At 54.6% G+C, this 68,870-nt stretch overlaps 2 protein-coding genes across 2 annotated transcripts in view; one reads left to right on the forward strand and one right to left on the reverse strand.

The window, feature by feature from the left end:
- The first annotated feature begins 6,724 nt into the window (after positions 1–6,724).
- On the forward strand, positions 6,725–44,959 carry APMAP (adipocyte plasma membrane associated protein). Its single transcript, XM_054170940.1, has 9 exons — positions 6,725–6,824; positions 29,544–29,660; positions 30,359–30,474; positions 32,986–33,078; positions 35,234–35,350; positions 37,114–37,288; positions 39,312–39,446; positions 40,986–41,178; positions 44,002–44,959. Exons 1-9 carry the CDS (start codon positions 6,733–6,735, stop codon positions 44,209–44,211), a joined length of 1,248 nt encoding a protein of 415 aa, XP_054026915.1. The 5' UTR covers positions 6,725–6,732; the 3' UTR covers positions 44,212–44,959.
- A 3,970-nt stretch (positions 44,960–48,929) lies between these two features.
- Positions 48,930–68,870, reverse strand: part of CST7 (cystatin F) — a 23,032-nt gene continuing 3,091 nt past the window's right edge. Inside the window, exons 2-5 of the mRNA XM_054169025.1 lie at positions 52,504–52,555; positions 51,813–52,018; positions 50,120–50,236; positions 48,930–49,398 (exon numbers count right to left, since the gene is read on the reverse strand). Of these exons, the coding sequence (XP_054025000.1) occupies positions 49,321–49,398; positions 50,120–50,236; positions 51,813–52,018; positions 52,504–52,555 (453 nt within the window). The 3' untranslated portion in view covers positions 48,930–49,320. The remainder of the gene's footprint in view (positions 49,399–50,119; positions 50,237–51,812; positions 52,019–52,503; positions 52,556–68,870) is intronic.

A 68,870-nucleotide genomic window follows, 5' to 3' on the forward strand; every position in this document is an offset into this window, starting at 1 on the left:
TGCAGTTTGTTGCAAAGGGAAAATGTGTTTGGTAGTGGTTGGTTTTTTTACCCTTCCCCCTCCCCCCCCAACTTGATTTTGCCACTTTTACTCCTGGTGTCTTTTCCCTCCACTGCAGACAAAGCCTATGATTGTCTTAATGTTAAAAAGGGAAAGCTAATCTCTCTAGAGATGAGGTATGTTGTACAGTCTAGAAAAGGAAATGAAAGGCTTGCTTTCTTGTGATCATGCTTTAAACACAATTATTGCCCTTTACCAAAAGGTTCTTCAAGGACCTCTGTATTCATGTTTTCATTAAAGTTGACCAGAAGGTTCTTCAATGAGCTCTTTATTCATGTTTTCACTGAAGGTGACCAAAAAGGTTCTTCAGTGATCTCTGTATTCACATCTCCATTGCAGCTGACCAGAAGGTTCTTCAGTGATCTCTGTATTCACATCCCCATTGGAGCTGACCAGAAGGTTCTTCAGTGATCTCTGTATTCACATCTCCATTGCAGCTGACCAGAAGGTTCTTCAGTGATCTCTGTATTCACATCTCCATTGCAGCTGACCAGAAGGTTCTTCAGTGATCTCTGTATTCACATCCCCATTGGAGCTGACCAGGAGGTTCTTCAATGATCTCTGTATTCACATCTCCATTGCAGCTGACCAGAAGGTTCTTCAGTGATCTCTGTATTCACATCACCATTGCAGCTGACCAGAAGGTTCTTCAGTGATCTCTGTATTCACATCTCCATTGCAGCTGACCAGAAGGTTCTTCAGTGATCTCTGTATTCACATCCCCATTGGAGCTGACCAGGAGGTTCTTCAATGATCTCTGTATTCATATTTTCACTGAAGGTGACCAAAAAAGGTTCTTCAATGATCTCAGTATTCATATTTTTGTTAAAGCTGACCAGAATTGAATGCAGAATCTCTGCATTCAATGAAAATAGGAAGTTGACCAAACAGTTCTTCAATGATCTCTGCATTCCTATTTTCATGTAAGGAATGATCTTCCTTCCTATCTGTGTGATGGATTAGCTTTGAGTCATAGTTGTCCAGATCTCCATTCCCTAAGGGGTCTGGGACTTTTTCTGCTCTTTAGACTTGGTTCTGCCTGTCCTGATTACTGGAGGTTGCTAACATAGTCCAAAGGAGTTTGAGCTCTGGGTAAGTCAGGTCCAAATTGCTGTTTTGCTGTGCTGCTTTTCTCTGAAGAGCAGCTCACAGGAAATGGGTGGCTGCCAAAAAACTGCCACTGCGAAACAACTCGGTGAAGAGCCAGCATCTGCACGGCGCTACGCTGCATGTCTCCTGTAAATCCCAAGGTCCCACTGCTCTGCACTCACTTTCCTGCCTGATGCAAGCAGAGAACAATTAGTGGGAAGGATTAATTGCCATCAGTTGATATGGACAGTTCAGCTACAGTGTGCACAGGCAGAGAATGAGTGAAAATGGGAGGTGTCTGGGGAACAGCAGAGGCAGCATTTTGCAGGAGGGGAGTGTGTAGCTGACCCAGAGCCAGGCAGCTGAGCAGAAATTTGTTTCCAGGTGCCATGGATCATTTGTCAGTGTCAGGAACTGATCCCATCTTCTTGACACCCACCTTTTAGCTCTTGCTGAGCATTGATCAGATCCCCTCTCAGGCTGCTCTTCTCTGGGCTAAACAACCCCAGGGCTCTCAGCCTTTCACAGAATCACCAAGGTTGGAAGAGACCTCAAAGATCATCAAGTCCAACCTGTCACCACAGACCTCATGACTAAACCATGGCACCAGGTGCCACATCCAATCCCCTCTTGAACACCTCCTCCTCACAGAGATGCTCCAGGCCCCTCAGGATCTTTGTAGCCTCTTGCTGGACTCTCTGCAGCATTTTCCTGTCTCTCTGGAAATAGGGAGCCCAGAACCAGGCACAATATTCCAGATGGGGCCTCTCTAGGGCACAGTAGAGGCAGAGTGCTAGCAGAAGACAGCACTGTGGTCAAACCATTCACAGGGTCCTGCTCAGGTGCTCCTGCAAAAAATCCTGTGGGAGTGTGGTCCTCACCACTCAGCCTCCTCTGTAGCTGGGGTAGCAATTCTGCATGGATGGCCAGCCCCATGAGCTATGGACTCACACTGAGGGTCTGAAACCACAGAGGTGATCAGCTCTTTCTGCCCAGTTCCGAGTCCTTGTAAGACAAGGAGTACATCAGCACATCTTCAGGGCACTCTGCAGAGCAAAGCCAATTTTTAATGCTGACCTAGTGTTATGCAGGTGAAAAGATGCAGTTTAACCCCCTGAGCACACTTCCACTTGGTGACAGAAGACACTCAGATGAAGAGTTTGGAACAGGGAGCTCCTTTTTTTTTATAGTAGGCTATATACAGAAGTTTTGGCCTGCTGCTGTGGCTGCTACTCTTCTATCCTCAGTTAAACCTCAGTTACTGGGATCACATGGCTGCAAGTGAGGGCCTCTGCAGGCCACCTTGTCCATTAAGTGAGAAAGACTGTTTCACCCTCTGCATACCAGATGGCTGGCACTACAGGGACTTGCTGGAGAAGACCTAGAATAGAATAAAGCAGGTTGGAAGAGACCTTTGAGATCATCGAGTCCAACCTCTCACCCACCACCATCTAATCAACTAAACCATGGCACCAAGCACCCCATCAAGTCTCCTCCTAAACACCTCCAGTGATGGTGACTCCACCACCTCCCTGGGCAGCACATTCCAATGGCCAAAAAGGGGAAAGGAAAGGGCTGCAATGATGCTGAAGGGACTGGAACATCACTCTTAGGAGCAGAGACACACAATTCGGACTCTACTCTGGAAAAGAATAGACTGCGGGGGAAATCTCACCAATGCTTAGAAGTACTGACAGGGTGGGTGTCAGGAGGATTGGACCAGGCTTTTTGCAGTGACAGGACAAGGGGTAGTGGGCACAAACTTGAACATAAGAAGTTCTATCTATCTAAACATAAGGGGAAAGTTCTTTCCTTTAAGGTTGACTGAGCACTGGAACAGGCTGCCCAGAGAGGTAGTGGAGTCTCTGTCTCTGGAGACATTCAAAACCCACCTGGATGTGTTCCTGTGTGACCTGCCTTGGCAGGGGAGTTGGACTTGAGGATCTCCAGAGCTCTTTTCTGACTCCTCCCATTCTGTGATTCTGCAATGCAGGGTTGAGCACTGAACGTCCTCATCAGCCACTTATCACAGAATGGATTGGGTTGAAAAGGACCTTTAAATGTTATCTAGTCCAACTTCCCCGCAGGGAGCGGGGCTGCTACCTCCAGCAGCTGCTTCTGGACAGCTTCCAATGCCACTCTCAGCTCTTGCAGCCCTCAGGCAAGTGTTTCCAACAAGCCATGGTAAGGGTTAGATAGAAAGGCAGATGTCCATCTCCTCAACTTTGTGTTCCACTGCTGCAGCTGCCCTGATTAAATACTGAGCATTTATTGGTAGAATGGAGACTGTTTTCCAACCCAACACAATTCTATCCAGGGCCTGTCCTTGTGGTCAGTTAAAGCCACAGGAACTGATTTCAGCAACAAGTTTCTGGTGTGTTGTTTGGGTTTTTTTTAACTAAACAGGAACAGATGATTCTTTTTTCACCCTGAGAACAGACAGTTGTGGGCAGAGAATTGTCTTCTGGTTAAGTCTAGACATGCAGCATGTTTTTCAAGGCAGTAAGCCTCACCTTGCTTTGTCCTGGATAGAAGGATCTGAGGACGTAACCTCCCTTTGGGGTGGAAATGGTCATGGCTATGCAAAATTACCGGCCTGCAAACACTGGAGCCCTCAAACCAGCCCTACAAACACTGGAAGGACAGGGACCTGATGGAGAGGGTCCAGAGGAGGGCCACGAAAATGATCAGGGGGTTGGAGCACCTCTGCTGCAAAGACAGGCTCAGGGAGCTGGGGGTGTTCAGCCTGGAGAGGAGGCAGCTCCAGGGAGACCTAACAGCAGCCTTCTAGTACCTGAAGGGAGCCTACAGGAACAGAGAGACTGTTTACAAAGACCTGCAGTGACAGGACAAGGGACAATGGCTTCAGACTAGAGAAAAGCAGATTTACATTGGCTATTGGGAACAAGTTCTTTACTATGAGGGTGGTGGAACACTGGAACAGGTTGCCCAGGGAGGGGGTTGAGGCCCCTTCCCTGGAGATAGTCAAGGTGAGAGTTGACAGAGTCCTGGGCAACCTGATCTAGTTGGGGATGTCCCTGCTGACTGCAGAGAGGTCAGACTGGATGACTTTGGAGGTCCCTTCCAACCCAGACTACTCCATGATTCTATAATGCATGATCTGCCACAGCAGCTTTTTCACTCTTCCTTCTATTCTTCTGTAGCTGGTGTGTATCTGCCTGGACTCTGTGTTTGCAGTGACAAAACTTACTTTGGCTTTTTGGGCTGCTGAGGCCAGGAGAGTGGAAACCCACCTGGCATGTAGAAAACTCCATTAGGTATTTTTGTTCTTATCCCTCTTAGACCCTGAGGATGCCTTTTTACTCCTCCGTGCTTTAGCCTTCTGCACTCCCAGGAATGCAGTAGCCTCACAGCAGAGTAGGGAGGAGAGGCTGTGGAATACTCCTCACAAGGTCGTGGGCTGAGATGGTTGTTCAGGAACGCGAGAGCCTTTAGGGAACAGCAGTGCTAAGCTCTCGCAGCTGCTGGGCCCGGGGCCTGAAAGCAATTCAAAGAGAGAAAAAAGGCTTCCCCCTCCAGCCCCTTTTCCTGGCCACAGCCCCTCTCCGAGGAAAACTCACATGTCTTGTTACTAGGTATGATGCCAAATAGCCTTTCTCTTTCCTTGAGGACGTGCAGCTGGGGTGGTCCCCTGTTCCAGCTCTCGTCAATTTTGCTGCACTCACCAAACCCTGTTTCTTGCAGGGCTAACAAAGCTGTGGGAGCAGCGTGGTGCTGGCACCCAGGGTCCTTCCTGTAACGCTGCAGCTCCTGAGCAAGGCAAAGCAGCCAGAAAAACTCAGCATGCTGTGTGACGGAAAAAGAAAACAAGAGAGGAGCAAAGATGGTGCTCTTGGAGCCCAGGGGCTGACGGAAAGTGGGAGGTGCAGGTACCACCCCTCCCATCTCGGTTTACAGAATCACAACATGCTAGGGGTTGGAAGGGACCTCACATCATGTAGTCCAACCCCCCTGCTAGAGCAGAATCACCAAGGGCAGGTCCCACGGGAAAGCATCCAGGCAAGTCTTGAAAGTCTCCAGAGGAAGAGACTCCACAACCTCTCTGGGCAGCCAGTGCTGTGCCACCCTTAAACGGTGCTAAACTGTTCACGTGGAAACTCCTGTGTCCCAGTTTGTGTCCAGTGCCCCCTGTCCTGTCTCTGGACACCACTGAGAAGAGTCTGGCTCCATTCTCCTGACACTTACCCTTTAGCTACTGATCAGCGTGAGATGTCCCTCAGTCTTCTCTTCTCCAGGCTAAACAGCCCCAGCTCCCTCAGCCTCTCCTCACAATGCTGCTGTTCCAGTCCCCTCAGCATCCCAGCAGCTTTCTGCTGCACTCTTCCATAGTTCCTTGTCCTCATTCACCTGGGAAGCTAGCGGGTCCAAAAGTTGTCGAGGGTGAGGGGTAAGACATAAACAGGCCTGGCAGCTCCTTCAGCTCATACCCCTGTAACCAGGAGGTCACTGAGGGCTCCGGGAGCCAGCAAGGGCTTTGCCTTCTGCACCCCACAGCCTTCCTGTCACACTGGGGACCATTTCCCCCCACATCTCTGTGGTTCCATTTCTTAAGGGCAGGCTGGATGTGGCTGTGAGCAACCTGCTCTAGTGGGAGGTATCCCTGCCCATGGCAGGGGGGTTGGAACGAGATGACCCTTGAGGTCCCTTCCAACCCTGACAATTGATTGGCCTGTGGAATGGGCATCCCAGGGTGGTGGTGGAGTCACCATCACTGGAGGTGTTTAAGAGGAGACTGGATGAGGCACTTGGTGCCATGGTTTAGCTGATCAGATGGTGTTGGTTGATAGGTTGGACTCGATGATCTCGAAGGTCTTTTCCACCCTGGTCTGGTCTATTCTATTTATTTTAATTCTATTCTATTCTAAATTCTGCTTCTCTCCACCTCCTCCCTGGTTTCCTGGCGCCATCTCCCGAGCCCTGCCGCTTGGGCTCGCCCTGCCTAGGCCGCAGCCGGGGAGAGGGAAGGCTGCAAGCCCCGGCCCTGCCCACGGGAGCCCCGGCCCGCTATGGATGCATCGGTGGAGCTGGCCGAGCTGCCCGTGGCTGCAGCCTGTTTGGTGAACGCGCAGGCGATGACCCCAGCCGTTGGCGAGGCACCCAGCGGCAGCTGATGGAGCCTGGGCAGGCTGTAACCCGCGGCGTGCCGCAGCGGCTGCCGGCTGAGCGGAGCGCGGGGCCGCAGCCGCGGGGGCAGCTCCCTACGTGGGAGCGTGGGGCAGGCGGGACCGCAGCCACGGGGGTAGCTCCCTACGTGGGAGCGTGGGGCAGGCGGGGCCGCAGCCACGGGGGCGGCTCCCTACGTGGGAGCGTGGGGCAGGCGGGGCCGCAGCCACGGGGGCGGCTCCCTACGTGGGAGCGTGGGGCAGGCGGGACCGCAGCAACGGGGGCGGTTCCCTGCGGGGGTGTGGGAGGGTGGAGCAGGTGGGACCGCAGCCAAGGGGGGCGGCTCCCTACGGGGGGCGTGGAGCAGGCGGGGCCGCAGCCAGGGGGGCGGCTCCCTGCGGGGGCCGTGGGAGCGTGGAGCAGGCCGGGCCGGCGGGTCCGGTGCGCGGCGGCGGCAGCATGAATGAGGCAGAGGGCCTGCGACAGCGGCGACCGCTCCGCCCGCAGGTCATCACCGAGGACAGCCCGGCGCAGGTGGCCAAGGAAGGCAGGTGGGGCCCGCCGCGGTCCCCCTAGCGTGGGGAGGGGACGAGCGGCACGCTGGTGACAGCGGGACAGGCCTAGCTTGAGGGGAGAGGAGGGCGGACGGAGTGCCGCGCAGCGGCGGTGGTTGGCGAGGTGCTGAAGGACAGGGGCCGGGCTCATGCGGGGGGTGTGTGCGGCTGGGCTCCAGGGAAGGGCCCGGTGTGGGATGGGCAGGGGGTCCCGAGCGGATCTGGGGCTGTGGGGTGGCCACGGGGCCGGGTCTGAGGGGAGGCTGCCTGAGAGGTGTGCTGGGAGTGGAACGCCTCCATCAGCCTGGGCGAGGGAAGCTTGAGAAGGGGAGCTTTAGACTGGAGATGAGGAAGAAATTCTTGGCAGTGAGGGTGGAGAGACACTGGGACAGGCTGCCCAGGTTGGTCGTGGATGCTGCCTGCCTGGAGGTGTTCGAGGCCAGGCTGGATGAGGCCTTGAGCAACCTGGGCTGGTGGGAGGTGTCCCTGCCCATGGCAGGGAGGATTGGAACTGGATGATCTTTAGGCTCCCTTCCCACCCAACCCATAGAGTCATAACATTCTGTGAGCCTGTCCTGGTGCAGTGGTGGAGGCTCAGGTCTGGGTCGGGCTGACACAAGGAGCTTGCTGTCTGGCCTGGGGCTGTGGGCAGTGAGGCCTTGGCTCCCCTGCTTGCTCGGTCAGTGGCACCCTGGCTCTGCAGTGGATGCTTCTCTCTCTGGTGCTCCTTGGAAAGTGCTGCCCAGGGAGATGGTGGAGTCACCATCACTGGAGGTGTTTAGGAAGAGACTTGATGGAGTGCTTGGTGCCATGGTTTAGTTGATCAGATGGTGCTGGGTGATAGGTTGGACACGATGGTCTCAAAGGTCTCTTCTAACCTGGTCTGGTCTGGTCTATTCTATTCTATTCTATTCTTCTGCTGGAGGTGGCTAGAAGAGGGAGCAGGGTTTTTGGAAGGCCTGAACACCTTCTGCTGAGCTGCAGGAAGAGAGTTGTTATGGTTATTTGGGTTTTTTTCCCCCAGTGGGTCCATTTATAGAATCATAGAATTGTTTCAGTGGGAAAAGACCTCTATGATCATCAAGTCACACTGCCCAGGCTAAAGAGATGACCTGCATCTGTCAGCCTTTCTTCTTCAGGAGGCAGGAGTCTGGGGGCGAGAAGCTGGAGGCAGGGGTGAAACCAGCAGCCCAGCTGCAGTGCATGTACACTAATGCATGAAGCATGGGCAACAAACAAGAGGAGCTGGAAGCCTTCTTACAGCAGGAGAGTTATGATGTAGTTGCCATCACAGAGACGTGGTGGGACGACTCACATGACTGGAGCACTGCAATTGATGGCTACAGACTCTTCAGGAGAGACAGGCAAGGGAGAAGGGGTGGAGGGGTGGCCCTGTACATCAGGGAGGCACTAGATGCCATTGAGATGGAGATCAGGGATGATCGGGTTGAGCACTTGTGGGTGAGAATTAGAGGGAAGACCAGCAGGGCAGACATCCTGGTTGGAGTCTGTTATAGACCACCCAAGCAGGATGAAGTTGATGAATCATTCTGTAGGCAGCTTAAGGCTGTCTCCCATGAGACCTTGTTCTCATGGGTGACTTCAACCTGCCTGATACCTGCTGGGATGTCAACACAGCAGGGAGGAGGCAGTCTAGGAGGCTCTTAGAGTACATGGAGGACAGCTTCTCATCCCAGGTGCTGCATGAGCCTACCAGGGGTAAGGCTCTGCTTGACCTCCTCTTCACCACTAGGGAAGGGCTGGTGGGTGATGTGGTGGTCAGAGGGTGTTTAGGGGCCAGCGACCACAAGATAATTGAATGCTCAGTATTCAGTCAAGCTAAGAGGGGCAGCAAGAAGACCTCCACTCCGAACTGCCGGAGGGCAGACTTCAGGTTACTCAAGGAACTAACTCAGAAGGTTCCTTGGGAAACAGCCCTTAAAAACAAAGGGGTCCAGGAGAGCTGGGCCTACTTCAAGGAAGAACTCTTGAAGGCACAGGAATAGGCTGTGCCAATGTGCCAGAAGATGAGCCCCGGGGCAGATGGCCTGGATGGGTAATGAACTTCTAAACGAACTAAGGGAAAAAAGAGGGTGTACCATCTTTGGAAGAAAGAGGAGGCGACCCATGGAATGTTTAAGGATGTTGCTAGGTCATCTAGGAAGAAAATTAGGGAGGCAAAGGCCCATTTAGAGCTTAGCCTGGCCTCTGCCATGAAGGACAACAAAAAGTCCTTCTATAAATACATTACTAGTAAGAGGAAGGGCAAGGACAACCTCCACTCCTTGGTGGACATGGAGGGAAACGTAACAAAGGATGAGGAAAAGGCAGAGGTACTTAACATCTTCTTTGCCTCAAATTTTAATAGCAGGACAGAATGTTTTCCAGACAGCTGGCCTCCAGAGCTGGCAGATGGAGGCAGGGAGCAGCATAGTTCCCCTGTGTTCCAGAAGGAAGCAGAGATCTCCTCAGCCGCTTGGATCCCCACAAGTCCATGGGACCGGATGGGATCCATCCTAGGGTGCTGAGAGAGCTGGCAGATGAGCTGGCCAAGCCGCTCTCCGTCAGCATTCTGTGACCACGGTGTGTTATCTCTGTCACTGCAAGCTGGTTTATTTTTTAATCCAAAGCCCCTTTCTGTATCCTGTGCCTTTGGTCTCATCAACAGTATCACAGTATCACAGTATAACTAAGGTTGGAAGAGACCCCAAGGATCATCAAGTCCAACACTCATTTCTTCTCCCTGCTTGCTGTGCACATAAAGGCCAAGATGATTTCCTTCCTCATTCCAGCAGGTTTTGGTGTCATTGAAACTGTTTCCTATTCCCCTTTTTTCCCTGTGTTTTTGTTTAACCTCCTTTCTTCTATTCTAAACCCTGATTCAAATGATCATGACAGCTCTGGAGGAAGATGTCTTATGTTTCAATGTAAGCATAATATTAATAGATACATCAAGTGGTTTTGAGAGGCCAACTTCATTAGATTTTGAAATGAAATTGGGATTCACTGTTCCTTCCAGCCAGGGATGACCGATTGCTCTCCACATAAGACCAGCGTGTTGCAATGGCCTTCTATGGGAGTTCTGCTGCTGTGGTGATAAACGATGAGCAGCTGAAGAGACAATGGCATGCTTCAAAGAGAAAGCAAGAAGCTTCTTGAGATGCTTTCTTTTCCAGGTTCCAGTCTTTCAGAACCCTTTCAGGGAAGAAGTTTCGCCTCAGGTCCAACTTAAACCTCCCCTGCTGCAATTTGAGGCCATTTCCTCTTGCCCTATCACTTGTTCCTAGGGAGAAGAGATCACCCCCCACCTCACCCCAATCTCCTTTCAGGGAGATGTGGAGAACAAGAGAAGGTCTCCCCTCAATCTCCTTTTTCCCCATGTTAAACCACCTCAGCTCCCTCAGCTGCTCCTCACCAGACCTGTTCTCCAGACCCTTCCCCATGTGTGACAGAAAACCTGAACTAAACCCCTGATGGTCTCCTCAGAAGCAGAGACCACAAGCCCACAGGAAGGGAGGTAAGACCTGTGGTGGCTTGGGGCTGCTGCTGAGCAGTCTGTGTGTCTCCCAAACAGGAGTGTCCTGCAGTGAACACTGCTGCTGAGGAAGTGCTCTGGGTTCTGGACTTCCAATAATGGTTGAAAAGTTCTGCAGCCGTGGTCCTGACGCTCAGTTCTCGTTCTCTGCGTCTGCCCCCAAATGGAGTTGGAATCACAGAGGGGGTTGGGTTGGAAGGGACCTCAGACATCATCTACTCCAAACCCCTCTCAGGGGCAGGATGCCTCTCAAGTAGACTTGGCTGCTGGAAGGCTCATCCAACCTGGCCTTGAACACCCCCAGGCAGGAGGCATGCACAGCCTCCCTGGGCAGCCTGTTCCACGTCTCCCCACCCTCACTGGAAAGAGCTTCTTCCAGTCTCAGTCTACCCTCCCCAAGCTTCAACCCATTGCCTCTCATCCTATCACTACTAAGCCCTTGTCAAAAGCCTCTTCCCAGCTTTCTTGTAGGCCCCTTCAAGTACTGGAAGGCGTTGGAGGAAGAACTCTTGTAGTAAAAGCTTGCATCACTCTATCCTGGTTTGGGAGCTCCCAGTGGATGAAATTGCCAGTGTGTGCCACATGGCACCCAGGAGGCAAGCAGCTACAAACTCACTGTCTCCAGAAAGGATGGCTGCTGCTTCCCGCTCTGCCCGGAGCATGCGGCAGGCCTCCCTGCAGTGCTCCTGGCAGGCTCCGAATCTCTGACCTTTTCTCTCTGTGTAAAATGTGCTCACCTTGAGCCATCCTCACTAGATGGGTTGGGCATCCACTTGGGAAGATGTTTCCCAGGTGGGCTGCATTTGCTGGAGTATGCTTGGCACCATCTGCTAGCTGAGAGATTTTGAGGGGCTAGGAAGGGCCCGGACTCAGCTCTGAGGAGCTAAATCAATTCAATGAGCCACGGAGCCACCACCAGATGCCGAAAGCAGGAGCAGGGATTTCAGGTAAGTGTCCTGCTTGGCTGGGACCAGCCCAGGCCGGCCCTGGGCTTCAGACCCCAGCACAGCTGACTGCAGTTGGTTACAGGTGGTGCTTGTTGCACCACAAGCAGTATAAAGGGGGAAGTTTGCTGGGGAGGGGCAGCTTCCTGCTCAGGCTCTCTCCTCATCCTGCTGCTGAGGACTGCTAGCCTGAGTGCTGTGGGTATCACTTTCTAGACTTTGGTCTTCATTTGGGGAATTCATTAAATCCCCTCTCACCCTGTGGGGCTTCCCTCCTGCCCCCTTCTCTTCTGGGGCAGGGTTGTCAGGGGATGAAGGAACTGCTGGAGGCTAGCCCTAGGCACAGGCTCAATGCAGACACTACGAGCCCGGGGCTATGTTTACACCTCAGCTGCCCTGGTGCAGAGTGTGGAGGGAGGGCTGGGGTGGACTTTTGAAAGCAAGGAGGCGGCAGGGCTGGACTCGAACCTGTGAGGGTTGGGGACAGGCTTGAGCCTCGGTGAGCTGAACGCGGGCCTCTGTGGACATGGCAAGGTAAGCTGGGCTGGGCTACACTTGCGCCTGTGCTGGCTGGGCTGAGCTGGACTTGCGCCGCTCTTTGCCGGGGAGGGGGGTGGGGGTTGGGCTGGACTTGTGCCGCTCTTTGCCTGGGGGGGGGGGGCCGGGCTGGACTTGCGCCGCTCTTTCCCTGGGGTGGGGGGGCCGGGCTGGACTTGTGCCGCTCTTTGCCGGGGGGGGGGGGGGGCCGGGCTGGACTTGTGCCGCTCTTTGCCGGGGGGGGGGGGGGGGGCCGGGCTGGACTTGCGCCGCTCTTTGCCGGGGGGGGGGGGGGGCCGGGCTGGACTTGCGCCGCTCTTTGCCTGGGGGGGGGGGCCGGGCTGGACTTGCGCCGCTCTTTGCCTGGGGGGGGGGGGCCGGGCTGGACTTGCGCCGCTCTTTGCCTGGTGGGGGGGCCGGGCTGGACTTGCGCCGCTCTTTGCCGGGGGGGGGCCGGGCTGAACTTGCGCCGCTCTTTGCCTGGGGTGGGGGGGCCGGGCTGGACTTGCGCCGCTCTTTGCCTGGGGTGGGGGGGCCGGGCTGGACTTGCGCCGCTCTTTGCCTGGGGTGGGGGGGCCGGGCTGGACTTGCGCCGCTCTTTGCCTGGGGTGGGGGGGCCGGGCTGGACTTGCGCCGCTCTTTGCCTGGGGTGGGGGCCGGGCTGGACTTGCGCCGCTCTTTGCCTGGGGTGGGGGCCTGGGCTGGACTTGCGCCGCTCTTTGCCTGGGGGGGGGGGGGTGTCGGGCTGGACTTGCACTGCTCTTTGCCTGGGGTGGGGGGGCTGGGCTGGACTTGCACCGCTCTTTGCCGGGGGGGGGCCGGGCTGGAATTGCGCCGCTCTTTGCCGGGGGGGGGCCGGGCTGGACTTGCACCGCTCTTTGCCGGGGGGGGGCCGGGCTGGAATTGCGCCGCTCTTTGCCGGGGGGGGGCCGGGCTGGACTTGCGCCGCTCTTTGCCGGGGGGGGGGGCCGGGCTGGACTTGCGCCGCTCTTTGCCGGGGGGGGGCCGGGCTGAACTTGCGCCGCTCTTTGCCTGGTGGGGGGGCCGGGCTGGACTTGCGCCGCTCTTTGCCGGGGGGGGGGCGGGCTGGAATTGCGCTGCTCTTTGCCTGGGGTGGGGGGGCCGGGCTGGACTTGCGCCGCTCTTTGCCTGGGGGGGGGGGTAGGGGTCGGGCTGGACTTGCGACGCTATTTGCCTGGGGGGGGGGCCGGGCTGGACTGGCGCCGCTCTTTGCCTGGGGTGGGGGCCGGGCTGGACTTGCGCCGCTCTTTGCCTGGGGGGGGGCCGGGCTGGACTTGCGCCGCTCTTTGCCGGGGGGGGGGTTGGGCTGGACTTGTGCCGCTCTTTGCCGGGGGGGGGTCGGGCTGGACTTGTGCCGCTCTTTGCCGGGGGGGGGCCGGGCTGGACTTGCGCCGCTCTTTGCCTGGGTGGGGGGGGCCGGGCTGGACTTGCGCCGCTCTTTGCCTGGGTGGGGGGGGCCGGGCTGGACTTGCGCCGCTCTTTGCCTGGGGGGGGGGGGGCCGGGCTGGACTTGCGCCGCTCTTTGCCTGGGGGGGGGGGGCCGGGCTGGACTTGCGTCGCTCTTTGCCTGGGTGGGGGGGGCCGGGCTGGACTTGCGCTGCTCTTTGCGGGGGGGGAATGGGGGGGGGCCGGGCTGAACTTGCGCCGTTCTTTGCCTGGGGGGGGCCGGGCTGGACTTGCGCCGCTGCTTGCCGGGCCGGACTGGGCTGGGCTGTGCTGAACTTGTGTCTCTCTTTGTAATGCTGGGCTTGCGCCGCTGCTTGCCGGGCCGGACTGGGCTGGGCTGTGCTGAACTTATGTCTCTCTTTGTAATGCTGGGCTTGCGCCGCTCTTTGCCTGGGGGGGGCTGGGCTGGACTTAGAATAGAATAGAATTAACCTGGTTGGAAGAGACCTTCGAGATCATCATGTCCAACCTATCATCCGACACCACCTAATCAACTAAACCATACAACCAAGCATCCTGTCAAGCCTCGTCCTGAACACCCCCAGCGATGGCGACCCCACCACCTCCTCGGGCAGCCCATTCCAGTGGGCAATCACTCTCTCTGTGCAGAACTTCCTCCTAACCTCCAGCCTAAACCTCCCCTGACGCAGCCTGAGACTGTGTCCTCTTGTTCTGGTGCTGGTTGCCTGGGAGAAAAGACCAACCTCTGCCTCACTACAACCCCCCTTCATGTAGTTGTAGAGAGCAATAAGGTCACCCCTGAGTCTCCTCTTCTCCAGACTAAGCAACCCCAGCTCCCTCAGCCTCTCCTCGTAGGGCTTGTGCTCCAAGCCCCTCACCAACCTTGTTGCCCTTTTCTGGACACGCTCCAGCAAGTCAACCTCCTTCCTAAACTGAGGGGCCCAGAACTGGACACAGTACTCGAGGTGCGGCCTAACCAGTGCAGTGTACAGGGGCAGATTGACCTCCCTGCTCCTGCTGGCCACACTGTTCCTGATGCAGGCCAGGATGTCACTGGCCCTCCTGGCTGCCTGGGTGCACTGCAGGCTCATGTTCAGTCTACCATCAACCAGCACCCCCAGGTCTCTCTCTGCCTGACTGCTCTCCAGCCACTCTGACCCCAGCCTGTAGCACTGCATGGGGTTGTTGTGGCCAATGTGCAGAACCTGGCACTTGGATGTGTTAAATCTCATGCCGTTGGACTCTGCCCATCTGTCCAGCCTGTCGAGGTCCCTCTGCAGAGCCTCTCTACCCTCCAGCAGATCAACTCCTGCGCCCAGCTTGGTGTCGTCAGCAAATTTACTGATGATGGACTCGATGCCCTCGTCCAGATCATCAATAAAGATGTTAAAGAGCATGGGGCCCAGCACTGATCCTTGGGGCACACCACTGGTGACTGGCTGCCAGCTGGATGTGGCACCATTCACCACCACTCTCTGGGCTCGGCCCTCCAGCCAGTTCCTAACCCATCGCAGTGTGCTCCCATCCAAGCCATGGGCTGACAGCTTGGCCAGGAGTTTGCTGTGGGGGACGGTGTCAAAGGCCTTGCTGAGGTCCAGGTAGACTACATCCACAGCCTGCCCTGCATCCACCAAGCGGGTCACCTGATCATAGAAGGAGATCAGGTTGGTCAGGCAGGACCTGCCCTTCCTAAACCCATGCTGGCTGGGCCTGATCCCTTGGCCATCCTCCAAGTTCTGTGCGACTGCACTCAAGATGACCTGTTCCATAATCTTTCCTGGCACTGAGGTCAGGCTGACAGGTCTATAATTCCCTGGCTCATCCAACCGGCCCTTCTTGTGGATGGGCACCACGTTGGCCAGCTTCCAGTCGTCTGGGATGGCTCCAGTGAGCCAGGACTGCTGAAAAATGATGGAGAGCAGCTTGGCCAGCACATCTGCCAGCTCTCTCAGCACCCTGGGATGGATCCCATCTGGTCCCATGGACTTGTGGGGATCCAAGTGCTAAGCAGATCACCAACTACCCCATTCTGGAACAGAGGAAGACTATGCTGCTCCCTGACTCCTTCTGCCAGCTCTGCAGGCCAGCTGTCTGGAAGACATTCTGTCCTGCTAGAAAAAGTTGAGGCAAAGAAGTTATTAAGTAACTCTGCCTTCTCCTCATCCTTTGTTACAACATTCCCCTCCGTGTCCACCAAGGAGTGGAGGTTGTCCCTGCCCTTCTTCTTGCTATTAATGTATTTATAGAAGGACTTTTTGTTGTCCTTCACAGCAGAGGCCAGTCTAAGCTCCAAATGTGCTTTTGCCTCCCTAATTTTCTTCCTGCAAGACCTAGCAACATCCTTAAACTTTTCATGGGTTGCCTCACCTTTCTTCCAAAGATGATACACCCTCTTTTTTTCCCTTAGTTCTTTTAGAAGCTCATCACCCATCCAGGCTGGCCGTCTGCCCCGGCGGCTCATCTTCCGGCACATTGGCACAGCCTGTTCCTGCACCTTCAAGAGTTCCTCCTTGAAGTACTCCCAGCTCTCCTGGACCCCTTTGTTTCTAAGGGCTGTCTCCCAAGGAACCTTCTGAGTTAGTTCCTTGAGCAACCTGAAGTCCGCTCTCCGGCAGTCCAGAGTGGAGGTCTTCTTGCTGCCCCTCTTAACTTGACCAAATACTGAAAATTCAATTCTCTCATGGTCGCTGGCCCCTAAACAGCCTCCGACCACCACATTACCCACCAGCCCTTCCCTGCTGGTGAAGAGGAGGTCTAGCATAGCCTTACCCCTGGTAGGCTCACTCAGCACCTGGGATAAGAAGCTGTCCTCCATGCATTCCAAGAACCTCCTGGACTGTCTCCTCTCTGCTGTGTTGAGTTTCCAGCAGATGTCAGGCAGGTTGAAGTCGCCCATGAGAACAAGGTCAGGCGATCTTGAGACAGCCTTAAGTTGCCTAAAAAATGCTGCTTCAACTTTTTCTTCCTGGTTGGGTGGTCTATAACAGACTCCAACCAGGATGTCAGCCCTATTAGCCTTCTCTCTAATTCTCACCCATAGGCACTCAACCTGATGATCCCTGATCTCCATCTCAATGGCATCTAGTGCCTCCCTGATGTACAGGGCCACCCCTCCACCCCTTCTTCCCTGCCTGTCTTTTCTGAAAAGCCTGTAGCCATCAATTGCAGTGCTCCACTCATGTGAGTTGTCCCACCACGTCTCTGTGATGGCAACTACATCATAACTTTCCTGCTGCAGCAAGGCTTCCAGCTCCTCTTGTTTGTTGCCCATGCTTCATGCATTAGTGTACATGCACTTCAGCCGGGCTGCTGGTTTCACCTCTGGCTCAAGCTTATCACCCCCTGACTCCTGCCTGGGGGGACTGGTTTCAGCCCCTTCCCCCTTCGAATCTAGTTTAAAGCCCTATCTATGAGACCTGCCAATTGCTTTCCTAGAATCTTTTTCCCTTTGAGGGATAGGCCATTTTCATCCACTCTGATCTTTCCCCTCCTCTGGGACAGATGTGCTCCATCTGTTGCCAGCTGACCTGGTGCATTAGACAGTTTTTCAATATCGAAAAACCCAAAATTCTTTTGACTACACCAGCCTCTCAGCCACTTGTTGACTATGGCTGCTGTCCTGTTCCTTATGGTATTCCCTCCTGTAACTAAGGGTATAGATGAGAAAATTGTTTGAGCACCTGACCCCTCAATGAGATCCCCCAGGGCCCTGAAGTCGTTCTTGATAGCCCTGGAAGTTCTGGTTGCAACATCATCATTCCCTAACTGCATAACTAGTAATGGGTAGTAGTCAGAGGGCTGCACCAAGCTGGGCATCCTTCTGGTAACATCCTTGACCATAGCTCCCGGGAGGCAACAGACTTCCCTGTGTGCAGGGCCTGGCCGACATATGGGGCCTTCTGTTCCCCTCAGGAGAGAATCACCAATGACAATTACCCTGCTTGCCGCTGGTTGCCGGGCTGGCCTGGGCCGGGCTGAACTTGCGCCGCTCTTTGCCTGGGGGGGACCGGGCTGGACTTGCACCGCTCTTTGCCTGGGGAGGGGGGGGGCCGGGCTGGACTTGTGCCACTCTTTGCCGGGGGGGGGTGGGGGGTGGGGGCCGGGCTGGAATGGACTTGCGCCGCTCTTTGCCGGGGGGGGGGCCGGGCTGGACTTGCGCCGCTCTTTGCATGGGGTGGGGGGGCCGGGCTGGACTTGCGCCGCTCTTTGCCTGGGGGGGGGGGGGGGGCGGGCTGGACTTGCGCCGCTCTTTGCCTGGGGGGGGGAGGGGTTGGGCTGAACTTGTGCCGCTCTTTGCCTGGGGGGGGGGCCGGGCTGGACTTGCGCCGCTCTTTCCCTGGGGTGGGGGGGCCGGGCTGGACTTGCGCCGCTCTTTGCCTGGGGGGAGGGGTTGGGCTGAACTTGTGCTGCTCTTTGCCTGGGGGGGGGGCCGGGCTGGACTTGCGCTGCTATTTGCCTGGGGAGGGGGCCGGGCTGGACTTGCGCTGCTCTTTGCCTGGGGAGGGGGGGGCCGGGCTGGACTTGCGCCGCTCTTTGCCTGGGGGGGGGGCCGGGCTGGACTTGCGCCGCTATTTGCCGGGGGGGGGGGCCGGGCTGGACTTGCGCCGCTCTTTGCCTGGGGTGGGGGGGCCGGGCTGGACTTGCGCCGCTCTTTGCCTGGGGAGGGGGGGCCGGGCTGGACTTGCGCCGCTCTTTGCCTGGGGTGGGGGGGCTGGGCTGGACTTGCACCGCTCTTTGCCTGGGGGGGGGGGGGGGTCGGGCTGGACTTGCACTGCTCTTTGCCTGGGGTGGGGGGGCTGGGCTGGACTTGCACCGCTCTTTGCCGGGGGGGGGCCGGGCTGGACTTGCACCGCTCTTTGCCGGGGGGGGGCCGGGCTGGAATTGCGCCGCTCTTTGCCGGGGGGGGGCCGGGCTGGACTTGCGCCGCTCTTTGCCTGGTGGGGGCCGGGCTGAACTTGCGCCGCTCTTTGCCTGGGGTGGGGGGGCCGGGCTGGACTTGCGCCGCTCTTTGCCTGGGGTGGGGGGGCCGGGCTGGACTTGCGCCGCTCTTTGCCTGGGGGGGGGGGGCCGGGCTGGACTTGCGCCGCTCTTTGCCTGGGGTGGGGGCCGGGCTGGACTTGCGCCGCTCTTTGCCTGGGGTGGGGGCCGGGCTGGACTTGCGCCGCTCTTTGCCTGGGGGGGGGGGGGGTCGGGCTGGACTTGCACTGCTCTTTGCCTGGGGTGGGGGGGCTGGGCTGGACTTGCACCGCTCTTTGCCGGGGGGGGGCCGGGCTGGAATTGCGCCGCTCTTTGCCGGGGGGGGGCCGGGCTGGACTTGCACCGCTCTTTGCCGGGGGGGGGCCGGGCTGGAATTGCGCCGCTCTTTGCCGGGGGGGGGGCCGGGCTGGACTTGCGCCGCTCTTTGCCTGGTGGGGGGGCCGGGCTGGACTTGCGCCGCTCTTTGCCGGGGGGGGGCCGGGCTGAACTTGCGCCGCTCTTTGCCTGGTGGGGGGGCCGGGCTGGACTTGCGCCGCTCTTTGCCGGGGGGGGGGCGGGCTGGAATTGCGCTGCTCTTTGCCTGGGGTGGGGGGGCCGGGCTGGACTTGCACCGCTCTTTGCCTGGGGGGGGGGGGGGGGGTCGGGCTGGACTTGCGACGCTATTTGCCTGGGGGGGGGGCCGGGCTGGACTGGCGCCGCTCTTTGCCTGGGGAGGGGGGGGCCGGGCTGGACTTGCGCCGCTCTTTGCCTGGGGGGGGGGGGGGTTGGGCTGGAGTTGCGCCGCTCTTTGCCTGGGGGGGACCGGGCTGAACTTGCGCCGCTCTTTGCCTGGGGGGGGGGGGGGTCGGGCTGGACTTGCGCCGCTCTTTGCCGGGGGGGGGGCCGGGCTGGACTTGCGCTGCTGCTGGCCGGGCTGGGCTGGCCTGGGCTGGGCTTGCGCTTCTGTTTGCCTGGAGGGGGGGGGGGCTGGACTTGCGCCGCTGCTTGCCGGGGGGGGGCCCGGGGTGGACTTGCGCCGCTCTTTGCCGGGGGGGGGCCCGGGCTGGACTTGCGCCGCTCTTTGCCGGGGGGGGGCCCGGGCTGGACTTGCGCCGCTCTTTGCCGGGGGGGGCCCGGGCTGGAATTGCGCCGCTCTTTGCCGGGGGGGGCCCGGGCTGGAATTGCGCCGCTCTTTGCCTGGTGGGGGGGGGGGTGTCGGGCTGGACTTGTGCCGCTCTTTGCCGGGGGGGGGGGCCCGGGCTGGACTTGCGCTGCTGCTTGCTGGGCCGGACTGGGCTGGGCTGAACTTGTGCCTCTCTTCGTAGGGCTGGACTTGTGCCGCTGGTTGCAAGGCTGGCCTGGCCTGGGCTGGGCTTGTGCCGCTGCTGGCTGGCCTGGCCTGGCCTGGGCTTGTGCCGCTGGTGGCCGGGCTGGGCTGGCCTGGGCTGGGCTTATGCCGCTGCTGGCTGGCCTGGCCTGGCCTAGGCTGGACTTGCGCTTCTGTTTGCCTGGGGGGGGGGGGGCTGGACTTGCGCCGCTGCTTGCCGGGCTGGCCTGGGCTGGGCTGGACTTGCGCCGCTGCTTGCCGGGCTGGGCTGGTCTTGCACCGCTGCTTGCCGAGGGGGGCCCGGGCTGGACTTGCGCCGCTCTTTGCCGGGGGGGGCCCGGGCTGGACTTGCGCCGCTCTTTGGCGAGGGGGGGGCCGTGCTGGACTTGCGCCGCTCTTTGCCGGGGGGGGGCCGGGCTGGACTTGCGCCGCTCTTTGCCTGGGGTGGGGGCCGGGCTGGACTTGCGCCGATATTTGCCTGGGGTGGGGGCCGGGCTGGACTTGCGCCGCTCTTTGCCTGGGGGGGGGGGGGGGGGGTCGGGCTGGACTTGCACCGCTCTTTGCCGGGGGGGGGCCGGGCTGGAATTGCGCCGTTCTTTGCCTGGGGGGGGGTGTCAGGCTGGAATTGCGCCGCTCTTTGCCTGGGGGGGGGGGCCGGGCTGGACTTGCGCCGCTCTTTGCCGGGGGGGGGGGCCGGGCTGGACTTGCGCCGCTCTTTGCCTGGGGGGGGGGCCGGGCTGGACTTGCGCCGCTCTTTGCCGGGGGGGGGGCCGGGCTGGACTTGCGCCGCTCTTTGCCTGGGGGGGGGGGGCCGGGCTGGACTTGCGCCGCTCTTTGCCTGGGCGGGGGGGCCCGGGCTGGACTTGCGCTGCTGCTTGCCGGGCCGGACTGGGCTAGGCTGAACTTGTGCCTCTCTTCGTAGGGCTGGACTTGTGCCGCTGGTTGCCGGGCTGGCCTGGCCTGGGCTGGGCTTGCGCTGCTGCTGGCCGGGCTGGGCTGGCCTGGGCTGGGCTTGCGCTTCAGTTTGCCTGGGGGGGGGGGGGGCTGGACTTGCGCCGCTGCTTGCCGGGCTGGCCTGGGCTGGGCTGGTCTTGCACCGCTGCTTGCCGAGGGGGGCCCGGGCTGGACTTGCGCCGCTCTTTGCTGGGGGGGGCCCGGGCTGGAATTGCGCCGCTCTTTGCCGAGGGGGGGGGCCCGGGCTGGAATTGCGCCGCTCTTTGCCGGGGGTGGGGGCCGGGCTGGACTTGCGCCGCTCTTTGCCTGGGGTGGGGGCCCGGGCTGGACTTGCGCCGCTCTTTGCCTGGGGTTGGGGCCTGGGCTGGACTTGCGCAGCTCTTTGCCGGGGGGGGGGCCGGGCTGGAATTGCGCCGCTCTTTGCCTTGGGGGGGGGGGCCCGGGCTGGACTTGCGCTGCTGCTTGCCGGGCCGGACTGGGCTGGGCTGAACTTGTGCCTCTCTTCGTAGGGCTGGACTTGTGCCGCTGGTTGCCAGGCTGGCCTGGCCTGGGCTGGGCTTGTGCCGCTGCTGGCTGGCCTGGCCTGGCCTAGGCTGGACTTGCGCTTCTGTTTGCCTGGTGGGGGGGGGCTGGACTTGCGCCGCTGCTTGCCGGGCTGGCCTGGGCTGGGCTGGTCTTGCACCGCTGCTTGCCGGGGGGGGCCCGGGCTGGACTTGCGCCGCTCTTTGCCTGGGGGGGGGGGGGGGGGGTGTGTCGGGCTGGACTTGCGCCGCTCTTTGCCTGGGGGGGGTGGGGTCGGGCTGGACTTGCGCCGCTCTTTGCCTGGGGGGGGGGGTTGGGCTGAACTTGCGCGGCTCTTTGCCTGGGGGGGGGGGGGCCGGGCTGGACTTGCGCCGCTCTTTGCCGGGGGGGGGTGGGGTGGGGCCGGGCTGAACTTGCGCCGTTCTTTGCCTGGGGGGGCCGGGCTGGACTTGCGCCGCTCTTTGCCTGGGGGGGGTGGGGTCAGGTTGGACTTGCGCCGCTCTTTGCCGGGGGGGGGGGGGGTTGGGCTGAACTTGCGCTGCTCTTTGCCTGGGGTGGGGGGGCTGGGCTGGACTTGCACCGCTCTTTGCCGGGGGGGGGCCGGGCTGGACTTGCGCTGCTCTTTGCCTGGGGTGGGGGGGCCGGGCTGGACTTGCGCCGCTCTTTGCCTGGGGGGGGGGGCCGGGCTGGACTTGCGCCGCTCTTTGCCGGGGGGGGGGCCGGGCTGGAATTGCGCTGCTCTTTGCCTGGGGGGGGGGGGTGTCGGGCTGGACTTGCGACGGTATTTGCCTGGGGTGGGGGGGCCGGGCTGGACTTGCGCCGCTCTTTGCCTGGGGGGGGTGGGGTCAGGTTGGACTTGCGCCGCTCTTTGCCGGGGGGGTGGGGGGGCCGGGCTGGACTTGCGCCGCTCTTTGCCTGGGGGGGGGGGCTGGGCTGGACTTGCACCGCTCTTTGCCGGGGGGGGGCCGGGCTGGACTTGCGCTGCTCTTTGCCTGGGGTGGGGGGGCTGGGCTGAACTTGCGCCGCTCTTTGCCTGGGGGGGGGGGGGGTTGGGCTGGACTTGCGCCGCTCTTTGCCTGGGGGGGGGGCCCGGGCTGGACTTGCGCTGCTGCTTGCCGGGCCGGACTGGGCTGGGCTGAACTTGTGCCTCTCTTCGTAGGGCTGGACTTGTGCCGCTGGTTGCCAGGCTGGCCTGGCCTGGGCTGGGCTTGTGCCGCTGCTGGCTGGCCTGGCCTGGCCTGGGCTTGTGCGGCTGGTGGCCGGGCTGGGCTGGGCGGGCCTGGGCTGGGCTTGTGCCGCTGCTGGCTGGCCTGGCCTGGCCTGGCCTGGGCTTGTGCCGCTGGTGGCTGGGCTGGGCTGGCCTGGGCTGGGCTTGCGCCCCTGCTGGCCGGGCTGGCCTGGCCTAGGCTGGACTTGCGCTTCTGTTTGCCTGGGGGGGGTGGCTGGACTTGCGCCGCTGCTTGCCGGGCTGGCCTGGGCTGGGCTGGTCTTGCACCGCTGTTTGCCGGGGGGGGCCCGGGCTGGACTTGCGCCGCTCTTTGCCTGGGGAGGGGGGGGCCGGGCTGGACTTGCGCCGCTCTTTGCCTGGGGGGGGGGGGGTCGGGCTGAACTTGCACTGCTGCTTGCTGGGCCGGAGTGGGCTGGGCTGGGCTGAACTTGTGCCTCTCTTCATAGGGCTGGGCTTGTGCCGCTGGTTGCCGGGTTGGCCTGGCCTGGGCTTGCGCCGCTGCTGGCCAGGCTGGGCTGGCCTGGGCTGGGCTTGCGCCCCTGCTGGCCGGGCTGGCCTGGGCTGGGCTGGTCTTGCACCGCTGCTTGCCGGGGGGGGCCTGGGCTGGACTTGCGCCGCTCTTTGCCTGGCGGGGGGGGGACCGGGCTGAACTTGCGCCGCTCTTTGCCTTGGGGGGGGGGGTCGGGCTGGACTTGCGCCGCTCTTTGCCTGGGCGCGGGGGCCGGGCTGGACTTGCGCCGCTGCTTGCCGGGCCGGATTGGGCTGGGCTAGAATTGCGCCTCTGTTTGCTGGGGTGGGGGCTGGACTTGCGCCTTTGTTTGCCTGGGGGGGCTGGGCTGGACTTGCGCTGCTCTTTGCCTGGGGTGGGCTGGACTCGCGCTGCACTTTCCCGGGGGGGCTGGGCTGGACTCGCTCATTGCATATGCGTACACGGGAATATGCATGGTGCCAGATTTGTGTTCGCGGGAATTGGCACGGTGCCAGATTTGCGTTCGCGGGAATTGGCACGGTGCCAGATTTGCGTTCGCGGGAATTGGCGCGGTGCCAGATTTGCGTTCGCGGGAATTGGCACGGTGCCAGATTTGCGTTCGCGGGAATTGGCACGGTGCCAATTTGCGTTCGCGGGAATTTGCGTACGCGGGAATTGGCACGGTGCCAGATTTGCGTTCGCGGGAATTGGCACGGTGCCAGATTTGCGTTCGCGGGAATTGGCACGGTGCCAGATTTGCGTTCGCGGGAATTTGCGTTCGCGGGAATTGGCACGGTGCCAGATTTGCGTTCGCGGGAATTGGCACGGTGCCAGATTTGCGTTCGCGGGAATTGGCACAGTGCCAGATTTGCGTTCGCGGGAATTGGCACGGTGCCAAATTTGCGTTCGCGGGAATTGGCACGGTGCCAGATTTGCGTTCGCGGGAATTTGCGTTCGCGGGAATTGGCGCGGTGCCAGATTTGCGTTCGCGGGAATTGGCACGGTGCCAGATTTGCGTTCGCGGGAATTGGCACAGTGCCAGATTTGCGTTCGCGGGAATTGGCACGGTGCCAGATTTGCGTTCGCGGGAATTGGCACGGTGCCAGATTTGCGTTCGCGGGAATTTGCGTTCGCGGGAATTGGCGCGGTGCCAGATTTGCGTTCGCGGGAATTGGCACGGTGCCAGATTTGCGTTCGCGGGAATTGGCACAGTGCCAGATTTGCGTTCGCGGGAATTGGCACAGTGCCAGATTTGCGTTCGCGGGAATTGGCACAGTGCCAGATTTGCGTACGCGGGAATTTGCGTTCGCGGGAATTGGCGCGGTGCCAGATTTGCGTACGCGGGAATTTGCGTTCGCGGGAATTGGCACGGTGCCAGATTTGCGTACGCGGGAATTTGCGTTCGCGGGAATTGGCGCGGTGCCAGATTTGCGTTCGCGGGAATTGGCACGGTGCCAGATTTGCGTTCGCGGGAATTGGCGCGGTGCCAGATTTGCGTACGCGGGAATTTGCATACAGGGGAATTGGCACAGTGCCAGAGGGGGCAGTTCCGCCCCCCCGGGTGGGGGAGGGGGCAGTTCCGCCCCCCGGGGTGGGGGAGGGGAGGGGGAAGTCCCGCCCCGGGGAGGGGGAGGGGGAAGTCCCGCCCCGGGGAGGGGGAGGGGGAAGTCCCGCCCCGGGGAGGGGGAGGGGGAGGGGGAAGTCCCGCCCCGGGGAGGGGGAGGGGGAAGTCCCGCCCCGGGGCGGGGGAGGGGGAGGGGGAGGTCCCGCCCCGGGGAGGGGGAGGGGGAGGGGGAAGTCCCGCCCCGGGGGGGGGGGGGGGGGAGGGGGAAGTCCCGCCCCGGGGAGGGGGAGGGGGAGGGGGAAGTCCCGCCCCGGGGAGGGGGAGGGGAGGGGGAAGTCCCGCCCCGGGGAGGGGGAGGGGAGGGGGAAGTCCCGCCCCGGGGAGGGGAGGGGGAAGTCCCGCCCCGGGGAGGGGGAGGGGGAGGGGGAAGTCCCAGGCACAGGCCTACCTTCAAACGCAGAAGGCACAAGCGCTTGGTGGTGTGCCTCAAGGCTGGTCCTTGGCAGTGCACCTCACCTGACATTGGAGGCCTAAGTCCAGCCCCTCCTCCTCCCAGACTGGGGCCAGCGTTTGTGACATTATGGAGGTGCAACTCCAGCCCAGCCCTTCCCACTGCATGCCCAGCCTACTGCAAGCCCCACCCTGCCTTTGAAGGCTCCCATAAAGCCCAGCCCAACCCTGGTGGTGGAGGCAGCAGCCCAACCCCTTCCCCCATCTAAGCACAAATTGTAAAAAAAAAATAGTCAGACACAGAAAAGCAGCAAAATAGTTTAGAGAGCAGTTTCACAGCAGCTCTAATCTCACCCTGAGCTCCTCCAGTGGAACCTCTCTTAGCCTTACACTTGTGCTGCTCTAGGTTCAGTTCACAAGAGCATAGGGAAAGTCTCTCTGCAGCTTTCCTGTAGCAGCTCTTCAGGTACTGGAAGGCAAGTGAAGGCCTCCCAAACTCTTCTCCCAGCTGAGCACCCTCAGCCAGGCTCCAGCCCTTGGATCACCTTTGTCATCTCCTCTGGACTCTCTCCCACAGTTCTGTGTCCTTTGCCTGCTGGGGACACCAGGCCTGGAGACAGTGCTGCAGGTGAGGGCTCAGCAGCACAGAGCTGCGGGGCAACATTTCCTATCTTGCCCTGCTGCCCACACTCTTCTGCCTGCAGAAGAAAAGAGCAACTGTTAGAGGAAAACTCTTCCTCTGCCCCCAGGACCAGGCAGGGACAGATTCTCAGTTTCTTAAGAGGACAAAACACAAAGTGTGACCCTCCATCCCCTTGACCATGTGCAAATCATTTGGTCCCAGGGCAACGTTCTTCCTTCCACCCTGGATATAAACTGCCTTGTGGAAGCTCTCTGCTCCCGGGATGCTAAGCCCTATGCCCGCCTGTCAGTGCCTTTGCCTCTTGAGAGTTGATTTACAGACTGTGTTCCAGCAGCTCTTTCCCCCGAGGCTTTGGAGCTTTCGTACACAGAGGGTGAGAGCCGCTGGCCCTGTGGCACCGCAGCCACCTTCGCCAGGGCCGGGAGCCCGCGCCTCACTGCCTTGTCGCCCCCACAGGCACCGCTTCCGACGGCATCTCCCCAGCTGTTTGGAGCACAACGCAGGGGCCGAGCACACAACTAACATCCATTAGCAGCACCCGGGGGTGACGAAGGCAGAGAGCTGCGGGAGCAGCTGCTGCCCTCTGCTCCTAGGGCACCGGGAGGGAATGGGGTACGTGGAGGGGGGGTGAGGTGCAGCAGTTCTTTCACCTAGCACCCGCAGGGCAGCTCCAAGTGCTCGGGGAACTGCTAAGGGTACGGCAGCTTGGCCACCCTCCCACCCTCCGCACACCAGGACAGCAGAGGTATAAACACGGCCCCGGACTCCTAGTGTCTGCGTTGAGCCTGTGCCTGGGGCTGACCTCCAGCAGTTGCCTTACCCCTGAGGACATCTTCCCAGCAGAGAGGGGGGCAGGAGAGAAGCCCCACAAGGCGAAAGGAAAGGGGAATTAACAAACTCCATAAACAAATGTCAAGGTAAAGTCTAGAAAGTGATACTCACAGCACCGAGGAGCAGCAGGCGCAGCACCCAGGCACGCAGTCCTCAGGAGCAGGATGAGGAGGAGCCCCAGCAGGAAGCTCTAGCACAAGCTGCCCCTCCCCAGCAAACTTCCCCCTTTATACTGCTTGTGGTGCAACAAGCACCACCTGTAACCAACTGCAGTCAGCTGTGCTGGGGTCTGAAGCCCAGGGCCGGCCTGGGCTGGTCCCAGCCAAGCAGGACACTTACCTGAAATCCCTGCTCCTGCTTTCGGCATCTAGTGGTGGCTCCGTGGCTCATTGAATTGATTTAGCTCCTCAGAGCTGAGTCCGGGCCCTTCCTAGCCCCTCAAAATCTCTCAGCTAGCAGATGGTGCCAAGCATACTCCAGCAAATGCAGCTCACCTGGGAAACATCTTCCCAAGTGGATGCCCAACCCATCTAGTGAGGATGACTCAAGGTGAGCACATTTTACACAGAGAGAAAAGGTCAGAGATTCGGAGCCTGCCAGGAGCACTGCAGGGAGGCCTGCCGCATGCTCCGGGCAGAGCGGGAAGCAGCAGCCATCCTTTCTGGAGACAGTGAGTTTGCAGCTGCTTGCCTCCTGGGTGCCATGTGGCACACACTGGCAATTTCATCCACTGGGAGCTCCCAAACCAGGATAGAGTGATGCAAACTTGTCATAGTTTGGGCTGGGTGCCCTCTGCTACAGGGGTGTTTCCTGTGTCCAGAAGTCCATCCCCGTGGGTGGACACAGAAAATTAGGTATTTCTACCATAATCCCTTGCACCACTATAAATTTTGTGGTGGGGTCTGGCACTTCCTCTTTCCTTCCCTCTCCGAGACTTGGTAACTGGGGGAGAGATCTCCCGGCCATGGGCCTGATTGGGCCTAAGGCCACTGGGGGATGGGCAGGCTCAGGTCTGGCCAGCTGAGACCAGCCTAATAGCAGGGGGGGAAGGAGGAGCCCTGGGGGTTTTGGATGCACCCTCAGGTGGGGTTTGGGGTCTTTCTGGGTTTACTTTGGTTTCTTCCTTGTCACTATGTTTCCTTGTTCTCTATGTTCTGCTGTTCTCTATTTAAACTCTCCCCTACTTTTGCAATCCGTTTGTCTGAGTCGTTATTTCTGCGCGTGGTGGGGAGGGGGTCTGCCCCAACCCATTACAAAGCTTTTACTACAAGAGTTCTTCCTCCAACGCCTTCCAGTACTTGAAGGGGCCTACAAGAAAGCTGGGAAGAGGCTTTTGACAAGGGCTTAGTAGTGATAGGATGAGAGGCAATGGGTTGAAGCTTGGGGAGGGCAGACTGAGACTGGAAGAAGCTCTTTCCAGTGAGGGTGGGGAGATGTGGAACAGGCTGCCCAGGGAGGCTGTGCATGCCTCCTGCCTGGGGGTGTTCAAGGCCAGGTTGGATGAGCCTTCCAGCAGCCAAGTCTACTTGAGAGGCATCCTGCCCCTGAGAGGGGGTTGGAGTAGATGATGTCTGAGGTCCCTTCCAACCCAATCCCCTCTGTGATTCCAACTCCATTTGGGGGCAGACGCAGAGAACGAGAACTGAGCGTCAGGACCACGGCTGCAGAACTTTTCAACCATTATTGGAAGTCCAGAACCCAGAGCACTTCCTCAGCAGCAGTGTTCACTGCAGGACACTCCTGTTTGGGAGACACACAGACTGCTCAGCAGCAGCCCCAAGCCACCACAGGTCTTACCTCCTGTGGTCGTTTGAGGCTGTGCCTTTAAGAACAAACACTGCTGGAACACACTGGCTAATGTTTTTGGTACTAGAACCAAAACATTCTGATATTCTAAACGAATTTCATTGGTTGATAAACAAAAATGCAGCTTTAGATTGTGAAGCAGTTGGGAATTTTTTTTTCCTCAGTTCAGTTCGGTTTGGGAGTTGGAGGTTTCAGCCTGTTCTCCCTGCCTGCTTCTTCTGCGAACTGCTGGAGTTGGCCTTTAGATAAGCAAACACTAATCCTGCATGGGCTTTTGAAGCTTACCAACAGCTCTTTTCCTTAGTAACTTGCCTTTCTCTCTCTCTAACCCCTTTTTGGGGAAAAAGGGAAGGGGGGGGGGGGGGGGAGGGGGTTCCAAGGAGGGGATCCCTCCCTCGGGGAGGGATTTTTGTTGTGTTATTTCTCTTTGCTGTGTATTTCTGTGTATATATTGTAAATACCTGTATATATTGTGTTATATATAACCTGCTTTCCATATATGCTTGTAAATATATAGCTTGCTCTTCGATTGGGCTAGTTGTGTTTTTTTTACTCTGTGGAGGAGGGAGAGCTAAGTCCTCTCTCAACCTACCACACCTCCCTTCCTGTGGGCTTGTGGCTCTCTGCTTCTGAGGAGACCATCAGGGGTTTAGTTTAGATTTTCTGTCACCGATGGAAAATGAGGCTCATGGTCAAGCAATTATTTTTATTTCCATCTCCTTAATATTTTTAATCAGTCCCCAGTGCTGCTGTAAAGGTGATTGCTCTGACCTCCACCCAGGCTTTCCTCTGGTGAGCACAGTGTAGGTTCCTGTTAGGTCGACGGCAGCCACTCTGCCAGCAGCAGCATTTGAGCCAATTACTGAGGTGTGAAAAGGGGACAGGAGACTCCCATGGCTGTGCAACTCAAAGACAAACACCAAAATGCTCTCCCCAGTCCTCCTTGGCTGAATGGGATTTGGTGCAACATGGCCTTGGTTCAAACCACTGAACAACGGACTGAAAGAGTTGGGGCTGTTCAGTCTAGAGAAGAGAAGGCGCCAAGGATATCTTCTTGCGGCCTTCCAGTGTCTGAAGGGGGCCTACAGGAAAGCTGGGGAGGGACTTTTGAGGGTGTCAGGGAGTGATAGGGCTGGGGGGGGATGGAGCAAAACTAGAAATGGGTAGATTCAGATTGGATGTGAGGAAGAAGTTCTTCCCCATGAGGGTGGTGAGACACTGGCACAGGTTGCCCAGGGAGGTGGTGGAAGCCTCATCCCTGGAGGTTTTGAAGGCTAGGCTGGCTGTGGCTGTGAGCAACCTGCTGTAGTGTGAGGTGTCCCTGCCCATGGCAGGGGGGTTGGAACTGGCTGATTCTCGAGGTCCCTTCCAACCCTAACAATTCTATGATTCTAATTTATAGGACATTTGGGATGGTAGTTGGGCAGAAGTGAAGAAAACAAGCTGTTAAAGGGTGTGTAAACACTGTTGTGTCTTCAGCCAGCTTAGCACATTAATCCTGTTTCCTCTCTGGGTTTGGCAGCACTTACAGCAGCAAGGTGTTCCGTGTCACCTTCTTAACTTTGGCTGCATCTCTGACTGTGCCCCTGCTTGGAGTAACTCTTCTGCTGGACTCTCCTATAGACCCTCAGCCTATAAGGTAAGTTTGTTTGGAAAGCAATGCTGTTGAAGCATAACTTCCTTGTGTTCTGGGGTTTTTGTTCTTTTTCAACAAAATAAGTGTTATCTGTGTAAAGTGGATTAAGAAATAATCACAGAACCATTAAGGTTGGGAAAGACCTCTAAGATCAAGTCCAACCTTCTACCCAACACTTTTTAAGGCCAGGCAGGATGTGGCTGTGAACAACCTGCTGTAGTGTGAGTGTCCCTGCCCATGGCAAGGGGGTTGGAACTGGATGATCCTTCCAGCCTTCCAACCCTCACAATTCTCTGATTCTATAACTGACCAGCTGGGATGTGGTTAAAAACAGATGACAAAGCAGGCTCCCTGCCTGGCTTTTCAGATATTTTCTCAGCAGAAGGAGAAACAAACTGAAGTTGGGGCCATTGAACCCTAGTGTAATTGCCTGTTTCCTAGCTTATTTGGCAGGATCCCATTCTTTGCTTGAGGCCTTGAGGCCTCTTCCAGCTCTAACAATTCTCTGAGTCTGAGAGTCCGTGATCCTTGCTGAGCAGGAGGCAACGTTTCAGCTTGTCAGCTGGCTTTTCTTTTGAAACATGCTGAATATAAAGCATGGGTCAGGTTTGCAGGAGTTGCCAAGCCAGCAAGAAAATGATGCAGTGTGTTACTCAAGAGTGTTTTGCAGGTCTGTGCAGGGTCTGCGTTGTGTTTTGCAGCTTGAAGGAGCCTCCCCTGCTGACGGGCGCGCTTGAGCCCAACGTCAAGCTACGGAAAGCTGAGAGGTTATGGGAAAATCAAGTGCTTGGGCCAGAGTCCATCGTCAATATTGGGGGTAAGCACTGACAAAATAAGCTATCAAAGAACGATCTTCCAATGTTGCTCCATCAGTGAGGATGCCCAGGCAGCCAGGAGGGCCAATGTCATCCTGGCCTGCATCAGGAACAGTGTGGCCAGCAGGAGCAGGGAGGTCATTCTGCCCCTGTACACTGCACTGGTTAGGCCGCACCTCGAGTACTGTGTCCAGTTCTGGACCCCTCAGTTTAGGAAGGAGGTTGACTTGCTGGAGCGTGTCCAGAGAAGGGCAACAAGGTTGGTGAGGGGCTTGGAGCACAAGCCCTATGAGGAGAGACTGAGGGAGCTGGGGTTGCTTAGTCTGGAGAAGAGGAGACTCAGGGGGGACCTTATTGCTCTCTACAACCGCCTGAAGGGGGGTTGTAGTGAGGCAGAGGTTGGTCTCTTCTCCCAGGCAACCAGCACCAGAACAAGAGGACACAGTCTCAGGCTGCGTCAGGGGAGGTTTAGGCTGGAGGTTAGGAGGAAGTTCTGCACAGAGAGAGTGATTGCCCACTGGAGTGGGCTGCCCAGGGAGGTGGTGGGGTCGACGTCGCTGGGGGTGTTCAGGGTGAGGCTTGACAGGATGCTTGGTTGCATGGTTTAGTTGATTAGGTGGTGTTGGATGATAGGTTGGACATGACGATCTTGAAGGTCTCTTCCAACCTGGTTTATTCTATTCTATTCTATTCTATTCTATTCTATTCTATTCTATTCTATTCTATTTGTTCAGCAGCGCAGCTCTTGAACAAGCTCTGAAAGTTGTTTGCAACACGCAGCCAGCTCTTAACTGGGAATTAACATTTACAGGCTGCTGGCTGCTCTTGTTGTGGCTGTTGGCCCTCAGGAGGCTGAGGTTTGTGGTGTGAATTTTTGCTTGTATGACAGAAATAAACCTGAAACTGATGAATAGCACATCTCCATTTTGGTGCTGCTGCATGCATTACAAATGCCACCCCGTATTTCTCGCTTATCTCTTGTGTGTTCTCCACAGATGGCAAACCCATGCCATCTCTGAGCAGGTTCTTAACAAGGTGGCTACATACACAAATGGCATGGCAACCACTTTCTCTGTGTGTGTATGTGTATTGTGTGCCCAGGTGGCCAAGAAGGCCACCAGCATCCTGGCCTGGATCAGGAATAGTGTGGCCAGCAGGAGCAGGGAAGCGATTGTGCCCCTGTACTCAGCACTGGTAAAGCCATAGCTTGAGTGCTGGTTTCAGTTTTGAGTGTCACAGCATCAGAAAGACATTGAGGTGCTGTAGAGTGTCCAGAGAAGAGCAACTAAGCTAGTGAGGGGTTTGGAGAGCCTGTTGAGGAGCAGCTGAGGGAACTGGGGTTGTTTAGTCTGGGAAAAAAAAAGGCTAAGAAGAGATCTTACTGCTCTCTACAACTCCATGAAAGGAGGTTGAAGTGGGGTTTGGTCTCTTCTCCGTACTATCAGGTGACAGAACAAGAGGAAATGGCCTGAAATTGTGCTGGGGTGCTTAAGGTTGGATATGAGGGAAAAAATCTTTTCTGAAAGAGAGGTCAGGTGTTGGAACAGGCTGCCCCGGAAGGTGGTGGAGTCACCATCCCTGGAGGTGTTCAAGAAGAGTGTAGATGTGGTGTTTCAGGATATAGTTTAGTGGTTGTGGTAGCTGGCTTGTGGTTGAACTCAAAAGTCTTAAAGGTCTTTTCCAGCTGCTGTGGAATTCTGTGGTTCTGTGTGTGTTTAGTAATAAAACATCTGTTTGTGCATGTCTGTAATCATAGACTCAGTTTGCTTGGAAAAGACCTTTGAGATCATCCAGTTCAACCGCTGTCTAATTCTGCCAGGGTTGGTGCTAAACCATGGCTGCCAGCACCACATCTCTGTGTCTTTTCCACACCTCCAGGGACGGGAATTCAACCCTGGGGAGCCTAGTCCAGGTTTTGAGGACCTTTTCAGTGAAGATGTTTCTTCTAATCTAAAGAAATTTCTCCCAATACTCAATCTAAACCTCACCTGCTGCAATTTGAGGCCATTTCCCCTCATCCTATTGCTTCCAGCCTGGTTCCAACCTGTCCTGTCCTGTCCTGTCCTGTCCTGTCCTTCCTATGGAGGAGAGACTGACCCCCACCTCACTCCAGCCTCCTTTCAGGGAGCTGTAGAGAGCAAGGAGGTCTCGCCTCAGCCTCTTTTCCTCCAGCCTAAACAACCCCAGCTCCCTCAGCTGCTCCTCATGTATTTAACCTTTAACCAAGGATTTGGACAACTCATGGGTGAAAAGATTCATATCCCGTATTTTACCTCCTGAAGTTTAAATCCTTCATCTTCTCTTTGAGTTAGAGGAACTCTTAACTAAATACTCATATTTGCCTTTGTCTTTTCCCTTCCCTCTTTATTCTTTTGCTGTAGCTGAAGCAAGCCATTGCTTCCCTAGATCTCAACCATGAATTCTGCTTCATGCTAGCAGAAAGGTTGTGTAGAAGAAATGATTACCACTGCAATTTTGCCATCAAGCTAATGACAGGAGTTTTCTTTTTGCAGATGTGCTGTTTACTGGGACAGCTGATGGGAAGATTCTCAGGATTGAAGATGGGGAGATAGAAACAATAGCCAGAATTGGCCATGGGCCTTGTGGTGAGTGCCAGCTCCTGAACATACCTGAAAACATCTGGGTTGTGTTGATTAAACTGGTGTTCTGTCTGGGTTGCTTCTGCAAGGGCATGTCTTCCTCTGCAGATGGTTCATAGAATCAGTAAGGTTGGAAAAGAGCTCAGAGATCATCAAGTCCAACCTGGTACCCAAGGCCTCATGACTAGTTGTAACAAATACTGATATATTTGGGTGAATGAAGTATGAGTGGGGATATGTATGTAAGCACTGGAAGGAGCTGCAGAAGGAAAGGCCAGAAGAAGGGAATAGGTGCTCTTGATAGCAAAGGACATTGTTCTCAGCAGTAAAATTTAGTAGTAAGGGATTCTTATACTGTGACTGCAAAGCCTGCACTCTAATGAAGCTGCAGCATGCTTGGCTTGTCTGTAGAAGATCACAGAATTGTAGAGCCTGGAAGGGACCTCCAGAACACCTAAAGCAGGTTGCACAAGAACATGTCCAGGTGGCTTTTGAAAGCCTCCAGAGAAGGAAACTCTGCAGCCTCTCTGGGCAGCCTGTTGGCAGTGATCTGCTACACTCAAAGGCATACACATGAATTTGAGTTGGATATGAAGCATCAGTGATTTCGGTTGTGCTTGGGAGAGGTGGAAAGATTATGCTGCTTTATTTCTCTGGAGGTCCTAAGAAGTAGTGGGGAACCTGGACTCGTGTCTTGTCCTCCTTGGCTTGGGGATGGAAGTGAAAAGGCCATAGCTGGCTACTTTCTCAGAGGTTTCTCTCACTAGTCTTCCAAACTACAAATCATAGAATCATAGAATGGTTTGGGACCTTAAAGATCACTTAGTTCCAACCCCCCTGCCATGGGCAGGGACATCTTCCCCTAGACCAGGTTGCTCAAGGACCCAGTCTTACTGGGATGGTGCCCTCATATCCCTGCCATCCTCCTCAAATGCCCATAGCACAGCCATATGAAAGAACCCTCTCAATCCAGGGAATCCAGAGATGTTCTTATTTCTTCAGAACTCAAGTAAATGAACTTTTCAGGTGTAGAGTGTTCTTCTTTCTTGTCATCAAGAAGTCTTCACTGTCTGTGTCTTGAGAAACTGTTTCATAACAGAACAAACCCCAAAGTTCCCAGATATGTCTGTATATTTCTTTTGTATTGAAAGACGAAAAGAAGAAGACCCCCCACATTAAAACTGATTCCATCTGAGAATCAGCCTTTAGATGAATCCAATTTTCTGGCATTCACCCCTATTTAGGGCAACTGTTAGCTAGCTACCAGCCTGGGAAGTGACAGGTGAAACAACCCCATGGTAAGCTACAGACCTCTGGTTGGAAAGCTGTGACTTGGAGAGGGTCCTGGGGGTATTGGTTGACAGTTGACTGAACATGAGTCAGCAGTGCCCAGGGGGCCAAGAAAGCCAATGGCATCTGTCTTGGATGAGGAACACTGGCCAGCAGGGACAGGGAGGTGATCATCCCCCTGTGCTCAGCACTGGTGAGGCCACACCTCAAGTACTGTGTCCAGTTCTGGGCCCCTCACTACAGGTAGGACATTGAGGGGCTGGAGCAGGTCTAGAGAAGGGCAGCAAGGCTGGAGAAGGGCCTGGAGGACATGGCCTAAGAGGAGGGTCTGAAGGAGCTGGGGGTGTTCAGTCTGGAGAAGAGGAGGCTGAGAGGAGACCTCATTGCTCTCTGAAGGGAGGTTGGAGCGAGGAGGAGGCAGCCTCTTCTCCTTGGTGTCAAGTGACAGGACCAGAGGAGATGGTTTCAAGCTGCACCAGGGGAGGTTCAGGCTGGATGCTAGGAAATACTTCTTCACTGCAAGGGTTCTCAAGCATTGGAATATTCTGCCCAGGCTGGTGGTGGAGTCACCATCACTGGAGATGTTTACACAGCATGTGGACCTGGTGCTTGGGGCCATGGTTTAGTGCTGATCCTTCGGTGCTGGCTGGAGGGTTGGACTGGATGAGCTTTGAGGTCTCTTCCAACCAGATGCATTCTGTGAAAACATGGGGCTGCTTCACTCACTGAAAGTAAGAATAATTTGTGTTGTGAATGTGTGTGGTGCTGGGCATGGGGTTTTGTCAGGCCACAGCTGGGCTGCCTGTGTTGGCAGCCTCAGTGATTTGTGTTTCTTGCTGTTTGGAAAACCAGTTGCAAATCGTTTCCTCAGGGAGCCGTGAGGATGAGCCGACCTGTGGAAGGCCACTGGGCATCAGAGTGGGGCCAAATAACACCCTCTTTGTGGCAGATGCCTATTATGGACTCTATGAGGTCAACCCTAGCACAGGTATGACTTTTCTGCTCAGAAGTTCTCCTCTACTGAGAAATCTGGGTGGTGTTTGCAGCTCTGCCAGGCACTGCAGGCAGAATGTTGCCTGCCTTCTTTGTGAGGTGGGTTGGAGCTGTCTGGATGAAACATGGCTCACAAGGGCTTGGTATTTATTTTCTTGTGGCAATGATTTCTTCTCTCTGTCTGTATCAGAGGTGAGTGGCCTGTTTTCTGGTTACACAAGACTTTTGGTTGTTCACAGGAGTGCCTCAGGATCTGTGCATAAAGCTCTGTGTGTCTGTTCCAGTTCTCGCAGAGCAGGGTGGGGAAAGGCTGTTACATAAACTTCTTGTCATGTTTGCTGTACTTCTCTTTTGGCCTTGATCTCAGGGTGTGATAGGAAAGTTAAGAGCTTTTCTCTGTGACCTCCATCTATAGCAAGGGAAGAAAGATGTATTTTGGTGCAGCTGAAGATCCCTGACGTGGATGAGGGAACTGAGAGTACCCTCAGCAAGTTCCTGATGATGCCAAACTGGGAGGGGGTGGCTGACACCTGCCAGGCTGTGCTGCCATCCAACACAACCTGCACAGGCTGAGAGCTGGCTGCAGGCAAACCTCATCAAGTTCAATAAGGACCAGTGCAGGGTCCTGCATCTGGGAAGGAATCACAGTAGGCACCAGTACAGACCAGGGGTCATCCTGCTGGAAAGCAGCTCCATGGAGAAAGGCCTCAGAGTCCTAGTGGACAGTAAGTTATCCATGGGACAGCAATGTGCCCCCTTGTGGCCAAGAGGGCAAATGGCATCCTGGGGTGCATCCAGAAATGTGTGCCCAGCAGGTCCAGGGAGGTTCTCATCCTCTACTCTGCCCTGTGAGACCACAGCTGCAATACTGTGTCCAGTTTTGGACTCCCCAGGTCAAGAGGGACAGAGACCTGCTGGAGAGAGTCCAACAGAGAGCTATGAGGATGATGAAGGGACTGGAACATCTCTCCTGTGAAGAAAGGCTGAGAGCCCTGAGGCTGTTTATTCTTGAGAAGGCTGAGAGGGGATCTGATCAATGTCTATAAATATCTGAGGGGTGGGTGTCAAGAAGAAGGTCACAGTCTCTTTTTGGAGGTGCCCAGCAATAGGTCAAGGAACACCAGGCATAAGCTGAAACACAGCGAGTTCCCCCTCAACATGAGCAGGAACTTCTTTGCTCTGAGGTGCCAGAGCACTGCAGCAGGCTGCCCAGAGAGGTTGTGGAGTCTCCTTCTCTGGAGACTTTCAAAAGCTGCCTGGATGTGTTCCTGTGTATGCTGCTGGCTCATCTTCTTCAGGCTGTTGATCAACACTGAGGTTTCTCCCTGTCTGGTGCCGTTCCAGCCTATCTGCCCCAAGCCTGGAGCATTGCATGGGGTTGTTGTGACTCAAGTGCAGGATCTAACACGTGGCCTTGTTGGACCTCTTGCACTTGGTGTTGGCCCATCCAGTCAGCCTGTCCAGATCTCCCTGCAGAGCCTTCCTACCCTCAAGCAGATGAGTGCTCCCTCCCACTTCAGTGTCAGCTGCAAACTTACTGAGGGTGCACTCAATCCCCTGGCCTGGCCATTGATAAAGATCTATTCAACGTGGAGTTGTTCCACTACAAGCCCAAACCTTATCACTTAACAGAGGCACAGATGGCTACAAGGTGCAGTGCCTGCTAGTTGCCTGTCAGTCTTTGCCTCACCTCCAAGGAAGGACATACCAAAGTCTTGCCTCGTGTGTGCCTCTGTTTCTCTCTCCTTTTGTGACCAGGGGAAACGAAACTGCTTGTGTCGACCAAGACACCAGTTGAAGGTCAGAAGCTGTCATTCTTGAATGACCTTACAGTGACCCAGGATGGGAGGAAGATCTACTTCACCGACTCCAGCAGCAAGTGGCAACGACGAGACTACCTGTACTTGATTATGGAGGGCACAGATGATGGGCGGCAAGTATCTCCTCCCCAGGGCATTGGAAGTGGACTGCACCACTTCCCTGATCTTCAGCTTTTTGCTCTTTAGGAAGCCACCTCTGCAAACACTGCCCTGCTCAGGGAAGGGTGAGAGAATGTATGAGTGTCCCAGCTCACTGCAGGGGGGGGTTGGACTGGGCCCCTCAGTTTAGGAAGGATGTTGACTTGGAAGGATGTTGACGAGTCCAGAGAAGGGCAACAAAGTTGGTGAGGGGCTTGGAACACAAGCCCTATGAGGAGAGACTGAGGGAGCTGGGGTTGCTTAGCCTGGAGTAGAGGAGACTCAGGGGGGACCTTATTGCTCTCTACAACTACCTGAAGGGAGGTTGTAGACAGGCAGAGGTTGGTCTCTTCTCCCAGGCAAGCAGCACCAGAGCAAGAGGACACAGTCTCAGGCTGCACCAGGGGAGGTTTAGGCTGGAGGTTAGGAAGAAGTTCTATACAGAGAGAGTGATTGCCCATTGGAATGTGCTGCCCAGGGAGGTGGTGGGGTCACCATCACTGGAGGTGTTCAGGAGGAGACTTGATAGGGTGCTTGGTGCCATGGGTTAGTTGTTTAGGTGGGTTTGATTGGTTGATGGGTTGGACGTGATGATCTTGAAGGTCTCTTCCAACCTGGTTGTTTATTGTTATTATTGTTATTAGTATTATTACCTTTAGAGGTCCCTTCCAGCCTGGGTGATTCTTTGATTCTAATGAGACCTCTGTTTCCTTCGGGAGAACTTGCATGGAGCACATGCTTCAAAAGGGAAGGCAGGCTTGTGGTGTCCCCCCAGGGGTCAGCAGTGGATCCAGCACCATTCAATGTGTTCATCAGTGACCTGGATGCAGGGACAGGGTGTACCCTCAGCAAGTTTGCTGATGATGCCAAACTGAGAGGAGTGGCTGATGCCCTCTCAGGCTGCACTGCCATCCAGCATCACAGTATCACCAAGGTTGGAAGAGACCTCACAGATCATCAAGTCCAACCTGTCACCACAGACCTCATGACTAGACCATGAGCTGGACAGGCTGCAGAGCTGGGCAGGGAGAAACCCAATGGAATTCAACAGGGACAAGTGTAGAGTCCTGCATCTGGGGAAGAGCAGCACAGACTGGGGGCTGCCCTGCTGGAGAGCAGCTCTGGGTAAAAAGACCTGGGAGTGCTGGTACCCAAGAAGTTCACCATGAGCCAGTGGTATGCACTTGTGGCAAAGAAGGCCAAGGGTATTCTGGGGTGCATTAAGAAGAGTGTGGCAAGCAGATTGAGGAAGGTTCTCCTCTCCATCTACTCTGTGCTGGTGAGGCCTCACCTGGAGTCCTGTGTCCAGCTCTGGGCACCCCAGCTCAAGAAGGACAAAGAACTGCTGGAGAGAGTCCAGTGCAGGACCACTGAGATGCTGAGGGGATTGGAACATCTCTCATATGAGGCAAGGCTGAGAGAGCTGGGGCTGGTTAACCTGGAGAACAGGAGGCTGAGGGAGATCTTACTAATGCTTACAAATATCTAAGGGGTGGGTGTCAGGAAGATGGGGCCAGACTCTTCTCAGTGGTCTCCAGTGACAGGGCAAGAGGTAATGAATGTAGGAGGTTAGATCTAAATATGAGAAGGAACTTCTTCACCTTGAGGGTGGCAGAGTACTGGAACAGGCTGCCCAGAGAGAGATGGTGGAGTTTCTCTCTCTGGATACTTTCAAGGTCTACCTGGGCTTGTTCTTGTGTGATCCTGCTCTGGTAGGGGGGTTGGACTCTCTAATCTTCAGAGGTCCCTTCCTACCCCTGCTATCATGTGTGATTCTGTGTGAAGGTGTAAGCATTACACTCAGCCTAAATCCTTCATGAATGCTGCCAGTCTCAAGTGGCTTAATACTTCTCTTGTCTGCATAAACAAACCTTTCCTGGCTGTTCTGCCTTTTTAACTTGGGCAGAGTGCATGTGAGAGAAGACAGAATGCCTGGAGGATGAAGCCAAGATGAATAAATGCCTTCACTCAAGACCATCTGTAATGCTTTCTTTTCAGCTTGCTTGAATATGACACAGTAACAAAAGAAGTGAAGGTCTTAATGGTGGGACTGAGATTTCCCAATGGTGTCCAGCTCTCACCTGCAGAAGACTTCGTCCTTGTGCAGGAGACAACCATGGCCAGAATCAGAAGGTGAGTAGGACCTTGCTGAAATTGTCTCTACTGTCAGTTAGGAAATGACCTGAGTGACAAAAGAAGCCCTGCTCTCTCTTCATGCCTAGTCAGCCATGGCTAAGAAGGCATGGCCTCCCCCAGTACTTCATTTTTTTTCCTTTCACTGTAGACACTTTGATTGCATCATCTTTCCAGCACAGAAGGCATTGGATAGGAAGGGACCCTCAAAGCTCATCTTGTCCAACCACCCAGCAGTGAGCAGAGACATCTCCAAGTAGATCAGGTGGCTGAGGGCCCCATCAAGTTTGACCTTGAATATCCCCAGGGATGGGGCCTCAACCACATCCCTGGGCAACCTGTTCCAGTATTTCACCACTCTCGTTGTAAAGAACTTCCTCATGTCCAACCTAAAGCTGTCCTGCTCTAGTTTCAAACCATTGCCCCTCATCCTATCACTACAGGCCCTTCTAAACAGTCCCTCCCCAGCCTTCCTGTAGGTTCCCTTCAGATGAAATATAGCTATTAGGTCTCCCTGGAGCCTTCTCTTCTCCAGGTTGAACAGCCCCAATTCTTTCAGCCTGACTTCAGAGGAGAGGTGCTCCAACCCTCTGATCATTTTTGTGGCCCTCCTCTGGACCTGCTCTGTCAGGCCCATGCCCTTCTTGTGTTGAGGGCCCCAGAGCTGGACACAGTACTCCAGGTAAGTTCTCACTGAAGCAGTGCAGAGTGGCAGAATCACCTCTCTGTTTGTTGTCCACACTTCTTTTGATGCAGCCCAGGATGCCTTTGGCCTTCTGGCCTGCAGGTGCACATTGCTAGCTCATGCCAGCTTCTCATCCACCAGCACCCCCAAGTCCTTTTCTGCAGGGCTGCTCTCAATCTCATCATCCTCCAGCCTATACTGATACCAAGGGTTGCCCTGACCTAGGTGCAGGACCTGACACTTTGCCTTATTGAACCTCATGAGGTGGTTCGTAGCCCACCCCTCCAGCCTGTCCAGGTCCTTCTGGATGCCATCCTGTCCCTCAGTCACATCAACCACACCACTCAGCTTGGTGTCATCAGCAAACTGGCTGAGGGTCACTCAGTCTTGCTGTCTGTGTCATTGATGAAGATACTGAACAGCACTGGTCCCAGTATGGACCCCTGAGGGACACCAGTTGTCACCCATCTCCAACTGGACGTTGAGCTGTTGACCACTGCCCTTTATCCACTGGACAGTCCATCCCTACAATCCATCTCTCTCCATCTTAGAGAGAAGGATGTTGGGGGCCACTGTGTCAAAGGCTTCACAGCAGTCCAGGTAGATGACATCTCTTGGTCTTCCTTTGTCCACTGGTGTAGTCACATCATGGGCTCCCTGAGCACAGTGGAGTAAGCTGATGCTGGCTGGGGGGGGGGCATGTGGCTGTACCAAGATAAGGCAAGAAATGAATGCTTTGGGGTTGGCTTGGGTTGCCTTTTGCTTTTTTAAAGTGAATTCTTTTGGGGTCTTTTATTTATTATGGAAACTGCTTGATGGAAGCTGTCTTGATCCCTGCTGTCTGTAACTTTCAGGTATTATGTGTCTGGGTTGATGAAAGGGGGAGCAGATATGTTTGTGGAGAATCTGCCTGGTCTTCCAGATAACATCAGGCTCAGCAGCTCGGGAGGCTATTGGGTGGCTATGGCAGCTCTCCGTCCCAACCCTGGATTCTCAATGCTGGATTTCCTCTCTGAAAAACCATGGCTCAAAAGGATGATATTTAAGGTAAAAATAAAATCAAGCAGTCCAAAAAAATATGTTAGAAATCACCTTGAGTGTAGGGATGGGAGTGATAGATACTGTTTGGTCATAGTGTCATAGTATCACTCAGGGTTGGAAGGGACCACAAGGATCATCTAGTTCCAACCCGCCCCCCCCCCCTGCTGCTTCTGTCCTGCTTCTTCCTCTGCACAGGAAGAGTTTGAAATGCTTTGAGGGTTTTTTTTTTGGTTTCATAATCACAGAAGACATCTGGTTGGAAGAGACCTCAAAGCTCATCCAGTCCAACCCTCAACCCAGCACTGAAGGGTCAGCACTGAACCATGGCCCCAAGCACCAGGTCCACACGTTGCTTAAACACCTTCAGGGATGGTGACTGCACCACCACCCTGGGCAGACCATTCCACTGCTTGAGAACCCTTGCAGTGAAGAAATGTTTCCTAATATCCAGTGCAGCTTGAAACCATTTCCTCTGGTCCTGTTGCTTTACACCAAGGAGAAGAGGCTGCCCCCCTCCTTGCTCCAACCTCCCTTCAGGGAGTTGTAGAGAGCAGTGAGGTCTCTCCTCAGCCTTCTCTTCTCCAGACTAAACACCCCCAGCTCCCTCAGACCCTCCTTGTAGGCCATGTGCTCCAGGCCCTTCATGAGTCTCATTGCCCTTCTCTGGACACTCTCCAGCTCCTCAGTGTCCTTCCTATAGCGAGGGGCCCAGAACTGAACACACTACTCAAGGTGTGGCCTCACCAGTGCTGAGTACAGAGGGATGATCACTTCCCTGCTCCTGCTGGGCACAGTGTTCCTAATACAAGCCAAGATGCCATTGGCTTTCTTGGTTAAACATGTTGTGGTTGTCTCCACGTGGAAGAGTTCCTCTATATTCTTGGGTAGTAAAACTTACATTTGCTTCTCTGAGTAGCAGGTCTACATCTCTTAAGTTGCCTCCTGTCAGGAAAGAAAAAGAGGCTCTCTCAGCCCTAGCCATGCAGCAACACAGGATCTACATTTTGGATACATGAAGACTTCACCTTTGTACCCAAAGTACCTAAACTGCTTCCTGCCAGGTGTCTGGAGAACGTTTGAGACATCTGCCTTGTTCTACACACTAGCCTGGACATGCTGGGAGACAATGTGTGTCGTGTGTGCTGCTAGCTGCCCCTCTGTTCTGCATCATTATGCTTGTTCTCATGTCACACCCTGGTTTAGGATGAGGACAAGCAGGAATTCTGTATTGTGTAAGGAATCTCTGAAGCCTAAGATGCTGAAGAAATGGAATGGTGCTTTTCAACCAGCAATGGTGCTCTTCAAACAGGAAGGACTTGAAAATACAATCACCAAGCAGTGTCTGCAGTGGAAGTGCCATTGCAGCTGAAACTCTGCCATCCCTCTGACACCTGCTGTCTCTTGGGCTGCAGCACAGGAGCCTTAAATAGTATCACAGTATCACCAAGGTTGGAAGAGACCTCAAAGATCATCGAGTCCAACCTGTCATCACAGACCTCATGACTAGACCATGGCACCAAGTGCCACATCCAATCTCTTGAACACCTCCAGGGATGGTGACTCCACCACCTCCCTGGGCAGCACATTCCAGTGACGAATGACTCGCTCAGTGAAGAACTTTCTCCTCACCTCCAGCCTAAACTTCCCCTGGCACAGCTTGAGACTGTGTCCTCTTGTTCTGGTGCTGGTTGCTTGAGAGAAGAGACCAACCCCCTCCTGGCTACAACCACCCTTCAGGTAGTTGTAGAGGGCAATGAGGTCTCCCCTGAGCCTCCTCTTTTCCAGGCTAAACAACCCCAGCTCCCTCAGCCTCTCCTCACAGGGCTGTGCTCAAGGCCTCTCCCCAGCCTCGTTGCCCTTCTCTGGACACGTTCAAGTGTCTCAATGTCCTTCTTAAACTGAGGGGCCCAGAACTGGACACAGGACTGAAGGTGTGGCCTAACCAATGCAGAGCACAGGGGCACAATGACTTCCCTGCTCCTGCTGGCCACACTGTTCCTAATGCAGGCCAGGATGCCACTGGCCCTCTTGGCCACCTGGGCACACTGCTGGCTCATGTTTAGGTGGGTGTCAATCAGCACCCCCAGGTCCCTCTCTGCCTGGCTGCTCTCAGCCACTCTGACCCCAGCCTGCAGCTCTGCATGGGGTTGCTGTGGCCAAAGTGCAGCACTTGGACTTGTTGAATGCAATGCCATTGGACTCTGCCCATTGCCCTTTGTCCAGTTGGTCGAGGTCCCTCTGCAGAGCCCTTCAACCCTCTAACTGACTAACATCTGCTTCTAACTTGGTGTCATCTGCAAACTTGCTGATGACTGACTCAACCCCCTCATCCAGATCATCACTGAAGATGTTAAAGAGGATGAGGCCCAGTACTGACCCCTGGGGGACGCCACTGGTGCATGGCTGCCAGCTGGATGTGGCACCATTCACCACCACTCTCTGGTCTCAGCCCTCCAGCCAGTTCCTAACCCAGCTCAGAGTGCTGCTCTGGGGAGCAGAGCACCATGTCTGCTGCTTGCAGGACACAAGAACAAGCTGGTGTCTGCTGTGTGGACATCCTTTAAGCCTAGTGCTGGAGCAGAGTCTGCTTCTGCTGGCCTGGTTTGTTTGTTTATTGTAGTTTTAAAGTTGTCTTTTCGGGAACTGATGTGTTAGGCCTGTGTAATATTGTTTACTCAAACTTTACTCAACTTATGCTCTTAGCTGCTTCTTCCAAGGAGAAGGATTCTTCCAAGGAGAGTGATTTTCTTTGTGCTTTCAGTGTCTGAGATCTGAGAGCAAAATCTTTCCTTGTTGATTTGATTCTCTTTTATTTTCTTCTTCCCTTAGCTGCTGAGCCAGGAAACAGTGACCAAGTTTGTGCCCAAGTACAGCCTGGTTGTTGAACTGAGCGAGACAGGATCCTACAGGAGAAGCTTCCATGATCCCAATGGGGTGACAGCAGCTTATGTTAGTGAAGCACATGAGCACAATGGATATCTTTACCTGGGCTCCTTCCGGTCTCCATTTATCTGCAGACTTAACCTTCAGCATGTTTAGCTGCCCAGCCATGACCAAGTGCCACTGTCTCTAGCACTCCTGAGGTACCAAGGAAGAGTGTGACCAAGGGCAAAAAGTCTCTCCCTGCTGTCTTGCTCCTTGGAGTTGGCACACATCATTATTAATAGCTGAGGAAGGTGGTGGGACATCTCCACATGATTATGTGCTCCTTAGAGAAGATCCACTGCCCTTCCATGCCCAGCCCTGTTCTGGAGTCCTCTTAACCAGACCTCACCTGCCACCTTGGGTGCAACTGTATGTCTCCTGGCAACTGGAAGGATTTGTGATGTATGGCATTTGATTGTGTATGATTTGGATTGAAGAGGGTGGTGTCTTGCATGTGTTTATGTGTGGTTTAGAGCCTCCCCGCTCAGGAGTGGCTGCAGTGCATGTTCTAATGTCATACCATGGTGCTGTGGGGGAGGCAGCAGCATCCAGGACATGCCTAGAAATCTAGTGATAGCATTTCTTCCATTCCAGCCTGTGTAACCCCCACCAGACACTACAATTAACTGTTAATCAACATGCAGAATCAAATCTGAGCCTCATCTGTGGACTCCTGTGCTTCTTTATAGTGAGGTGAAGAACAAAAGTTGCATTTTCCTGTGTTACTCGAGAGTAGTTCCAGGGAGTTTAAACAGGGTCACTTGTAGTATTCCCTCTGTATTTACCAGGTCCTGCAGGTCTGTTCAGTATGTAGGTGGCCATTCCAGACAGAGAGGGACAGCTGCAGGACTCACAGAGTGGTAGGGGCTGGAAGGGACCTCTGGAGATCATGTCCAGCACCCCTGCTAGAGCAGGATCACCTAAAGAAGGTCACACAGCAACATGTTCAGGTTGGTTTTGAATGTCTCTAAAGATGGAGTCTCTACCCTCTCTCTGGGCAGCCTGTTCCAGTGCTCCATCACCCTTAAACTGAAGAGTTTCCTCCTCATGTTTAGATGGAGCTTCTGTCCAGGTTTGTGCCCATTCCCACTGAGAGCAGCCTGGTACCATCCTCCTGACACTTATCCTCTCAGTATTTCCAAGCATTTCTGAAATCCCCCCTCAGTCTTCTCTTTTTCAGACCAAAAAGACCCAATTCACAGTATCACAGTATCACAGTATCACAGTAACTAAGGTTGGAAGAGACCCCAAGGATCATCAAGTCCAACCTGTCCCAACAGACCTCATGACTAGACCATGGCACCAAGTGCCACATCCAATCTCCCCTTGAACACCTCCAGGGACGGCGACTCCACCACCTCCCTGGGCAGCCCATTCCAATGACGAATGACTCGCTCAGTGAAGAACTTTTTCCTCACCTCGAGTCTAAACCTCCCCTGGCACAGCTTGAGACTGTGTCCCCTTGTTCTGGTGCTGGTTGCCTGGGAGAAGAGACCAACCCCCTCCTGTCTACAACCACCTTTCAGGTAGTTGTAGAGGGCAATGAGGTCACCCCTGAGCCTTCTCTTCTCCAGGCTAAACAATCCCAGCTCCCTTAGCCTCTCCTCACAGGGCTGTGCTCAAGGCCTCTCCCCAGCCTTGTTGCCCTTCTCTGGACACATTCAAGTGTCTCAGTGTCCTTCCTAAACTGAGGGGCCCAGAACTGGACACAGGACTGAAGGTGTGGCCTAACCAATGCAGAGCACAGGGGCACAATGACTTCCCTGCTCCTGCTGGCCACACTATTCCTAATACAGGCCAGGATGCCATTGGCCCTCTTGGCCACCTGGGCACACTGCTGGCTCATGTTTAGGCGGGTGTCAATCAGCACCCCCACGTCCCTCTCTGTTTGGCAGCTCTCCAGCCACTCTGACCCCAGCCTGTAGCTCTGCATGGGGTTGCCGTGGCCAAAGTGCAGCACCCGGCACTTGGACTTATTAAATGCCATCCCATTGGACTCTGCCCATCTGTCCAGTCGGTCAAGGTCCCTCTGCAGAGCCTTTCTACCCTCTAACTGACTAACATCTGTTCCCAACTTGGTGTCATCTGCAAACTTGCTGATGACTGACTCAACCCCCTCATCCATATCATCAATGAAGATGTTAAAGAGGATGGGGCCCAGCACTGATCCCTGGGGGACGCCACTGGTGACTGGCCACCAGCTGGACGTGGCACCATTCACCACCAATTCCCTCAGGCTGTCCCCATAAGAGAGATGATCCTCTTCAGCATGGCTTTAATGGAGAGTGGTTGGGATCTGGGGGAAGATTGGTGTCTGAAGATGGCTGTGGACTGAAAGGGCCCTTATGAAATCCAGTCAGAGTGGATGAGGAAGGCTTCTGTGGAAGGTTTGGGAATGTGGTAGCAGCTAATGGATGCTTCCTGGCATCTGCTGCTTCTGTTAACAGATACTCTGCTTGGGAAATCCAGAGAATGCTCTTCTGTCAGTCACAGAGGGAAAAGCTGTGCTGCCATGTTTTACATAGGGAGGTTTGCATCACGAAGAACTGAAGGTGTTACTTTAGCAGCTGTGTGATTTAGTGGCTTGATTTCAGGCATGGGAGCAGGCTGCCCAGGGAGGTGGTGGAGTCACCATCCCTGGAGGTATGTAAAAGCTGTGTGGCTGTGGTGCTGAGGGACGTGGTTTAGTGGCAGTGGCTTAGCAGTAGTGGTGGATTGTGAGCTCTAGGTGAGCAAGTGGACTCAATGATCTCAAAGGTCTCCCCCAACCTTAGCAGTTCTATGGGTCTATGATTCTATGTTCTAGAGATCTCTGAGGGAGATCAGAAAGAGAGGACACAGTCTCAAGTTGCACCAGGGGAGGTTTAGGCTGGATATGAGGAAGACATTCTCCCCAGAAAGAGAGCTTGGCCATTGGAATGTGCTGCCCAGGGAGGTGGTGGAGTCACCAGCACTGGAGGTGTATAAGAAGAGCCTGGATGAGGTACTTGGTGCCATGGTTTAGATGATTAGATGGTGTTGGGTGAGAGGTTGGACTTGATGATTTCAAAGTTTGCTTCCAACTTGGTACAGGCTTGGGAGCAGGCTGCTCAGGGAGATGGTGGAGTCACCATCCCTGGAGGTATGTAAAAGCTGTGTGGCTGTGGTGCTGAGGGATGTGGTTTAGTGGCAGTGGCTTAGCAGCAGTGGTGGATTGTGAGCTCTGGGTGAGCAGCTGGACTGGAGGATCTCAGAGATGTCTTCCAGTGTCAGTGGTTCTATGATTTGTGCTTTGGGATTGAAGACTGCTGCTCTCTCCTTCTTCTGCCACTGGGTGAGAGTCAAACATAAACATGCTATTGCTCACTTTCCTCACTGTGGAGAAGGAAATAAGGAAGCTTTGCTTGATGTACTATGAAAAGCACCAAACAAGTGAGTGTCTTCTGTCAGTGCTTCTGTCACCTTGTTCTGTGTTCCTGCTAGGCTGCAGTGGTCCTGTGGCACTGAGGTGATGGTTGCTGGATCAGGCTGACTTGTTTCTGTACAAGCCAGGGGCTGAGAGCTCTCTAGATAGAAATGGTTCATCATGGCAGAGCAGAAACTTAGAAGCAGCTTCCTCTAACCTGAAGGTAGCTAATGTCCTTGTTCACTGGGGCTGTTGCCTTCTCAGCTCTTCTCTTAACCCTGTGGTAGCAGGGAGGCTTGTTCTGTCAAGGGCCACAGCCAAGAAATGAGGCTGGACACCATGAAGATCCTAGAGCTGTCTGCTTCCTGTGGGGAGCAGTTTGCCTACATGATGCTAGAACTGTAGCACAGAGAAAGCTGAGCTAATGCTTTGGCTTCTTTGTTGGCTCTGGCATCTCTTGGGGGGTCAGTCACTACCCCTTTCTGGCTGGTGCTGTGGGTTCTATGCTGGGCACACCCCTCCAGCTGTGAAGAATGGGCCTGTATCTATAGCTGCTTGAGCAGTAACTGCAGGCAGGCTAAAGGCAGGCTCTGGAATCAGAGTAGGCAGGAATTCTGGGAGTGGGGGTCAGGCAGGCAGGAACTGGTGCCCATTTCTGATAGAGAATGTTCATTGTTCTTGACTGTGCTTCCTTGGGAAGTACCTGCAGGACAGGTGAGGGGATTCTCCCCCTCTGCTCAGCTCTCCTGAGACCCTACCTGGAGTACTGCATCCAGTTCTGGGGGCCCCAGCCCAAGAAGGACATGGAACTGCTGGAGAGGGTCCAGAGAAGGGCCACAAAGATGACCAGAGGCTGGAGCACTTCCCCCATGGGGACAGGCTGAGAGAGTTGGGGCTGTTCAACCTGGAGAAGAGAAGGCTCCAGTGAGACCTTAGAGCAGCTTTCCAGTACTTGAAGGGGGCCTACAAGAAAGCTGGGAAGGGACTTCTGACAAGGGCTTGTAGTGATAGGATGAGGGGGAATGGATTGAAGCTGGAAGAGGAGCGATTTAGACTGGAGATCAGGAAGAAATCCTTTCCAGTGAGGGTGGTGAGACACTGGAACAGGTTGCCCAGGGAGGCTGTGGATGCCCCCTCCCTGGAGGTGTTCAAGGCCAGGCTGGATGAGGCCTTGAGCAACCTGGGCTGGTGGCAGGTGTCCCTGCCCATGGCAGGGGGGTTGGAACTAGGTGATGCTTAAGGTGCCTTCAACCTAAGCCATTGTATGATTCTATGACAGATCTGAGCTGACAACATGATCTTGAAGAAAGAACAACTTGACCTCCCACGTTGCTGACACTGATGGCTAACCTTTTCTCTAGCACTGGAGACTCTTTAAGACTTGGGAGTGTATATCCTCAGGCAAGCTACCCCTGTGCTGTGAAGCTCTCCTCAGTGTTGCAGCTCCATGTGCTGTGCTTTAGCCTTGTTCATGTCATAGCTGCCTGAAGATTCATCACTGAGTAACACGAGTCCACCACTGCTTCCTAGGTGTGTTCACACTGCTTTGGGCACTCAGCCTCCACAGAATGAATGACAGCATTGGCCTCATCTGCACTTTAGTTTGGGGGAAAAACACAGATACACAGCTGGACAGCAAGAAATTCAGGCAAGGCAGAGCTTTGTCACTTTGGAGCATCTTTCTCAGGGAGAAGAGCAGCCATGAGCTCTGAGAGGAGAGCTCTGGGGAGATCCTGTGCAGCTCTTCCTCACTTCAGTTTTGGCCTCAACAGTCCAAGCAAGGGAAAACTCATGATGGTAGATCTCATGTGAGTCAGGTTCCCATGGGGCAAGGTGAATCAGTAACAGAGAGCAACAGGAACACGAGCTGTGTGTAACCAAGGTGTTATCCAGACCTCAAAATAGCATCTCAGCATCTGCAAATAAAAGGGGGATTAGTGATGAAGATTAGGTGGCTGCTGGTTTGGGCTCAGCATTTAGGTCCATGCTGGGGCAGGAGAGAACAACATCTTGTTGTCTGCCCCCTTGGTCCTAGGAAAAGATGCTGTTTGCTACGTAGCCACATCTGAGTGGGAAAGCTCACCTGGAGTACTGGATGGACATAAGTCAGAGGAAGGGAGCTTTAGGCTGGATGTTAGGAAGAAATTCTTTGCAGTGAGGGTGGTGAGACACTGGAACAGGTTGCCCAGGGAGGCTGTGGATGCCCTCTCCCTGGAGGTGTTCAAGGCCAGGTTGGACAGGGCCTTGAGCAACCTGAGCTAGTGGAAGGTGTCCCTGTCCATGGCAGGGGAGTTGGAACTAGATGGTCTTTAAGATCCCTTCCAACCCAACCCATTCCATGATTAAGTATTCCCCTCACCCAGGAGCTCTCTCCATTTAGCACCTGCTCTGTTTGTGCAGGTTTTACCCAGGAGTGGGGGGTAGGTGGCTGTGGATGGTTCACCTCCTTGCAGAAAGAAGCTGGCCTTGGGTGCACGAGAGGTGCAGCGCTGCTCACACCCTGCCTCACCCCGGCTGACTGTGCAGAAGAGGCTTGCACATCTGTGGGGGCATGGCAGAGCTGCTCTGAAGGGTGACCTAGAGATGGCCAAGAATCACCTGTAGTTCCTGGGTACCCCAAAGGAGTTGGACACATACCTGTTGGAGGTTCTTCTTCTTCTGGAAGTGGCAGCTGTCCAGGTTGGAGCGCTCCCTCTTCTTGCACACAGTGCGGCCAATGTCCACGTGGAGCATGTACCTCAGCCCTCTGACAACCTGGAGGAAGCAGTGGCCCCCTTTAAAGCAGGGCCAGGGGAAAGGGTTGCCAACATTTTGGCTAAAAAAAAAAACAATCCAGTGCTACAGCTGTGACTTGTGTGTGGTGCTGTGGATTGAAGTGCTGCGGCCTGCACCCGGGTCAGAAAGACCCCGTGAATGCTCCAGGCTTGGGGCAGAGTTGCTGAGAAGTGGCCTGACAGAGAAAGACCTGTTGGGGGTGTGTGTGGGGGGGTATGTGTGTTGTAAAGCCAGCTGAACATGAGCCAGCAGTGTGCCCAGGTGGCCAAGGCCAACAGCATCCTGACCTGGATCAGGAACGGTGTGGCCAGAAGGAGGAGGGAAGGGATTGCTGCCCTGCACTCGGCACTGGTGAGGCCACAGCTTGAATCCTGGGGTCAGTTTTGGGGCTCTCACTACAAGAAAGACATTGAGGTGCTGGAGTGTGTCCAGAGAAGTGCAGCAAAGCTGGTGAAGGGTGTGGAGAACAGGGCTGGGGAGGAGCAGCTGAGGGACCTGGGGTTGTTTAGTGTAGAGAAGAGGAAAGCGAAGGAAGACCTCACTGCTCTCTACAGCTCCCTGAAAGGAGGTTGGAGTGAGGTGGAGGTTGGTCTCTTCTCTCTATTAACAAGTGATGGGACAGGAGGAATAGCCTCAAGTTGCAGCAGGGGAGGTTTAGGTTGGAGATTAGAAGGAACTTCTGCACTGAAAGGATTCTCAAAGGCTGGAACAGACTCCCCAAAGAGGTGTTGGAATCCTCATCCCTGGGGGTGTTTAAAAGATGCAGAGGGACATGGTGCTGAGGGACACGGTTTCACACCAGACTTGGTAGAGTTAGGTACTGGTTGGACTTGATGATCTGAAAGGTGTCTTCCCACTGAAATGAAGGAGTAGAATAGAATAGAATAGAATAGAATAGAATATGAATAAACCAGGTTGGAAGAGACCTTCAAGATCATTGCATCCAACCTATCATCCAACACCACCTAATCAACTAACCCATGGCACCAAGCACCCCATCAAGTCTCCTCCCGAACACCTCCAGTGATGGTGACTCCACCACCTCCCTGGGCAGCACATTCCAATGGGCAATCACTCTCTCTGTGTAGAACTTCTTCCTAACCTCCAGCCTAAACCTCCCCTGGTGCAGCCTGAGAATGTGTCCTCTTGTTCTGGTGCTGGCTGCCTGGGAGAAGAGACCAAGATCCACCTGGCTACAACCTCCCTTCAGGTAGTTGTAGAGAGCAATAAGGTCTCCCCTGAGCCTCCTCTTCTGCAGGCTAAGCAACCCCAGCTGCCTCAGCCTCTCCTCATAGGGCTGTGTTCCAAACCCCTCACCAACTTTGTTGCCCTTCTCTGGACATGCCCCAGCAAGTCAACCTCCTTCCTTAACTGAGGGGCCCAGAATTGCCCCAGTGCAGAGCAGTGGGTTGGGACAGAGGGACGGGTGCTGGTTATCTTTGGGCACGCACAGCAATCCTGAGGGGGATCGAGGCTCTCATGTCGTGGGGACCCTGCAGGAAGGGCCAATTGCTAAATGGTTTGGAGGACCATCAGAAGTCTGGGCTTTTCTTACCTGTACCATGGCTGTTTTAATTTGGGATTCCTTGAAGAGAAAGAGGTCGTTGGAGCTGTTGTTGTATCTGTAAACTCCCAAGCGAGCTGCCCTGCGGACACCGGGGTTGTCGGTGCCCATCGGGACAGGGGAGCCAGGCTTCATGGTTGAATGAGGTGGGGGGACAGATGCAGCTGAAACGACACAAAAAGGTGAGTACAACACATCTCAGGTGCCTGAAGTGGTGGAAGCCTCAGCCCCCTGAACAAATGCTAAACCTCCTTGCTTCCTCGCTATGCTCTCATCCCTTTTCCTCTCTGTGTTTCAAATGGTGAAACGATCCTGGAGAATGATGTACCAAGATGCTGCAAGGAGTGATAGAAGACCTCAAATTGACTTTGAAGAAGCCAAAGCACAATGAAATATTATTTAGAATGTCTCCAAAGAGTGGGCAGGCATTGGAACAAGGCTGCCTAGGAAGGTGGTGGAGCCACTGTCTCTGGAGGTGTTGAAGAAACCTGTGGAGGTGGCATCTGGGGACATGGTTTAATGGCCAGGGTGGCCTTAGGCTGTCAGTTGGACTCAGAAGTCTTTGCCAACTGAAACAGTTCTGTGGTTCCAAACACTCACAGACTGAACTGCTGCAATGCACTGCAGGAACAACAAAGCTCCTGAGAGGCTTGATGTGTCCCCTGGATGGTGGTGTGCTTACTCTGTGATGGGAGGACAAATGAGGGCTTGGGAATATTTAGAACCTGTCCTTCCTGGGGGCCAAAAACCCAGGAATTCACAGCTTCACAGAATGGTAGGGCTTGGAATGGAGCTCTGGAGTTAGAGAGTCCAACCCCCTGCCAAGCCAGGTTCACCTAGAGAAGGTCACACAGGAACACGTCCAGGGGGGGTTTGAATGTCTCCACAGATGGAGACTCCACCACCCCTCTGGGATGTGGTTTAATGGCCATGGTGGTCTTAGGTTGATGGTTGGACTTGATGATCTTACAGGTCTTTTCCAACCAAACCAATTCTGTGGCACAATTCCCAGCTGATAGAAGGCCTGAGTTTGAGCATGGTTGTAAAGCTTGCTCATGCTGTGGAGAGCACAGAATAATTCTGATAACAAATCAAACACTGGCTGGCAGAGCCCTGCTGCTCTTGCCTGGCATGCCAAGGCTTTCTTGCAGGCTTTAAGTCTTTCTCACCCTCTCTTGATCCTCTGATGGCATCTCCAGAGTTTTATTTTAGGGAGATTTAGGTGGGGATAAAATTGAGGGAAAGATCTTTAAACAGGCTGGCAGAGAACGTGGTGTCCCTGTTCTCCAGCTGGGTGGGGAAAGGGCCTGGGGCAGAACTTGGACTGGCTCCCCACCATCCTACAGAACAGGCTGCTTTGGGTGCTGAACTGCTCTTTCTCTGACCCAGCTGCCAAGGAACATTTTGTTGTCACAGCTGTGAAGTACAGGAACAAGGTGTGTAGGAAATGGAGACTCAGGGGGAACCATAGAATGGGTTGATTTGGAAGGGACCTTGAAGATCATCTAGGTAGAATCCCCCTGCCATGGGCAGGGAGACCTTCCACTACAGCAGGTGGCTGGAGGCCCTGTCCAACCTGGCCTTGAACACTTTCAGGGAAGGGGCATCCACAGCCTCCCTGGGCAGCCTGTTCCAGTGTCTCACCACCCTCACTGGAAAGAATTCTGCACTGAAAGGTTTCTCAAAGACTGGAACAGGCTCCCCAGGGAGGTGGTTGAATCCCCATCCCTGGAGGTGTTGAAAAGAGGCAGAACTGTGGTGCTGAGGGACATGGTCTAGCATGGTCTAGGTAATGGTTGGACTTGGTGACCTTTAAGGTCTTCTCCAACTGAAGTGATTCTCTGCCTGTTAGGAAGCAAGCAAGGGCTGCTCCTGCAGAGATGCAGAGACTTTGTTGCTTTGCTCAGTGAGGAATAATCTGGGGGCCCAGTTCCTGCAGGGGGAGAGAGCAGCCCTGGGGATGCTGTCTGGCAGCCTGCAGTGAGGTATATAGGTAGATTGCATCAGGTTGCTTTCCTTTAGCATGAGGTGCTTTCAGAACCTCCTCCCCACGCTCAGAAGCAAGCCTGGACCTTATCTTCACAGTTCAGCCACCACAGAGTTCCTGCATGCCTCTGCAACCCCCAAAGGAAACCACAGCTGAAATAAAAAGCTGCTTGGCTAACCCAATGCCATCCCTGAGCACTTTGCTCCGTGTGGGAGCCACAGCAAGACTGGCACAGAGCTAAAAGCTGCCGAGAGAAAACGCTCCTGCCTGTAGCTTCCATTCTCCAGCCTTGGCAGGCAGCTGCAGCCAGGGCTTGCTTTGCTCAGCAGAGAAAGGAAGGGAAGCAGACAGTCATGTTGTGTTGAAGTCAACTCACTGGCACTCAAATGTCCAGTGCCTGAAGGGGGCCTATAAGAAAGCTGGGGAGGGACTTCTTCCAAGGGCTTGTAGTGATAGGACAAGAGGGAAGCGGGGAGATGTAGACTGGAGGTTAGGAAGAAACTCTTCCCAGTGAGGGTGGTGAGACACTGGAACAGGTTGCCCAGGGAGGTCATAGATGCCCCCTCCCTGGAACTGTTCAATTAAAGGTTGTACAGGGCTTGAGCAACCTGGTGTAGTGGAAGGTGTCCCTGCCCAAGGCAGGGGGGTTGGAACTAAGTGATCTTTAAGTTCCTTTCCAACCCAAACTGTTCTATGATTCCATGATCTGTACTTAGCAGTCAGATTGTACCCATGGTCTTTACATGTAATGATCAAGGTCATACAGAGTTCAAACACTGGCAAAATAGAGTAGACCCAGAAGCTGACTTCAATGTCCTCAGATGATGCCCCTGGACAACAGGGTCCACTCGAAGGGGAGACATAGAATTGTTTCAGTTGGAAAAGACCTCTAAGTCCAGCTGTCAACCCAACACCACCATGGCCATTGAACCATATCCCAGAGTGCCATAGCCCCACCTTTTTGAACACCTCCCAGGATGGTGACTCCACCACCTCCCTGAGCAGCCTTCCCAGTCTCTGACCAATCTTGCCATAAAGAAATTTTTCCTGATACCCAACCTAAACCTTCCCTGGCACAGTTTCAGACCATTTCCTCTCATTCTATGACCTAATGCTAGAGAGAGAAGAGACCAAGCCCCACCTCACTTCAACCTCCTTTCAGGGAGTTCTGGAGAGCAATGAGGTCTCCCCTCAGCCTCCTCTACTCCAGACTAACCATCCCTGGTTCCCTCAGCTGCCCCTCACAGGACAGTGGTTGGATTTGCAGCTGCAGTCTGAACCCTGCAGCTGGAGAAGGGCTGTTTCTTGCCAGCAGCCTCCCACACTCACAACACCTAAAGCCCAAAGGAAGCCAAAATGCTTTTCCACTCTTACCACCTGAAGTCCTGGTGACGCTCCAGAGTGCTAAGCAGCAAAGAGCAGTGAAGCTGCAGGTGAAGCTGCCTGCCATCTCCACCACCTCAGGAGTGAGCCAGTGAGAGGAGTGACCCCCCCTGCTTCCTGCTGGGCCAGATCTGCCTCTTGGGGTGCTCTTATTGGCCGGCAGGAGAGGAGAAAACGTCACCCTAAAACCCCATGAATCATCGCAGCTCTGATGCGGCCTTTGTCTCCTGCTGATGACCACGTTCCTTGAAGCCCGACCGCAAAGCTCTAGCTTGGTGATAGCAGCACCACTTCTGCATCAGACAAGGGACTTCTGCTTCCTGGCCCTCGGGGGCTGTGCCAGCGGCACAGGCAGATGTGTGATGTAGCAGCGAGCAGTGGGGTGGGGGTGAGAACAGCCCTGTGACCTGCAGCCTGTGCGGCAAGACTCCTGGGGAAACAGCCCCTGAGAAGGGGGCAGTGAGCCCTGGGGATGGAGTTCTGGGCTTAGATGGGTGGCTGTGTGCTGAGAAGCCTGGCAGAGAAGTTGGGGCCAGTGTCTTGTTTCACCTTCTATTTTCTTTCTTTCTTTCTTTCTTTCTTCCTTTCCTCCTTCCTTTCTTTCTTCCTTCCTGCCTGCCTGCCTGCCTTCCTTCCTTCCTCTTTTTTTATTTCTTTCTTCCTTTCCTCCTTCCTTCCTTTCTTTCCTCCTTCCTTCCTTCCTCTTTTTTCTTTCTTTCTCTCTTTCTCTTTCTCTTTTTCTCTCTTTCTTTCTTTCTTTCTTTCCTTCTTTCCTTCCTTCTTTCCTTCTTTCCTTCCTTCTTTCCTCCCTTCTTTCTTTCTTTCTTTCTTTCTTTCTTTCTTTCTTTCTTTCTTTCTTTCCTTCTTTCTTTCTTTCTTTCTTTCTTTCTTTCTTTCTTTCTTTCTTTCTTTTTTCTTTCTTTCTTTCTTTCTGTCTTTCTTTCTTTCTTTCTTTCTTTCTGTCTTTCATTCTTTCTCTCTGTCATTCATTCTTTCTTTCTTTCTCTTTCTTTCCCTTCCTTCCTTTTTACTTTCCCCTGAGAGTTCTGGGCCTCAGTGGTGTCAGGTGGGCAGAAAGGTTGCCTGTCACTTGCCCCAGCAATGAACACTCCTCCTTCCTGAGCAAAAGCATCTTATAACCTGAAGGAGAGTGCTGGTGCAGGACAGTGTGGGTGCTGCAGAAGAACCTGGATTTCTTGTAGGGAGGGATGAGGTAAACCTTCAGTTGAAATGTCCCTGCATGAAGGAATGGGGCAAGCATGGTGAGTCACATCTAACATCAGACCTGCTTGTGCAGACCACCTGAATCAGACCCCAAAGCCTGTGGAAAACAGTGAGAGAGAGAATGAGAGAAGCCCTACTGGGAGGTTTATAACCTTTCCTCCTCCACTTTCTTTTTAAGCTGTCACAGAGGTTTGTCCTTGAACTGTGGCTCAGGCAGGGACTGAATCAAGCATCATCAGCCCTCCCTTTCTCCTCAAGAGTTGTACTCTGCAGTTCTGACCCCACTGAGAGATTCTGGCAGGGGGGGTAGTGTTTTTGTGAGCCTAGAGTTGAATTCATCATACAAGAAAGGGGTGGTTGGAACCCTTGTCACCAGAGCTAAACACATCTCTTGTGTGTTGCAGCAGTCTGTTTGTCATCCTGCCACATGATGCTTCAGAACAGAGCTTACTACAGGACCTCCATCTCTCCTCTCTTTGCTTCTTGGTGAGCTCACAGCCTTTTGATCTGAGTCAAGAGGGTGCCAGGCTGAGGGATCTGGGGGGGATCTTTCTAAAGCACAGCTTCTTTCCTTGCCTCAGGCTGCTCCAGGGGAGATTTAGGTTGGAGATCAGAAGAAACTTCTGGGCTGAAAGGGTTCTCAAAGAGTGGAAGAGTCTCCTCACAGAGGTGGTTGAATCCCCATCCACAGAGGTGTTTAAGAGTCAGAGATGTGGTGCTGAGGGACATGGTTTAACACCAGCCCCTGGCAGAGTTAGAGAATGGTTGGCCTCTGTGATCTTAAATGATTTTATGATTGTGAAACAGGTGCCTTGGGACAGCACTAGCAGCCCTTTGGTGGGGTTTGGTGTGAGGGGAGAAGATGACTAATGAAGCCAGAGAGGTTGGTGAGGTGCACAGAGCCGGGTGGGGGGAGGGCTGAGTGCCAGAGCTGTAAGACCACCTTCCGTAGCTGTTGGCACTAGAGGGCACCAGAAGGTAATTCACGGCGCTGGAGCCCGGGCTGCTTGGTCCGGGCACCCGCCGAGCATCTTGAGCAGCTGCTGTCGCAGCGCCTCTGCCCAGATGCCAAAGGCAAGTGCAAACCTCACGCAGAGCAGAGCTGTCCCCAGTGGCTACAGACCCTGGGGGTTTTGGTCCTGTTTCACAGAACATCTGAACGTCTTCCCAGCTCCCCGTGCTAAAGCAGAGTCACCCACATCAGGCTGCACAGGAGCACGCCCAGCTTGTTTGGATTCAAACAGTAACAAGACCCAAACATTCAAACCCAGCTTTTATTAGCCTTAAAGCCAAGATGTGCTCATATTCCCCTTTCCTACTGAAGCAGCAAAACCCACAGTACCTGAAGACTGATCTTCATTACATCTGATGAATGAGGTGAAGTTCTTCAGCATCACTTTCTGCCCCTGATTTCCTGCATCAGGTAGAGCTCTTCAGCATCACTTTTTGCTCCTGTTTTGGTGCATGAGGTGGAGCTCTTCAGCATCACTTTTTGCCCCTGATTTCCTGCACCAGGTAGAGCTCTTCAGCATCACTTTTTACTCCTGATTTGGTGCATCAGGTAGAGCTCTTCAGCATCACTTTCTGCCCCTGATTTGCTGCATCAGGTAGAGCTCTTCAGCATCACTTTTTGCTCCTGTTTTGGTGCATGAGGTGGAGCTCTTCAGCATCACTTTTTGCCCCTGATTTCCTGCACCAGGTAGAGCTCTTCAGCATCACTTTTTACTCCTGATTTGGTGCATCAGGTAGAGCTCTTCAGCATCACTTTTTGCTCCTCATTTCCTGCATCAGGTAGAGCTCTTCAGCATCACTTTTTGCCCCTGATTTGCTGCATCAGGTAGAGCTCTTGAGCATCACTCTTTGCTCCTGATTTGCTACATCAGGTAGAGCTCTTGAGCATCACTCTTTGCTCCTCATTTCCTGCACCAGGTAGAGCTCTTCAGCATCACTTTCTGCCCCTGATTTCCTGCATCAGGTAGAACTTTTCAGCATCACTTTTTGCCCCTGATTTACTGCATCAGGTAGAGCTCTTCAGCATCACTTTTTGCTCCTGATTTGCTGCATGAGGTAGAGCTTTTCAGCATCACTCTTTGCTCCTGATTTCCTGCATCAGGTACAGCTCTTGAGCATCATGTTTTGTTCCTGACATTCAAGGCAGAGCTTCTGCCACACAGCACAACCCAGCAGTCTCCACCATGGCTTCCTGAAGTAATGCCAGTGGGGTGTGCAGGAGGATGTGTTGCAATGACACTCCTGTAAATCTAATCAGCATCTAGCTCTGCGACTCCAACCTTTCATTTTCATTTCTGACTCCCCTTTTGCACTTCATGGATCAGTGGGGGACTGGAAGAAAAACTGATCTCATTAACTTTTTGCAGGGACTTGGAGGATGAGTGGAGTGTGTTCAAATCATGCTTTCCAAAGTTTTAATTGAGGCACATTTACCAGTGTCAAGAGTTGGGCCTTTTTGCCTTTAGTCTTTTTATTTCCAGGGCAGCCAATGTAGTTCCCTTTGCATTAATGAAGGATGTGCCAAGAAGAGGCTTTTTTGCCTCTCAGCCACAACCACCCCATGCAGTGCTACAGGCTGGGGTCAGAGTGGCTGGAGAGCAGCCAGGCAGAAAGGGACCTGGGGGTGCTGGTTGACAGCAGCTGAACATGAGCCATCAGTATGCCCAGGTGGCCAAGAAGGCCAACGGCATCCTGGCCTGTATCAGGAATAGTGTGGCCAGCAGGAGCAGGGAAGTCATTGTGCCCTGGACTCAGCACTGGTTAGGCCACACCTTGAGTCCTGTGTCCAGTTCTGGGCTCCTCAGTTTAAGAAGGACATTGAGACACTGTCCAGAGAAGGGCAACGAGGCTGGGGAAGGGTCTGGAGCACAGCCCTGTGAGGAGAGGCTGAGGGAGCTGGGGTTGCTTAGCCTGGAGAAGAGGAGGCTCAGGGGAGACCTTATTGTAGCCAGGAGGGGATTGGTGTCTTTTCCCAGGCAACCAGCTCCAGAACAAGAGGACACAGTCTCAAGCTGTGCCAGGGGAGGTTTAGGATGGAGGTGAGGAGAAAGTTTTTCCCAGCAAGAGAGATTGGCCACTGGAATGAGCTGCCCAGGGAGGTGGTGGAGTCGCCATCCCTGGAGGTGTTCAAGAGGGGATTGGATGTGGCACTTGGTGCCATGGTTTAGTTGTCAGGAGGTGTTGGGTGACAGGTTGGACTTGATGATCTTTGAGGTCTTTTTCCAACCTTATTGATTTTATGACAGATAGAAAGAGTTAGAGCTGTTCAGCCTGGGGAAGTGAAGGCTCTGGGCAGACCTTGTAGCAGCCTTCCAGTATTTGAAGAGGGCCTACAGGAGTGCTAGGGGGACACTATTTAGAGGGGCATGTAATGAGAGGATGAGGGGCAGTGGTTTTAGACTGGAGCAGGGTAGGTTTAGGTTGGACATTTGGAAGAAGCTCTTCACAATGAGGGCAGTGAAATGCTGGAACAGGTTGCCCAGAGAGGTGGGGGAGGCCCCGTCCCTGGAGACATTCAAGGTCATGCTTGATGGGGTCCTGAGCAACCTGATCTAGTTACAGATGTCCCTGCTCACTACTGGGGGGTTTGGACAAGATGACTTTTGGGGGTCCCTTCCAGCCCAGTGCTTTCTGTGATTCTGTCTTCATCTTGGCAGAAGCTGTGTGGAGGCAAGCGCAGGGCAGGGGGAGGTGGATCGGTGTTGCAACGTGAGCCTGCGTCTGCAATGCAGTGTGTGCTGCAGGGCTGCCAGGAGGGGGGAAGACAAAGCTCTGCTCTCCAGTGCTGTGCTGGAGAATCCCATTCACAACTACTCGCAGCTTCTCCATCTGGCAGGTGCCCAGGTACTCAGCACTGCTGAGATTAGGATCTGAGAGCCCTAAGATGCCTCTGCTGTGCCGTGTCCCCTTTTGGCACCGCTGCCAGTTCTTACCTGTGAGGAGCAACCATGAACTGTTTTGAGAGGAGGCTGAGCTATGATTTCATAGTGGTGGCAACCTTAATGTGTGCAAAATGCACCCCTGGGCTAGGAGGAAGGTGTTGAAGGTGTTCTTCTGCAGAGAGCAGAGAATGGTTGTGTGCTGAATCTGATCTAAATCAAGCACATCAACACCCTAGGCAGGGCCATAGCTATGTGCTGCCCCTCTCCTGTGAGGGATACTTGTGGGTGCCCAGGCTCAAGGCAGCAAATGAAGTCCCCCTTCCCTTTCCACCCACCCTGCATCTCCCTGCAGTTCAGGCAGAGGCCAGAAAAGCCATACAAGTGTTACCTGCTGAAATCCATCCCTGCAAAGGGTGCTCCAGTCAGTTCTACAGCAACAAAAGTGAGGAATCAGTCACGGGTTAATTACCTGCCGAAAATGCCACAGGAGCTGTTTCACTGCAACTCTCATTCCTTTCTTGCTGCTCCCCCTGAAAGGTGGAAAAGCATTTTCCCTGCATTCAGCTTCTTTTTCCCTTTAACAGCAGATAATCAGCTTAATAGAGAAGAGATTGTTCTTTCAACACACCAGAGCTGTAATGGAGAGAAATCACAGAGTCATTAAGGCTGGAAAAGACCTTTGAGATCATTGAGTCTAACCCTAATCCAACTACCCTTACCACTGAGCTATATAATGAAGCAGCAAATCTACCCCCCTCTTGAACAGCTCCAGGGATGGTGACTCCACCACCTCCCTGGGCAGCCTGTTCCAGTGCCTGACCACTCCTGCAGGAAAGAAACTTTTCCTAATATCCAGCCTAAACTTCCCCTAGCACAACTTCAGCTCATTTCCTGTTGTCCTATTGCTTGGGAAAGAGACCAACCCCAGCCTCGCTCCAACCTCCTTTCAGGTAGTTGTAGAGGGCAATAAGATCTCCCATTAGCCTTCTCTTCCCCAGACTAAACAAGCCCGGTCCCCTCAGCTGCTCCTTGCATGCCATGCCCTCCAAACCCCTCGCCAGTCTCCTTGCTCTTCCCTGGACACCCTTCAGGACTTGAGTGGGGAATAAAGAACAAGAAAGTGTGGCTCACATAAGGTGAACCTGTTGGTTCTGCACTTGTGGTGTCTGAAGAGTTGAGGGGAGGGCTGTGTGAAACACCACCTAGTCCATGGGACCAGATGGGATCCATCCTAGGGTGCTGAGAGAGCTGTCAGATGAGCTGGCCAAGCCACTCTCCATCATTTTCCACCAGTTCTGGGCCCCTCAGTTTAAGAAGGACACTGAGACACTTGAACATGTCAAGAGAAGGGCAACAAAGCTGGGGAGGGCTCTGGAGCACAGCCCTGATAGGAGAGGCTGAGGGAGCTGGGGTTGCTTAGCCTGGAGAAGAGGAGGCTCAGGGGAGACCTTCTTGCTCTCTACAACTCCCTGAAGGGAGGTTGTAGACAGGCAGAGGTTGGTCTCTTCTCCCAGGCAAGCAGCACCAGAACAAGAGGAGAGAGTCTCAGGCTGCACCAGGGGAGGTTTAGGCTGGAGGTGAGGAAGAAGATCTACACAGAGAGAGTGATTGCCCATTAGAATGGGCTGCCTGGGGAGGTGGTGGAGTCACCATCACTGGAGGTGTTCGGGAGGGGACTTGATAGGGTGCTTGGTGCCATGGGTTAGTTGATTAGATGGTGTTGGGTGATGGGTTGGACACGATGATCTTGAAGGTCTCTTCCAACCTGGTTTGGTTTGGTCTGGTCTATTCTATTCTATTCTCTTCTATCTTTATCCTGGAAGCCCTGTCAGTGCCACTGCTAACCATGAAGCCATCCTCATTTGGGAGAAACACTTGTCTCCTGTTTCTCCAGCAGCCAGATGAAGCTTGCAGAGAGCTTGAGATTTAGAGATGACTTTTAGGAACTGTCATTTAAACATCTCCCAGCTTTTAGATGCTCTTCAAAAAACCCCACCCATCTATATATATATAATTTCTACAGTCCTTTAGAACTGTTGTATTAAACCAACCCACACAGTGTTGAAAGCTGCTGTTATTAATCTGGAAATGGCCTAAGCTGTACTGTGTGGGAGTGTACCACTGCTTGGTTCACATTACTGCTCAGCACTCGGTGCCCACAGGCATAAATGCAGTGATAAATGGTTGCTTTGGCCTCCTGAAGCTGGAGGGGCCCTGTTATGCTGTTGGAAGTGTTTGGGGGATTGATAGCCTTGTCCAAAAGGCCAGGGGCATTCTGGGGTGCATTAAGAATAGGGTGTCCAGCAGGTCAAGGGAGGGTCTTCTCCTGTTCTACTCTGCCCTCATGAGGCATCAGCTGCAATACTGAACCCATTTCTGGGCTCCCCAGTTCAAAAGAGACAGGGAACTACTGGAGAGAGTCCAGTGGAGGGCCACTAAGATGCAGAGGGGACTGGAGCATCTACCTTATGAAGAGAGACTGAGAGAGCTGGGGCTGTTTAGCCTGGAGAAGGGGAGACTGAGGAGAGATCTTGCTAATATTATCAGTAACTAAAGGGTGAGTGTCAGAAGGATGGAGCCAGACTCTTCTCAGTGGTGTCCAGTGGCAGGACAAGGGGCAATGAGGACTAACTGGAACCAAGGTTCCATGTAAACATAAGGAAGAGCTTTTGCCCTTCCCACTGGACCAGGCTGCCCAGAGGGGTTGTGGAGTCTCCTTCACTGCAGGCATTCCAAACCCAACTGGCTGTGTTCCTGTGTGATTTACTCTGGGTGCTCCTGCTCTAGCAGAAGTGTTGGACTCAATGATCTCCAGAGGTCCCTTCCAACCCCTACCATTCTGTGAATTAGACTTAATAGGCAAAGCCAAGGGTTTTGTGTCTGCCAAAGGCAGGGTACATCAGTGCAAAGAGCATTAGCAGGGTTTGGATGAAGCCTACCGGCTGTAGAGCATAAAGTTAAACAGCTCTCCCATGGGATCTTTCCCAGCCTGGTACCCTCATTTCATGCCTGGTTGTTTCTGATCTCTTTGTGTTGTGCCACTTGCTGAACTGCTCTGATATCCCTCCCCATCTACTTGGCTCTTGTGAGACCCCACCTGGAGTACTGTGTCCAGTTCTGGGGTTCCCAGCACAAGAAGGACTTGGAACTGTTGGAGCAGGTCCAGAGGAGGGCTCATCACAAAGGTGATCAGAGGATTGCAGCACCTCCCCTCTGGGGGGTAGGCTGAGAGAGTTGGGGTTGTTCAGCCTGCAGAAGAAAGTGCTCTGGGGAGACCTTAGAGAAGCTTTGCAGCACTTGAAAGAGGCCTATGAGAAAGCTGGGGAGGGACTTTAGGCAAGGGCTGGTAGTGATAGGATGAAGGGAGGGATGGCTTTGGACTGGAAGAGGGGGGATTTAGACTGGAGATTAGGAAGAAATACTTTACAGTGAAGGACACTGGAAGAGGTTGCCCAGGGAGGTTGTGGATGCCCCCTCCCTGGAGCTGTTCAAGGCCAGGCTGGACAGGGCTTTGAGCACCCTGGACTGGTGGAAGGTGTCCCTCCCCACAGCAGGGGCATTGGAACTGGATGATCTTTCAGGTCCCCTACAACCCAAACCATTCTATGATCTGTACATGACCTGTGTGCTTGGAGAGATGCTGCTGACTTACAGCCTCAGGTTATGGTCTGAGCTCAGTTTGTTCCTGGCTACATCATTAGAAAGAGAGAGAACTTTCCTTTGCTTTTGTATTGCTGCATTTTATTCTGTGCACATTTACAGAGTAATAAATTCAGTCTTCCCCCCCTACCCCTCCCTCCCTCCCTCCCTCCCCCCCCCCCTTCATCTCAGTGTAATTCCTTAGTAATTGCAGTCTCTTTGTTTTTATTGGTAGCAATACCTTAGCTTTGCAAATGGGAGATCTGGGCTCTGCTGGCAGGGTCTGAGGAGAGGCCTGCTTCATAAAAGTGAAAAAATGCATTTGGGAAGGTTTAAATCAGATGGCTGCAGACAACTCTTCCCTTTCCCTGAACATGGCAGAATTCATTCCCCAATAATCCCCAGAGCTGGAGGTGGCCTCTAAAGCTCATCTAGTTTAACCCCTCCTGCCACTCACCTTCATTTCCCCAGAGCAGCTCCTGCTCCTTCCCACCTCCACCCACCTCCATCTCCCCAGAGCACCTCCTGCTCCCTCCACCCTGCACAAACAGTTCCTGCTCCACCACCACCATTTTTGCAGCTTTGAGGTCCCAACCTCAACCCTGACAGTTCTATGACTTCCATGTCAGAGGATTCTCTGAACTGCTGTGGTTTGGAGAGCATAAGAGAAGAGCCTCTCAGAGTAAAGTGATACCTACAGACAAAACAGAAAAGGTTATTTCAAATGGAACTTTCAGCTGGTTCTCAAACAGTCAGGTTAGCAGTTGGATCTCAACTGGTCAGCAGACAGGAAGGCAGAAAGTGCTGGAGAGGCAGCAGCAAAGGCAAAGAATTCTTTGTAAGCTCAACATGACCTCAATGTTCCTTTTCCCCCCTTCAGTAAGTTGTCCCTCCAGAAAGCCTTTCTACCCAACTGGGGACCCACCAGGCCTTTGTCGTCCCCTCCCCCTCCCCACTTCACCTTCCCAAAGCAGCTCCTGCTCCCCCTGCACCCTCCTTCCCCCTGCCTGCCCAGCCCCTGCTCCCCCTGCACCCTCCTCCCCCCTGCCTGCCCAGCTCCTGCTCCCCCTGCACCCTCCTCCCCCCTGCCTGCCCAGCTCCTGCTCCCCCTGCACCCTCCTCCCCGCTGCCTGCCCAGCTCCTGCTCCCCCTGCACCCTCCTTCCCCCTGCCTGCCCAGCTCCTGCTCCCCCTGCACCCTCCTCCCCCCTGCCTGCCCAGCTCCTGCTCCCCCTGCACCCTCCTCCCCCCTGCCTGCCCAGCTCCTGCTCCCCCTGCACCCTCCTCCCCCCTGCCTGCCCAGCTCCTGCTCCCCCTGCACCCTCCTCCCCCCTGCCTGCCCAGCTCCTGCTCCCCCTGCACCCTCCTCCCCCCTGCCTGCCCAGCTCCTGCTCCCCCTGCACCCTCCTCCCCCCTGCCTGCCCAGCTCCTGCTCCCCCTGCACCCTCCTCCCCCCTGCCTGCCCAGCTCCTGCTCCCCCTGCACCCTCCTCCCCCCTGCCTGCCCAGCTCCTCCACCACCATCCATCCCAGAGCCAGGGGCAAGACCCTCAGCCAGCCAAGATACTACCCAGAGGAGCTCAGCCCCAGCCAGCACCAGTGGAGGGGATTGGAGTAGTTGTCAATGAGAGCCCTAACAGCCGGGGGGCCAGCAGGCCCCCCGGCCTTTGGTGTCACCACCACCATCACCCAGTGTGCACCAGTGGCACTCACCTGTGATCAGAGGAGGATCCTCCAGCCCCGAAGGGCTCAGCTTAGGGCTGCTGCCCTTCCTGGGGCCGATTAAATAGGGCAGTGGGTGGGGAGGGCCAAGTGGCCACAGCTGGGGTGGGAGGAGACTCAACAGAGCCCAGGTGCTGTGGGTTTGAGGGGAAAAAGGGGGAAAAAGGGGCAGGTGAGGGATTTTCAGGGTGTCAGGTAATGATAGGACTGGAGAGAATGGAGTAAAACTAGAAATGGGTGGATTCAGATTGGATGTTAGGAAGAAGTTCTTCCCCATGAGGGTGGTGAGAGGCTGGCACAGGTTGCCCAGGGAGGTGCTGGAAGCCTCATCCCTGGAGGTGTTTTCAGCCAGGCTGGATGTGGCTGTGAGCAACCTGCTGTAGTGTGAGGTGTCCCTGCCCATGGCAGGGGGCTTGGAACTGGATGGTCCTTGAGGTCCCTTCCAGCCCTGACAATTCTGTGACTCTATGACACTTTGATGTGTCCCCATGGAGAACAATGAACTCCCAAACCTCACTCTGACCCACATGCAGCAGAGGGCATCCATCTGACCATCACAATGAGCAACCTTCCAGAGAAACTCTGGGCAATCTCCATCCCCATTTCACTGCAGGATCATCAGAATGGAGACAAATAAATCATCTCAAAACAAACAGGCAGACACAAAAGCAGGTCTTGAAGTATCAGCAGCTTTGAAATGAATGTTTGGGAAGGCTCTGTGCTGACTTTTGATGACTGCTGCCTCTCCCAAAGTTTAGCTCTAAGAGCTGAATCTTTTATGGTGCATTGCAAGGAAGATAAACCACAGTTATTGCCACTGCAGTTTGGCTTCTATACCCTGAATGAAAATGCCTGTTCTGTCACTGCCATATGCTGTACCCAAAGGGGTGAGTTTGTAACTACCAGTCAATAAAGTCCTTTCTAAGTTTGCATGGTAATAGACCTAAAGGAAGTCATTTTTACTCACTAGTTCTATAGTACCTCTTAAAATAGTAGCATTGTAGGATTGTTTTGGCTGGGCAAGAGCTTTAAGATCATCAAGTGCAACCATTCTCTAACTCTGCCAAGTCTGATGCTAAACTGTGTCCCTCAGCACCACATCTCTGCAGCTTGGAAACACCTCCAGGGATGGGGATTCAGCCAGTGTTTGAGAACCCTTTCAGTCAAGAAGTTTCTTCTAATCTCCAACCTAAACCTCCCCTGGTGCAACTCTAGGCCTTTTGTCCTGTCACTTGTTACTAGGGGAAAAAAAGACCCATGCCCATATGGCTCCAACCTTCTTCCAGGGAGCTGCAGAGAGCAATGAGGTCTCTCCTCAGCCTCCTCTTCTCCAAACTCAATATCCCAGTTCCCTCAGCTGCTCCTCACCAGCCCTGCTCTCCAGACCCTTCACCAGCTTTGTTGCCCTTCTCTGGACCTGCTCCAGCACCTCAGTGTCTTTCTTGGAGGGAGGGCACCAAAACTGAACCTAATCCCCAAGGTGTGACCTTGAGGACACCCTTCCCCGGTCCTTCTGGCCGCACTATTCCTGATCCAGCCCGGGATGCTGTTGGCCCTCTCACACCTGGGCACACACTGCTGGCTCATCTTCAGCCCACCACTGGTAATGTCAGTGGTCAGGCACATACTGGGGGTCACTGAAATGGAGAGATCTGTTTGCTTGCAGATCACACTGCTCACTCCCTAACACTGTTCCCTGGCAGCAGATTCTGCAGTGTCCCCAAAGATCGAGCCAGCTCCAGGTGGTAGTTCGTCTGGGACAGTCACTTGTGCCATGGCATGGGGACAGCACTAGCAGTTCAGCAGAGGGACTTTGCCTGGGGGTGGGTTTCTATCCATGCACAATGTTGGATGCATGGTGGCAGGAATGCTTCCTGTAGGGCCCCTGCTGTCAGTGCTGCTTTGGGCAGTATCCAGGGAGCCATAAAGTGTAGAATGTGAGAATGTCAGCGCTCTGCTGCTGGTGAGCACTTAGCCCTGCTTTTCAAGAGGGGTACTGAACTGAGGGGAGGAGAATATGAAGTCTTTTCCAGCTCACTTGGGCCACAAATGAGCCCTTTAGCAAGGGTAAAGTGGGGCACAGAGAATTGCTGCTGCTTGGGAAGAGCCTTGAACAACCTGCTCCAGTGGAAGGTGTCCCTGGCCATGGCAGGGGGGTTGGAATGATCTTTAAGATCCTTTCCAACCCAAACCATTCTAAGATTCTACTGTCTGGGAAACTGCCTGTAATGATTGTGCTTAGACAGCTCCATCTCATTAGGGTGGGGAGTCTAAAGGGACACTTCATTCCTGCAACAGAGGTGGTCCACAGCCCAAATGATGTGACTGATGCTAAAATGCTAATCCCACACCTGCTCTGGTGATGGATGCTCCAGCCTTGCCCCAGGCATCCTCTATTACTAGTGGAGAGAATAGGGGTGCCTCCAGACTCATGCCTTTTCTATGGCTTGTTCTTGAAAGGTCCCTTCCTGGTACCTTGAAAGGTCCCTGGTGACATCTGAAAGCAGACTTGGTGTGGCCTTGGGCAGCCTGATCTAGTTGGAGGTGTCCCTGCTCACTGCAAGGGAGGCTGAACAACATGATCTTTGAGGGTCCCTTCCAACCAGATGCATGCTGTGATTCTCTGCCTGGAGAGGGCATGGAAAAGGAAACCTGCCTCAGGGCTCACATCTTGAGTATCTCCGGTTTCCACATTGCATTTGGAAGTCACACTGGTGAGGTGAACAGTGACACAGAGCTCTTGATTCAGACAGTCCTGGGGTAAAACAAGTCCTAGGATGCATGCAGGCACCCATAGGGGTGTGAGAGTATGGTCAGGAGATTTCAGGCTCACAGAATGTTAGGGGTTGGAAGGGACCTCCAGAGATCATCCAGTCCAACCCCTCTGCCAGAGCAGGACCACAGAATCCAGCACAGGTCACACAGGAACACATCCAGATGGGGCTGGAAAGTCTCCACAACCTCTCTGGGCAGCCTGCTCCAGGGCTCTGTAACCCTCACAGTGCAGAAGTTCCTCCTCATGTTGAGGTGGAGCCTCCTGTGGTGTAATTGAGATGTTCAGAGCAGAGCTGAGCATGGAGACACTGATGCAAGCACAGCAGTCTGTGTGGTCAGGGATGGGTCTCTTGCCCTGCAGACCCTTAGCTCAGCAAGCAATTCTGGGCCATTGCTCTGCTGTAATTAAAGTGAAATGGGAAACTCCT

Source organism: Dryobates pubescens, chromosome 2, assembly GCF_014839835.1.
Source record: "Dryobates pubescens isolate bDryPub1 chromosome 2, bDryPub1.pri, whole genome shotgun sequence".
Classification (NCBI taxonomy): Eukaryota; Metazoa; Chordata; class Aves; order Piciformes; family Picidae; genus Dryobates; species Dryobates pubescens.

Excerpts from the sequence above, each read along its gene's own strand:
- APMAP (XM_054170940.1), top strand. The coding sequence starts at position 6,733 with ATGAATGAGGCAGAGGGCCTGCGACAGCGGCGACCGCTCCGCCCGCAG. Across the intron at positions 6,825-29,543 it reads CAGGTGGCCAAGGAAGGCAG|CACTTACAGCAGCAAGGTGT; the intron begins GTGGGGCCCGCC and ends TGGGTTTGGCAG. Across the intron at positions 41,179-44,001 it reads TCAAAAGGATGATATTTAAG|CTGCTGAGCCAGGAAACAGT; the intron begins GTAAAAATAAAA and ends TTCTTCCCTTAG.